General features: G+C 38.2%; 1 protein-coding gene and 1 pseudogene across 2 annotated transcripts; both read right to left on the bottom strand.

Annotated features, from left to right (window-relative positions):
- Positions 1–12,759: 12,759 nt before the first annotated feature.
- LOC101087573 lies at positions 12,760–13,716 on the bottom strand (annotated as a pseudogene).
- A 17,087-nt stretch (positions 13,717–30,803) lies between these two features.
- On the bottom strand, positions 30,804–67,960 carry GYPA (glycophorin A (MNS blood group)). 2 transcript variants are annotated; one of them, XM_019828917.3, is made up of 7 exons: positions 67,794–67,955; positions 64,409–64,492; positions 43,907–43,945; positions 40,823–40,858; positions 39,132–39,217; positions 36,511–36,586; positions 30,804–32,563 (listed from the first exon to the last, which is right to left on the bottom strand). In XM_019828917.3, exons 1-7 carry the CDS (start codon positions 67,834–67,836, stop codon positions 32,556–32,558), a joined length of 372 nt encoding a protein of 123 aa, XP_019684476.1. In that variant the 5' UTR covers positions 67,837–67,955; the 3' UTR covers positions 30,804–32,555. The 2 variants fall into 2 exon arrangements, with proteins under 2 accessions (XP_019684476.1, XP_019684477.1); XM_019828918.3 differs by lacking the exon at positions 64,409–64,492 and having other exon boundaries at positions 67,794–67,960.
- Positions 67,961–72,089: the final 4,129 nt, after the last annotated feature.

The raw sequence follows: 72,089 nt of genomic DNA, 5'->3' as shown, positions 1-72,089 counted from the left end.
CAAAACATCACAAAATATATTTAATCCAATCAGAACTATTCTAAAAGAATACTAAATTAAAGCAATCTTGGGTGATTAGCCAGAACCCTGATGTGTATCTGAGGGATCACTGTGGGTCAAATTCACCTCTGGAATTCTGAAAATGAGGAGGACCCTGGCTTTGAAGAGAAGGTCCTATAAATTGGGAAGTGCCACTCTAGGGGGTGTAAACATTTCCTTTCTCGAGAAGTAATACTGATACTCTCTTATTTTTCAGTTTCCAGGAAATGGAAATTGTTTTAATCTCATTGAAGGAAGCATACAGAGGCCTCAGGGAAGAACAAAGATAAGAGTCAGTTGCCTGTCAAATCGATGATATGAGTCAGCCATCCCACAGCCATTTGAATAAACAGGAGTTATTATATATATGATCTTTTGGCCAAGAAGGAAGTGTAGTTAGATTAAGCAGAGTGATAAAGAACAATGTACTGGGCCACTGGGCAAAGTTCATCATAACAAAACATCAGCGTCAATGGAATTCATCTTCCTAAATAGCCACACACATACTCAATTTTCAAGTGCTAACAAAATGGGGCTTGATTGCAAGTAATAATACTGAATAATTTTATGTCATTTCTAATTCTCATTTCTCTGTGGAAATGTAGGAGATGTTGAGACTAACACAAAAACTTTTTGGACATAGAAAAAGACCTGGTTTTGTAAAATTATGTGGCTTAACACTCTGTTGCTTTAGTGAAACTGTTGTTTATATTCTGTGGCTTGAGAGCCAAAATACAATACTGAATTTCATCCAAGTCATGTAGTTAAGCCCATGCTTCCAAATGAAACTAATGGTCTGGCTGTATTTAAATGTACTGATTCTAGATTCATAAAGTTGTATCAAAATGTGATTATACATTCTTTAGTTTCTATGTAACTCCCCTACTCTTACCCCTGCAAAGAAATCTTTGATGTAAAAATTCTTCATTTCATCTTAAACTTGTAATTAGGTAAGAAATATGATCATGATTATTTTTCCCCTCCTGAGAAAAAAAGGAAACAATAGACAAATCTGATAAATCAATGCTATTCTAAACAAAAACAAAAACCATATTCTAGAAATGTGTCTGTTCTCTAACAAGAGGAAACCAATGTTAGATTCTATAAGACCTTCTGGAATTTAGAATGACTGAGATCTGTCTAGTATCTCAGATATCCTCTGGAATTCTTGGAGGAGGAGAAGGTGGGAATGGAAAGAGGACTCTGGTTTCAAAGGGGGAGGGTCTTACAACTTGAGAAGTGTTAACCTACATAGTTTTGAACACAGATAAAGCCTTACTTTGTAAGATCTATGGTTTGATACTCTGTTGATTTGTGAAACTGTTGTTTGTAATTGTTAGATAATATAATGTGTACATATGTTCTTTATCACATATATAATGTGTATAAATACATTTGTAATTGTTAGAGAACAGAATGCATATATATTTTCATCATATATGTAATGTATATAATGTATATAATGTGTGTGTGTGTGTGTGTGTGTGTGTGTGTGTGTGTGTGTGTATACACACACACACACACACATATATATATACATACTGATACTCTGGTATATATACTGATACTATATGTCTTTTCCTCCAGTTCCTGTAACAGAACTCCTAAAACCCATGTAACTTCCTAAAGTGATAAGAGCACTAGGATCATCTTTTGCTCCTGACACTGGGCTCCTGAAACCCTTGTAATTTTCTGAATAATGAGAATATCTTTTATTCTAATAAGGTGACTCTGGGTGAACTCCTGGATGGCTCCTGGATGAGGGCTGGTCATCAGTAAGTCCAAGCCATGATTAGAAGCTTGGAATTTTCAGTCTCCCACACCCATTCTCTTGAGACTGGAGAAGGGCAGAAAATGGAGCTAATTGTGGATGCCTATATGATGAAGCTCTATACAACCCAATACTGTGGGGTTCAGAGAGCTTCCAGGTTGGCAAACACATCCACAGTGGAAGGATGGCACACCCCAGCTCCATGGAGACAGAAGCTCCTGCAACTCAGGACCCTTCCAGACCTCACTCCAGACCCTGTGTATTTCTTCATCTGATTATTCATCTGTATCTTTTACCATATCCTTTAATAAGCTGGTAAATGTAAGTAAGTATTTCCCGGAGTTTGTGAGCTGGTCTCACAAATTAATCAAAGTTGAGAAGAGGGCCATAGGCACCTCTAAGTTTTAGCCACATGGAACAGAAGTCATGGGTAACCTGGGGACATACTACTCGAGACTGGCGACTGAAGTAGCGACTGAAGTAGGTGGGGGCAGTCTTGTGGGACTGAGCTCATAACCTGTGGCATCTGACACTATCTTAAGGTAGATAATATTAGCACTGAGTTCGATTGTAAGATATCAGCTGGTGTCACAGAGAATTGCTTGGTGTGGGGAAAAACCTCCACACATCTGGTGCCAGAGGTTTGTGAATGTGGTGGCTGGAGAGCATAAAGGAGACACACGGGAAAGAAAGACACAGGAGGGAAAAACTGGGTGTTTTTTTCCCTAACTCAGTTCTACTCAATACATATGTATTATACATCCGTAATATATAGAATTCTATATTATATTATGGGAAGAGGGTCAGGAAAAGAATTGCTTTTTTTATCAACCAACTGTCCTACACAATTCTCCCTTCCCTACTTCATCTGAAATCAACTGTGTGAGGGAGGGGTAGAAGACGAAGCAGGTGGGAAAAGTAGAGATGGGGGACAAGAAGAGAAAGGTGAAAGCAGGTGATACTTTTCTTTTCGGTGCCTGGTTCAGAGGTAGAGGCACTGAGATTGCCAAAAAGGTGGGACTTCAAGCTTCCCTACCACAGTTTAAAAAATAAAACATTCTTGTCTTATACGAAGTAGGGCACATCCCCAAAATACCTGGGTGTCCAGGTACTGTGCTCCTACTGCTCAGTAGGTGGGTTACTTGTAACTTTAGGAGATACCTCCATGAGACACCCCCTTCCCCCAACCAAGATGTCCATAGTAGCTGCTTCTGATTTTGCTCTAATCCTATGTATTTCTTATTCTAATAGAATATTATATATATATACACACATATATATGTGTATATATATATATGTGTGTATATATATATATGTGTATATATATATATATATATATATATATATATATATATGTATCTTTTCATTGTTGGCTTTGTCCACTCCATGATACATTTTACACGTGATACATCTATGCTATACATCTATCTTACTTCTCTTAATTGCATATAATGTTCTATCATAAAAATGTACCACGTTTTATTTATCCATTCCCTGTTAACCATTTCCAAGTTTTGAAATTAGCAAATATGTCAATAAATAAATAAAAAAGATTGAAATGAAGTTTTTTTCTGTGTATAAAATCCTGAGTGGGTTTTTTTTTTTTAATGTAGATACCTGAGTGTTTTGGATTAATTTTTAAAGGATAGGTATCTAAAACGTAAACTGTGGGTTCCTAGAGTAGAATATTTTCAAGTGTGCTACTACTGAGGTGACTTCCCTATTCCACTCTCATCTTCCGTCAGCAGTCTTTGAGGGATCTGCTTCCTCACAATCTCATCCTTGACATTTACAAACGATGTAAGTTTTGCAAATAAAATCAAATACGTGCACGATGTTACCTAGTTTACACACAGCTATTTTGATGCTCTGGGCATTTGAAACCTCACGTCTTTGTCATCCTATTTTCACTTTGGCAGATTCTGCTCCTCTAGCTCACAGGCTCACTTACCTCTGTCCACACCTCACTTACCCTGGAGACTCCGGAGAGGCTGGTGCTGGGGAGGAGAAGTTTCTATAGCATAAAGACTATTTTTTTTTTTTTTTACAAAGATGAAATTACCATGACTTTATTTAGGGCCATGGAATAGCACTCAAATCAAAGAGGGCATATCCAACGTTTATTTATTTTTGGGACAGAGAGAGACAGAGCATGAACGGGGGAGGGGCAGAGAGAGAGGGAGACACAGAATCGGAAGCAGGCTCCAGGCTCTGGCTCTGAGCCATCAGCCCAGAGCCCCACGCGGGGCTCGAACTCACGGCCCGCGAGATCGTGACCTGGCTGAAGTCGGATGCTTAACCGACTGCGCCACCCAGGCGCCCCAAAGAGGGCATATCCAATATGACTCATAAAACAGTTATGTGAAATTCTCTACTTTAATCTTGAATATTTCTTTTATAATAAATTCACTTCTCTGAGATAACCTTTAATGGTTGCAGACTATTTCATTTTATGGATGTTCCAGAACTTAATAAATGAATTCCTATTTATTTATTTGTTTGTTTTCCAAACAGTTGGATAGACTGTAATTGTAAAAAATCTCAGGACACATTCAACACTGGACTTACTGGTCAGGAGAGCCTGGAAACACATTTCTCCAAGAGTCTCAAGAAAGTTTGGACTCAAAAGGAAATGGAATATTTTTTCCATGTGTTCAGGAAATTGTATTTCTTCTTTTTGTGATTTTTCTGTCAATATTCTTCCTCTGAATTTTCATTAAATTAGAACAATTCTTTGGATTTATTATAAAAACTGAACAATTAGATTATGAAGCAAATGGATTTTGAGAAAGATATACTTGGTTTCATCTTTACAGAATTTCTTACCCAGAGCATAGTATTAACTGGACTAATTTACAATATTACTTTAGTATTGTTTCATTCAAGATAATACAGCCCACTTTGCTTGACCTCAACATGGCATATTCTATTTTTACTGCCTTTATTTCACTCTTTAGGATCTCACTAACTTTTCCAACTTAGTTTTTTGCTTCAAAAGTAACATTTGCCATCACCACAGTAGCAAAATACAAGAAAATGCTTTTCTCATTTTTGCTGTTAATCACAGTTGGAGGTGATCCCTGAGTTAGCCGGAAAATATACAATTAATGCTATCTGTAGAGACTGCTATCTTTGTTCTTTTTTTTTTTTATTATTATTTCTTAATGTCTATTTATTTTTGAGAAAGAGAGAGAGAGAGAGAGAGAGAGAGAGAGAGAGAGAGACAAAGCTCAAGCAGGGGAGGGGCAAAGACAGAGGGAGACGCAAAATCCATGATGCAGGCTCCAGACTCCCAGCTGTCAGCACATAACGTGATGCGGGGCTCAAACCTATGAACAGTGAGATCATGACCAGAGCCAAAGTCAGACACTCAACTGGCTGAGCCACCCAAGCACTACTGTAGAATCTTCTTTGTAAGTAAAGCAAGCAACGGACTCTATTAGGTGCCTGACAAAGTGATGTGCCGACATGTGAGAATATCAGGACTTGTGAGTTCCAAACCCTGGCACTAGAGATTTTTTGCAGATGAGAGTGGTTTTGTTTGTTTGTTTGTTTGTTTTTTGTTTTTCTGTAAACCGTAGAAGGGTAAAAAGGAGAAGATGGATTTCTGCAGTTTAGTTTCATGACTTTAAGAAGACCCAAATCTCAGATTTATTTCTTCAGGACAGGGAGCATGACATAGTAATCATCTAATTTTTTTTCTCACTTAACCTGATCTGTGATCTGTTGGAACTTATCTGTTCTTGCAAGCAGAGTTTTGTTGCCACAGTTCTGACATTCAATTAGAAAAATTTTATCCCAAAGCTTCTAATACTTGGGAGTTGGGCCAACTCCATATTCTATTTTCACAAGTACTTCTACACAAATCTTTATAAATCTAAATAGAATTAAAAGAAAAGAAGTATCCCATAGGTACATAACACCTCATGATGGACTGTCCTTTTATGAGGTGGGGGTAATTGGGAGCGTGGGACAGTAGGAGGTCTGTTAGAATAAAAAGTGTGAATAAGTATTATTTTTAATTGGGGCCACTTGGACACTAGGCTATTGTTGCCTTTTTAAGGGATATGTGTTCCTTAGAGCTGCTTTCCTTAAAGAACTCTTGCCTGTGTCGGTGTCTCCACCCACCAGAGTACCGTAATTCCTAGAGAATGAAGGACATAAAAACAGGGTTTAGTCAATCACTGTTCTTTTATAAACTAGGCCCCTGTTCTTCCGGTTTTGTTTTGTTTTTTTGTCTCCAACAGAACATATTTTGAAATTTCTGTTTAGAATATTGACAGATAGTAGAGTCTTTATAGTCTGACTGACAGTTTGAATCCCTATCAATCAAATATTTAAGGTACTTCTACGCCACAGGGGAAGATGGCATTCTATGTTATTTACGTGTCTCTGGAAGACAAGAACATTTCTGTACACTGAAAGACTACATATGTAAAAGTAAAAGCATGTGCCCTCTAGCTGGCCTAATCCTAGAAAAAATAGTAAAGAAGACCAGAATATTTCAAATTGGTAGTATAAGACATATAAAGAAAAGGCGTGATCATCTAGATAATACAAATCAATTTCCTATCTGTGTTGTACTAAAACCTAGACCCCCCACAGCACCCTGAGGTAATTCCATTACCATGCTAAATTACTTGGCACTTGCATGGCCTTTTTATTTTTGTGTTACTATTATTCCTGGCAAATGAATAAATTTTGCTCAGCAGAAATAAATTAGACAGCTTGTCACTCAAGCTAATCACTCTGGAGCTTTCCTTTCCCGGTTCAAAAGATTGGTTGACACCTACTGGGCATTTATTTAGTCACTTCTTGATAACAGAGCATCTATTTGCACATGGATATGAGTAGAGTTATAAAGATTTAAAAAGTAATTATCTTCGGGTCTCTTTAGGATTTGAAAGTCTAATTAAAGAAGTTTAAGACACTATAAGTCTTAAAGAATTAAGTTTATAACATCCAATCCAATCAGAGTTTGCGATTAAAGTGAGAAGCAGGTATGCTAAAGATTGCAGAAACAGGGGCGCCTGGGTGGCGCAGTCGGTTAAGCGTCCGACTTCAGCCAGGTCACGATCTCGCGGTCCGTGAGTTCGAGCCCCGCGTCGGGCTCTGGGCTGATGGCTCAGAGCCTGGAGCCTGTTTCCGATTCTGTGTCTCCCTCTCTCTGCTCCTCCCCGGTTCATGCTCTGTTTCTCTCTGTCCCAAAAATAAATAAATGTTGAAAAAAAAAGTTAAAAAAAAAAAAAGATTGCAGAAACATAAATCTTAGCCAGGATTTAGTTGCTCACAAAACTGAAGTTTCAGAGAGATTCGGGTCTATAACTGTGCTGAACAAAGACAGGTAAGTCCAGATCCCTTTTTCTAGCTGGCATTAGGAGTGTACCCTGGCACACACTTTGTGTTAATGATAAATGCTGCCTTGTTGGGTTATACTGGGTAGAAAATGGCCGTGAGACACAACTGGCAGAAGTCATGGAGAAGGGCAAGGACATGGGTTTTGAAACATCTACTCCTTTAGATGACATCTATACTTATGCATAAAATTCACTCCATCCTGTTTATTCCTATATCCTCTCTTTGCTTTGTTTCTTTCAGGCTATACATTTTCTTAAAATATGTGAACAAATCTATTGGTTTTATGTATGCATCAACCCAAGATCTAAAGGATATGAAGATATGAGGCTCCTGGGTGCCTCAGTCGGTTAAGTGCCCAACTCTCAGTTTTTGACTCAGGTCATCATCTCAAGGTTTCAGGAGTTTGAGCCTCACATAGGGCTGTGCGCTGATGGTGTGGAGCCTGCTTCAGATTCTCTCTCTCTCTCTCTCTCCCTCTTTCTCTGCCCCTTTCTTACATTGTCTCTGTCTCTCTCAAAATAAATAAATAAACTTAAAAAAATTAAAAAAATAAAGGATATAAAGATCGACAGAATTTTGCTGTGTACTAAAAATTGTCCATGTTTTTCTCTTGGGAATGAAAAAGTTTTAAAGGTGAAAAATAAACATCTGAGAAAAAAGGGTAAAGGAAAAATGCTTTTGTTGATTATATGTCAACATCTAAAAACAAATCCTATCCTGAAATATCAGCAATTCAAGTAAATTGGCGTAGGATGTGTCCAGAAGAACACGTTCTAGTAGGAAAAAATCAATAAACTTTATCTTAAAAAAATCAACTTTAGGATCATTTTTTGGAAGGTGTGCCTTTGAGATAGCTGAATATATTTCTTTCAGGCAGATGAATTATGACTTCTTGGGTAAAAAATAAAAGCTGTAGAAGTTTGTGACAATCACTAGAAGGGAGAATGGTGATATCTCTTGGCTTTGGCCAGGGTAGGTAAACAGATCCATTTAAAATTTTGGTGGCAGAGGGATATTTGAAAAGCACTTCTAAAGTTATCTATTTTTCCAAACAATTTTCTGCATGTTCTACCACCTTGGGGGAGCTTTATGGAAACGAATGAGCAGTAAATAGACTCTGTATTAGAGAGGAAGAGCTTGCTACCAGCATACTAATTTACTTGTATTACTGAGATTTCAGGAGAGAATTCGCTTTTAGATGTTTACATATGATCAAAAAAAGTATTTTTCCTTTACTCCTTTCTCTCAATTATTTTTCACCTCTAAAGTTTTTACATTCCTGAGAGAAAAATATGGACTGTTTTCAGTATACAAAGCAAAATTCTGCCTTCTTTTTCAAGCCTGGCGTTTCAAGTTTGACCCATACCACAGTGAAGGAGATATGTTTTGTCCGACATCCCTTCGGCAGCGCTAAAAGATATACCAAAAGTCACGTGAGCAAGTTAAGCCTTGTAGAATTTACTTCGATGTCTTCGAAAAACGGAAAAATGCTCACCAATCAGGAAAAAAGAGACCAAAGGAGAATTATGATTTCCCCTTCATAGGTAGTTTTTAAAAAAAATTTTTTTTTTTTTAATCAAGCTCAGAATTATTTTGTTTACACTGAAGTGTATTGCTCAGTGCCATGGTAATAATCAGATGCAGAGTTCGACAATATGTAGGATTCCTTACCGGATATAAATAAGAGTTTAATATCATTTCTATCTCTGGGTGAAAATAAATAGCTCTGAAAAGTCGATTATTCTCATTTTCTTGCACACTTGGCCTCTCATAGTCATTTTGTGTCATTCTTGTCAGGGTCCTGATACGAAGTTGGATTGTATGTGTCATATTAGCTGTAAGCCTTTACTGAAAGTGAAATGAGAAATGCCTTTGCCAGCAATTCAGAATTCTAAATTGCCAGTCTTCCTTGGTTTTAGTTTGCCCCTCATCAACCAGCCTGTGATAGACTCACGCATGGAGTTTGGAGTTAGATTGCAGGTTGAAACTTTATGCAGCCCCTTATATTTTTATTTGGCCTGTTATGCCCAGAATTCGTGATCCCCAAAGACCACCAGGGAGCCGAGTCTGATGCAAAAGCAAAGAGCCTTTATTCAAGCTAGCTGGAGCTCAATCCCCTACCTGCACCGATGCAGCGGTGAGATACCAGAGAGAAAGAGCGAGTTTCAAAAGCACAAAGGTTCTATAGGGATCTAGGGGCAGTTGGTGGGGTAATGGTTGTGGCCTTAGCCGATTGGCTGGGGAAGGGTCAGAGTCCCCTTGCGCAGGTTGCTGGGCGTGGTTTGAACGGGAAGTTTGAACAGGTGAGCGGGAAGTTACTCAAGGGGAGGAAGTGTGGTCTGAGGTTTGAGTGGGAATTTCTTTCTGTGGTTTTCCTGGAAAGGGGCCATGTCGGGGACATAGTCACTCAAGATGGAGGACACAGAACAAAATGGAGTCAGCCGGTCTAGGTCCGCTCTTTCAGGCCAAGTCCCTTTTGAAGCCTTTCCCCCACTGCCCGCTCCCCACCCCCCCCCCACCCCCACTATTGGTAGAATGGGAATAATGAATATACTAGCTTCATGGAGTTGTGAGACACAAAGGAAGTAACATGAGGGGTGGATCTAACTCAGGGTCTGTTACTGGCAGTAGCAGTGCTCCATGGAAAACTGCAACTTTTTGTGACACTGCTATTGGTATGATAAAGGGGTATTTCAAGTCTCCTCATGGTTACCACAGGGTATCTTCCCTGGGGATGAGCAACAAGCCAGAGGACTCAGAAAGCCAATGAGCTCTAATACTGAGATGTGCTCAGGAGGTGTGGTCATTGTCATTGGGTTTAATAATCATCAAAGAGAGTGACTCGCTTCTTAGAAAAAGTGACTTCTAACTCCAAGGCCCTCAAAGACTGTGACCAGTAGGCACTGCCCTCTGATGTGCTTATCTAATTATAGGTTAGCTATAGTTAATTAAACACCTTAAATCTGATCATTTCTACCTAGGAATGTATATTACCTAGGCTAATATGCTATAGAAAACCCTGAGCCTGATACAGAACCTGGCAGAGGGTAAGCAGGTATTTAATATATATGTTAGTAGCTTGTGGAGTAAACCCAGATCTTTCCTTGGTGCTGGGTTAGAACTCTGGGAGCATACCTTGATGGACCTTAGCTAATCTAAGCTGCTGAATAATCCTTGAGGTGAGCTGAAACAGTTTGTTATTCCTTTATTTCTACTAACGTTTATTGAGTTTATATGGAAATGCTATAGTTGGCAGTCATATTCACAATTTTGCTTAATCCTTACCCTAGTCCTTCAAGGTAAATATTATTCTTAGTTTCACATAGAGGAACAGAGACTTAGGTAAAATGACCTACTGACAGTAGCAATGTGTAGACTTATATGACACCTTGGCTACTATCCAGATAGTGGTGTGCCTTGCCCAGAGAGGATTTGGGACACCAGGTGCTGTCATATTCAGTTGCTTCCAAAATATTTCTTTGAGAGTGTATTATTTAAATACATTCTTCATTTTAGGCTTGGGCCATGTTATGGACTGAATGTCCATAACAAATTTATATGTGGAAGCTATAGCTCCTTATGTGACTGTATTTAGAAATGGAAGTAATTAAGGTTAAATGAGATAATAGGAGTGTGACCTTGATGTGATAGGATTAGTATTCTTATAAGAAGAGATACCATAGAACTTGCTTTCTGTTTTTACCATATGGGGACACAGAAAGAAGGCAATTATCTATAAGTCAGGAAGTGAGCTCTCCCCAGGAGCTAAACACTGTTGGAAATTGATCTTGAACTTTCCAGCCTCCAAAACTGTGAAAAAAAATAAATTTCTGTTGTTTAAATCATGCAGTCTGTGACATTTTGGTATGGCAGCCTGAGCAGACTGAGACAGGCCAACACAAGGCACAGATGCTTGGACAGTCTCTTGTATGCTTGCTGGTTTACTGGTTGACAGAAATAAGGTATGCAAAAAAAAAACTAAAGGCATATTTTCCTTTCCATTTGTTTATTTAGACTTAAGATTAAAAAAAATTTTTTATATATAATTTATTGTCAAATTGGTTTCCATACAACACCCAGTGCTCATCCCAACAGGTGCCCTCCTCAATGCCCATCACCCACTTTCCCTCTCCCCCATCCCCCATCAGTCCTCAGTTTGTTCTCAGTATTTAAGATAGACTTAAGATTTTTTTTTAAAGCACTTTTAGGTTCACAGAATAATTAAAAGGAAAGTACAGAGATTTCCTCTGCCCCCACAATGCATAGCCTTGTCCCTTATCAACATCTTCTAACAGAGTGGTACCTTTGTTACAATTGATGAACTTACATTGATGTGTCATAATCACCTGAAGTCCAGGGTTTACATCAGGGTTCACTGTTGGTGTTGGACACTCCATGGGTTTGGAAAAATGTATAAAGACATGTAGCTATCATTATATAGTATCATACAGAGTATTTTTATACCCTAGAAATCCTCTGTGCTCCACCTATTTATTCATCTCTGCTCACTCAACCCTGGTAACCACTGATCTTTTTACTGCCTCCGTATTTTTGCTTTTTCCAGAATGTCATGTAGTTGGAATCATATAGTATGTAGACTTTTCAGATGGGCTTCTTTCATTTAAGTTATGCATTTAAGTTTCCTCTATGTTTTTTCATGGATTGATAGTGTATTCGTTTTTAGCGCCAAATAATATTCCGTTGTGTGGATATACCACAGTTTTTTATCCATTCACCTAGTGAAAGACATATTGGTTGCTTCTAAGTATTGGAAAGTGTAAACAAAGCTGCTGTAAACATCCATGTATAGGTTTTTTTGTGTGGATATAAGTTTTCAACACCTTTGGATAATTACCAAGCAGTGTGATTACTGGATCAGAGGGTCAGAATATATATGTGTTTAATGTTTTATAAGAAACTATCAAACTCTCCCAAAATGGTTGTATCTTTTTTGCATTTCTACCAGCTCTACATCCTTGCCAGCATGTGGTATTGTCAGTTTTCTGGATTTTGCCATTCTAAAATATATATATATATTTTATCTATAAAATATATATACTTCGATGAAGTGTCTGGTAAGGTCTCTGGCCCATTTTTTAGTTGGTTTGTTTGTACTCTTACTGTTGACTTTAAGGGTTCTTTGTACATTTTGGATATCGTCCTTTATCAGATGCATCTTTTGCAAATATTTTTCTCCCAGTCTGTGACGTGTCTTCTCATTCTCTCGACATTGTCTTTTTCAGAGCAGATTTTTTTTTTATGAGCAATATGAGTTGATTTAACTATTTTGGAAACAACCCCTTCCCCCCCAATAATGTCTGAACCTAAAAGGTATGTAAAAATGGCAAAACATATTTTAAAATAGTAGATTTGAAGGTCATTGTAGCTTTTTCCTCATCACATGAACTCTTTCTGCAGGACAGTAAATTACAAACCATTTCAAACTGTGTTAAATCACATAATCAATCTGGCTGCATTTTTAGCTGCTTCTGGGAAAGTAATCTTGTTGGAGCTATTCCTCTGGGCTGTTTGGTCAGTTGGTCCAGAAGAAGAAGTCCTGGAGACAGCAGTGGGCCTCACCTGTCTTGTCACTACTCATTCTGCTCGTCCGCTGTGATGGAAGCAGGCACAGAATCCTGGGCTTTGTTGACGTCACTGGTGCACACCCACTGCCCATTGATGGACTCCTTCCACAGGGCCTCCTTATTATTTCTGCCTGAGAAAGGCAGGATGTTGGCCGTGATGGACCAGCTCACATGCCACACATCATTGAACTTATGCAGCAGTTTGAGCAACCACATATTGCCTGAGGCATTGTCATGGGTCCAAGTGAACATATGACCATCCTGGGAGCTGCTGGTGATGGTGCTGGTGAGCAGGCTAATGGAGAGGGCCCAGGCCACATCTCGAACCCAGTCACTGTGCACTTGTAGCTTCTGTTTCTTCTGTTGGCTGGTCTCCTCTTCCTTCCACAGCTTGATGAGGTTGTCACAGCCACTTGATGCAAACTTCTTAATGCAGTTGGGCTTCTGCACCGAAAGCTGGACTATGAGGCTTCCAGGTTCAAAAGGAGGGGGTCAACTGACTGCATTGCGGCCAATAATGTGAGTGTTGTTGATCTTTTTCACTTCCCACTGGTCATCTCCTGTGTACGACAGCACGGATATGGCCCCATCTGAGCTGATATAGGCCATAGTCATGGAAGGGCCCAGCACACAGAATTTACTGAGAAGTCATATCCTGTATGCTTCTCCGTCTGTCTTCTCCCAGATGCCATTCTCCTCTTTCTCGATAAGGATTTTTTGGTCAAAGGAGCAGGATGCCAGGATGTTGACATACAGAGAGTGGGCCCAGGCCACTTTCCACACAGGATCCTCATGACCCCTGAGGTCATCAATGAGGATCTGCCCTCCATTGTGCACATTGAAGATTCTGATGGACATGTCTGATGAGCAGGTTGCCAGGCAGGTGCCATAGTAATCCATTTGGGCATCGTGAATCATGTCCTAGTAAGAGGTGTCTATAGTGTTGATTGCTGACACCATGGCCCTGATGGCAGCGGCTCCCGGTCTTGGATGTGGCAGCTCCTGGTGGTGCCCCTGAACAGCTCCTCCAGAGCAGAAACTTTTAATTTTAGTGAAGCCCAGCTTATCAATAATTTTTTTCATGGTTTATGCCTATGGTGTTTTATCTATGAAGTCATCACCATACCCAAGTTCATTTAGGTTTTCTAAGGGTTTTATTGATTTGCATTTTACATTTATGTCTATGATTTATTTTGAGTTAATTTTTGTGACAGGTTCAAGTTCTGTGTCCAGATTTTGTTTTGCATGCAGTATGTCCAGTTGTTTGAGCACCATTTTTTAAAAAGACTATCTTTTTTTCCATCATACTCCCGTTGCTCTTTTGCCAAAGATCAGTTGACTATATTTATGTGGGTCTATTTCTAGGCCACTTATTCTGCACCATTGACCTATGTGTCTATTCTTTCACCAATACTACACTGGATTGGCTACTATAGTTTTATAGTAAGTCCTGAGATCTGGTACTGTCAGTCCTCCAACCTTTTCTTCCCCTGCAATATTGTGTCAGCTGTTCTTGGTCTTTGCCTCTCCATACAAACTTTAGAATCAGTTTGTCATTATCCACAAAATAACTTGCTGAAATTTTATTAGGATTACAGTGAATCTTTAGATCAAGTTGGGAGGAACTGTCATCTTGACAATATAGTGTCTTCTTATTCATAAATGTGGCATATCTCTCCATTTACTTAGTTCTTACATTTCATTCATCAGAGTTTAATAGTTTTTCTTATATAGATCTTATACTTATTTTGTTAGAATTACACCTAAGTATTTAATTTCCTTAGGTGCTAATGTAAATGGTATTGGGTTTTTAATTTCAAGTTCCACTTGTTCATTGCTGGCATACAGGAAGGCAATTGACTTTTGTATATTATACTTGTATCCTGCATCCTTGATATAATTGCTTATTAGTTCCAGGAATATTTTGGTCCATTATTTTGGATTTTCTACATAGATGTTTTCCTTTTATTTTTAAGGTGGAAGTTTTAGGTCATTATTGACTTATTTGCTGTGGGCAATCATATTAATTGTGTGTATCAGTGTTGGTAAGAACTTATCTACAAATTTAAAATGATTTTTAAATCCTAATTGACTTCTAGATATTCAAATGAGAAGACAACATTTATGTATCATCAGAAAAAGATTTAGGGAAAATAAATTAGTAAAATAATAAGTATTACATGTATATATATCATATAGCATCATATATGTATAGTATTGGAAGGATATATAAAAAATATTAGTGTGATAATGTGATCTCTTTGTGGAGATGCTATATGTAATTTTCTTTGCTTTTGTTTATATGAATTTTTAAAAAAGATTTCATCTTTTTAAAGTAATCTCTACACCCAATGGGCAACTTGAACTGAAACGCCAAGATCCAGAGTCAAATGCTCTACCAACTGATCAAGCCAGGTACCCAGCATGATTTTTTTTATATTTCTGTCTTCAAAATATGTAAAAGAGAATGAAAGTCACTAACAACCAAAAGCAAGTCAATTTTGTAGATGGCTGAAATACACTTGATCCTTGAGCAACATGAGGGTTGGGGCGCTGACCCTGCCATGCAGTGGAAAATCTGCATATAATTTTTGACTCTCCCAAAACTTAACTACTAATAGCCTACTGTTGACTATTAGCCTTACTGGTAACAAACAATTAACACATATTTTGTGTGTCATATATATTATATACTGTATTCTTACAATAAAGTAAGCTGAAGAAAAGAAAATGTTATTAAGAAAATGATAAGGAGGAAAAAAATACATTTAGCAGGGTACTCTAAAAAAAGTCCACATATAAGTGGACTCACACAGTTCAAACCTGTGCTGTTCAAGGGTCATCTCTACATATCTTCTTCCAAAGAAGGACAAAGAATTGCAAATAAATGTTTAGAGGTATAAGAATTAGCAAGTAGGATGTGTCTTTTGTCCAGAAGATCTATGGCATTAATTCACAGATACAGGTGTAAAAAATGAAACAAAACAAATCACTCAGAATTTCCACAAAATGTTGCTTCCATAAATATACTATCAACACTAACTTTAAATAAGCTGCACACAGGATATCTTTTAAATGGGTGACTGAGTTGTTCATATTTTGTTGTTCTTATAGGTGTTACCGCACAACTTTAGCTTGTAGAGGACTCTGTGGGGAGTTCTTGGGATAGTGTCCTGAGAGAAAGGACAGTGGCTTTGGAGTCAGCAAACCCAGAGTTGACTCAGGTACCAGCTGTGTCACTGAAAAATCATTTAAGCTCTCAGAGACTTCATCTTCTCATCAGTAAAGCTGACTTCACAATTCTGTGTCCTTTGCATGATTTTTGTCAGTATCAAACCAAATGAAAATAATATATGCAGAGCTTTATGACTCATAGCACTCTATGCAAATTCTAGCTATCATTATTCTGAAGATGGCTATTACAACCAAAGTTACCCAAATTATAGAAACATAACAGAAGTAGTGCTGGAAATATTAATTTAAAAATTTTTTTAAGACTTATTTATTTTTGAGAGAGAGAGACACACGCACACAGTGTGCGAGCAGGGGAAAAGAGAGAGGGACACACAGAATCCAAAGCAGGCTCTAGGCTCGAAGCTGTCAGCACAGAGCCTGATGAGGGTCTCAAACTCATGAACCATGAGATGATGACCTGAGCTGAAGTCGGATGCTTAACCAACTACTTAGCTTAACCAACTACTGAGCCACCCAGGAGCCCCTGGAAATGTTAACTTAAGCCCCTGGAAATGTTAAGCTTAGCTTAACTTAGCTAGCTTAAGTAGCTTAACCAACTACTGAGCCACCCAGGAGCCCCTGGATATGTTAACTTTCAATGTTGGAGTCTTAATTAGGCTAGGGCATGGCCTTTTCATATTCTTAATTTCTGCTCTGATCTTAATTAATGATTAAGATCCACTTATACCACTGTAGGTATTTTGGATTTCTAGTAGATGGTGAAATTTGAGGTTTAAGAACCCTTTTGAGCAATGGCTGTCTAACCAGGGTATAGTTTTGCAAATTCTAATTTTCATTCTTTCAATATTTACCACTGAAATCTATTGCTTACGGTATTCCAAGTTTTGCGGTCACAGCAGCAAATAAAACAAAGCACCTGCTGAAATGGAGCTTACAATTTAATGGGGGGGGGGGTGTTGTGGTCCATAATACAGTGGAAAATGAATATCTAATAGGTCAGTAATGAATATAGGATAGAGCAGGAAGTGTAAGAAGTGCTATGAAGAAAAACAAAGTGGAAGAAGGGAGGTTGTCCAGGAAGCAGAAACTGGGATGGGGATTCAATGCAGAAAGTTTACTGAAAGGATCAACACTTGTCAGAGAACAGGAGGAGGTAGGGTTGGTTGGGGGGAGAACTTGGGCTACAAAGTAGACACAACTAGGCCTCCACTAACACCCTGGGAGCTGGGAAGCCAGGAAGGGCATTCAGAATAGTGTTGAATTGTGGCAAAGGAACCCAGGTCTTTATGCTCCTGCAATGACCAAAGAGTGGTTGCAAGCTGTCCCTGGGGAAGGGAGTGTGACCTTGTGAGGTGACTTTCTTCTGCGCAAGGCAATTCCCAGAGACAGCTAATAGCAGTAATCAGCCAGTAGCACTGTATCCATTAGAAGGTGTGCGTGGTGGGGGGTGGGGAGCAAGGGATTGCTTATTTTAAAAGATAATCAGGGGAGCTTCTCTTAAAACTTTTTTGAGAGTATATTTGAAGGATATGAAGGAGAAACCAAGTAGACATCTAGGGGAGGAGGATTCCTAGGAAAGAGAATTTTGACCTTCATTTTTAGATTTTTCTTCATGTAATTTCTATGCCCATCTACTGTTTTTCTACTCACAGTAGAAATAATAATGCTACTCTCAGTAATAATAACAAAAACAAAACCAATATCATTTTTCACTCTGTAATTGCAAGCTTTAATTTTAGAAGCTGATGTAAAATGTAAATGTTTCATAAGATTTCACTAGAGTTTTAATAAACCAATCCATTTATTCATTCGATTACACAGTGAGTATCTATAAATGCCCAATGTATGCCCGTTACCATGTGAGGTGATATGGGTATAGTGGTGACAGATGAATCAGTCCCTGATTTGAAAGCAATTGACTTGGGGAGACAATTGAAACACGCTGTTTGAAAACACAGCATAAAGAGTGACTTGGTGTGGTTAAGCACAGGGAATGAAGATACAAAAAGCAAGTCATTACACTAAACCACGATGAAACCAGCGTACATGATGGGGGAGGGTGGGTAACTAAAACAAAGTCAAAATGAAGCTTTCTTTGAATAGGGGAAGAATGGTGTGTTCACAACAAAGCTGGTAAAGATAGGGGAGGTAAGTTTCTTTGCAAAGGGAAACCATGTTTTGTTCACCTTTTAAGTTGTAGAATGGGTTAAATCCATAAGGGTCTACAAAGATCAAACCACCAATGCAGAAAACACACATTTCTGTAAGAAATCAGTTGTGTGAGAGGTTTTCATTGCTAAAGATGGACTTTGAGCATAAAAGAGACTTAGGTAAAACATGTATCAAGGACTGAGCTGGCATCTTTTATCAGTGTGGCTGCAAGTTTGAATAGAAGTGTACTGATCAGAGGTAGGATGAGTTCTGAAAAAGTTCGTTTTGAAAAGCAACATTGAATGTGTTAAATATTTTTAGGGGATGTGATCTGCTAATTGCTCTAACAAATTTTATACATCCTAGGGAAAGGTTTGAAACTTTCCTGTCAGTCATTCCACCACCTATTTATTGAGTGACGTCTCTCTTCTACTCACTAGTCTAGGTATATAGGGACCCCTACAGTCGTTGCTCTCAGGAAACTTAAATCCTGGTGCCTGTGGGGCTGTAGGTGGCTTATGACAAACAAGGAAGCCAATGTTATAAGATGTTGTGAGATATTCCCATTCTCTCATAATTGGCATCCATGATGAGAAAGACTGAGTACCACCTGATTCTAAAGAGAACCACTGAACTGCTGCTCACTTCTGGGGCCCAGCCACCTCATAGGAGTTTCTTAGACTTTACAGAACCAGACTTTCTACTGGCCAGGCTCATAGAAAGTGAGCAATGTGGAGGGAAGAAACTCATCGGGGATTCCTGGTCAGTGATCTGGTAGGGAACACATGGAGGAGGAAAGAAGGGTGCTTTCTATTCCCAGAATCTAAGTGGGGAAGGGAAAGGGACTCTGAAAGAAAAGCTTATAAAGGTTGAGGACGTCTGCAAGAAAACAGGAGAGACTGACATTTTGCTTACTGTTGGAAGGCTATGTGGGCAGCATTTTGCCAATATGGCCCTATTTCTATATGAGTAGGGGAGAGACACCTGAATGGAACAACAGGGCTTAGAGAAGGGCAGCGCTTGAGCAGCTTTACTCCATCCATTTGGTGTGTACAGATGCCAGAATATCCAGCAGATCTAGCAGAAAGTGTCACTGGCAAAGAATTATGTCGCTGGCATCTGGCATAAAAGGACTGCCCCCTAAGCAAAGTGACATTAACAGTAAGAGCCTTGGGACAAGAAGTTGGGGATGGGAGTTGAGCCAGAATGGAAGAGGTAGAGCTGGTATAATCCCCATGTGATGTCAAAATCCTCTGAGATTCCCCCATGCCTTTAAGAGATCCAGCTTTGTACTTTGACTCCCAGAGTCCACTGGTGGCCAGTTTGTGTAAGCCAGATTAGCAGCTACAACCATCAGGCAGAGAACCACAACCTGGAACAGTTAAGTACAATAAATTTTGTACTTCACATTTTGAAATTGAAATAGCTTTAATAACAAAAGAGACCAGAAAGTTTATTAAGTTTCCAAGATGTCTGGAAGTAATAGGAAATGTATATTCCATATAGCGTAAGTGAATAAAAGATTGAATGTTTTGGGGCACCTGGGAGGCTCAGTCAGTTAAGCGTCTGACTTCAGCTCAGACCATGATCTCTGTCCATGAGTTTGAGCCCCATGTTGGGTTCTGTGCTGACAGCTCAGAGCCTGGAGCCTGCTTCGGATTCTGTGTCTTTGCACCTACCCCATTCTCCCTTTCACTCTCTATCTCTCAAAAATAAATAAACATTAAAAAATTTAAAAAAAAAGATTGGATTTTTTTAGCCAGGTGAATCGAGACTTACCAATAACCAGTTATACAAATAAAGAGTCCTAGGAACTGAGTGCTATGAAGAATATAAAGGAAAAAAGTGAGATAGAATTTAATGGAGGAAGGAGAGAGGCAGCTGCTTTACTTTGGGTAGGCAGGAGAGACCTATTTCATTCAACAAAATGTCATTGTTTTTCTGCCCACTCATTATTCCCAGCTTTGGGGATATGGTGGTAAACAAAGCAGACAAAAAGAAAAACCATCAATAACCTTTGAATGTGTGAGACAGGAATGATATTCAGGAGGCAACCAAGCAAAGATATGAGACAAAAAGGAGAAAAAGGTAGAACAAGAAAGGAAGAAGCATAGCGTGTTGGAGTTTCAGGAGAAAAGGTCAGTGGCTGGGGCCTGTGAATAAGGAAAGGGTTGAAGAGGGGAAGGGAGGGAGAGATAAGATCTGGCCTAAGGACGGTGAGATTCTTGAAGGTGAGATCCTTGAAGAGCATGCTGAAGAGTAAGGGTTTTGCTCTGGTACAATGGGAAGCCTAATGGAGATTTTTAAATAGGGGAAATAGTTTATGGGTTTAAAAAAAATTTTTTTTAATGTTTATTTATTTATTTTTGAGAGAGAGAGAGAGAGAGAGAGAGAGAGAGACAGAGAGACAGAGCATGAGCAGGGGAAGAGCAGAGAGAGAGAGGGAGACACAGAATCTGAAACAGGCTCCAGGCTCTGAGCTGTCAGCACAGAGCCCAACGCGGGGCTCAAACTCACGAACCATGAGACCATGACCTTAGCCAAAGCCGGATGCTCAACTGACTGAGCCACCCAGGTGCCCTGGGAAGTAGTTTATGCTTTAATTTATGTTTTAAGTTTTAGAAAAACTACTCTGATTGCTTTGTGGTAGAGGGAGTTGTAGGAAATAAGAACAGAGTTAGGGAGATAAAATGTGGGCTGTCACTGTGTTCCAGACAATCTCATCTATTCTTTGTAGTAAGAATAAATGATGTTGGTCACTTTTCAGTGCTCCCTTTTCTAAATTTCAAAATACTTAGGGATGGAGTTACTTTGATCTGAGAAAATTACAATATTCAGCACTTTTGTGCTTTAGTAGGCCTAGAAAGAATTGCATTGATTTAGGGTAAGTAAGACTTACATTAAACGGATTGCTTTTGATTTAAAGATATTATGTTTCATCGGAGAATGGAGATTATTTTCACATGGTTGGCAATATTTGAAATAATTACTCAACTTCAGTTGATAAATGGTCTAAAAATTATTTTATTAGCTTTCCTCAGAGCACATCTCATTACAAATAACACTACCCTCAGGAGAGAAGAGTCCATGAGAAGGGTCAAGGACATCCTGTGAGTAACATAAGTAGAGGCTGAAATAACATGTTCTAATATATGATGCACTGATAGCATTTGGCAAAAACATCTGGAAGAGACCCAAAATGAGACAACAATCCCAGTTAATAAGCTCCACTGAGTGATGTTCATCAACTGATAATGTGAACTCAGGTTGAACTCTAGTCATAAAACTTGGAAATAGGGAGGTTTGAGAAATTGTATGTTCTTTATTGCGAAATGACTGGCCTGAGCATAAGATCAAATCTAGGAATGACTCTTAGGGTCATATAAGTTCAAGGCCAAGCTCAAATAAATAGAAAACACTCAGCACGTGCTGATCATCTCAAATTCCATTCCCAAACCCATCTATACTGAAGAACATTTTGGATACCCCCTGAAGGACTGAAATTCTTGTCTCTAATTTGAACTGAAGTCACAATTCTCTGTAAACCACAATTAAGCAGTCACTAGAACATATTAGACAGGCAAGCAACACAGTCTAGGAACTCATAGATCTAGAGGACTGTTTTTATTATTTGTAAGTAAAACCCCATGTAGACTAATGTAGTTTATCCATTAGAGAAGTGTGAGTTAGCAACTGTGTGGTCATGATTTTTTTTTTAACTTCGAAAAAGTTAGTGATTTCTATTGCAGTTTTTCTTTAAAGACGTAATACAGCTTATTATAGAAAATTTGAAAGCTAGGCAAATGTAAAAAAAAACACCCTAAAATTAGCTATAATACCATTTCTAACCACACACATGCATGTGCTCATGTGTGCACCTGTATACACACACACACACACACACACACACACACACAATGAGCTCTTACTATTGGACCCCTTTGTAATCTTTTTTTTAAATTTTTAAACATTTTTAAAGTTTATTTATTTTGAAAGAGAGCAAACAGGAGAGGGGCAGAGAGAGAGAGGAGAGAGAGAGAATCCCAAGCAGGTTCCTCACTGTCAATGCAGAGCCTGACATGGGGCTTGAACCCACAAACTATGAGATCATAACCTGAGCCAAAGTCAAGGGGTGGGTGTTTAACCAACTGAGCCACCCAGGCACCCCCAGGTTGGTAATCTTTTAAACATGTAACAAACCACATTCCTTGTCATTAAATCTAACAGACCCATCATAGTGTGACTGTTAAGTAATGTTCTGAGATTTCCAAAATACACTAGAACTTATACATTCTAAATTGTCACTTTGGGAGTTCATGGTATGCATTTAGGCAAACGATGCTGCTGAGCAACACAGATGTGCCACAGTCTTCTTATAGTCTATCAAGGGAAGGCATGTGACGTGTGGCCAGGGCCCTGCCATACCCTGTCTCTTAGGATGGGAGATATGAAACCTCAGACATCCCTTACCTTCACTCCTAGGGCAAGGCTGTCGTGGTGCATCTGGTGTGAGTGATGGGGAGGGGGAGGACTACATGTTGTGACATTAGACCCTTTGGTTTAAACTTTATGTCATACGCCTGAGGGGCTCATGCAGTCTGTCAGACATTTCTGACCCAGGATCTGCCCTGTCCTTGAGATGACAGGTACTCTCCAGAGATCATCTGGATGTCTGGCCTTCCTCTGCATGTTTCTACCCTATGCTTGTCACTCTCTTTACTGTTAAGGGAAGACTCTAAACTCCAGGCGGGTGAACTATAATTGAGATCACTTCATACCAATGGAAGCCTAACAAAAACTGTGCCTTGGAGGCGAAGACTTGAATTAAACTCATTCCCTGCCCTCAAGCTGCTCACAAAATAATAAACTTGGCCTTTTGCTTGTTTTATTTATTAAAAAAAATTTTTTAATGTTTATTTTTGACAGAGAGAGAGAGAGAGACAGAACATGAGTGGGGGAGGGCCAGAAAGAGAGAGGGAGACACAGAATCCGAAGCAAGCTCCAGGCTCTGAGCTGTCTGCACAGAGCCCGACACAGGGCTCGAACTCACAGAGTGTGAGATCATAACCTGAACTGAAGTCAGCTGCTCAACTGACTGAGCCACCCAGGCACCCCTGCTTGTTTTTAATCACAGTGCAGCTTTATCAGCAGGCACCTGGGGTACTTGAAAGTCTCAGTTTTTCCATGGCATTCCTTTCCCGTCCCTTACATGTTATTTCATTTGTGCCTGGACAGCCACACAGTGAGAATACAGGCTGATGTCTTCCTCATGCTTCTGCACATTCTCTGCTCTTGGCTTTGTTCATACCTTCATTCCTTCATATTTATCCTCCTGGGATGGGCTTAAAATTTTGAAAATAATAAATCATCAAGGTAATACATGTACATTTTAAAAAGTCAAATGTCTTTTCATGGGATTATAATAAAAATCGTAACAGTTGATATTAATTGATCACTATTCTAAATGTTATCTATCTATCTATCTATCTATAAACTCATTCACTTCTCACTACAGCCCATTGAGAAGGTACTTCTGTTATTATCACCCTATTTTGCAAATAAGAGTAATGGGGCACAGAGAGGTTAAATAGCATTTTCAAGACCTCACAACTAGTACTGGTAGAACTTGGATTCAAACCCATGTGTCATGGCCATAAGAACTGTGTTTTTAACCACTATGCTATGCTATTCTGTAACAATTCTTTGTTCCAGCCTCTCCCCACTGCTCATTTTAGGCCCTAGAAACCAACACTCACACAGGTGGTCTTGTTATTCCCCAGGTAGCTTACTGTCTTTTGGGAAAATTCTAATACACAAATCATGTTTCCTCTTCCTTTCTAATTCCTCAGTTAACCCTTTAATTTCTTTTCCGTTTTCCAGATCTTTACTGAAATATTCATCTGTTGTTATTATTATTTCTTCTGTTCTTTCCATTTTGCTTTTTATACCTTACTATTATTGTTAGATGGTGTCTTAGAACAGAGAAAATAGTCACATGTCCATTGTACCATCTTGAATGAAAAGTCTGCTTTTACATGACCTAGAGAAGTGGTATTTGCATTAGGATTCATAGGGTATAACTTGTGATCCACCCCCAGCCTGCTCTCCCAAACTTGACTTTGGGCTTACATATGCTTCTTATATACGCTTCATATTTTTCTGAGTCTGGTGTCTAACCCTTTCAGTCTTCTTTGAAAACTACAGCTGAACATGATCTTTCTCTCTCATCTTAATTCCTGGAACACTTGTGGTGTTTCTCTGGAGGCAAGATGTGCCTCATGATTTCTGTTTTATTACCATCATTCCTATGCATAATTTTATTTCCATGTTGCACAGAAGCTTCTTAGGAGTGGCTGCCAAACCCTTTTGTAGTGGAAAAACCTGGGCTTGAAATCAGGTGCAGTTCTATTCAAGCAATAATTACAAGAGTAAGAAATATTTAAATTTACAAATTCTCAATAGCTGAAGAAAAAAAGCATTTGATAGGATTCAATAACTGTTGCTGATGAAAAAAATATCCCCTAGCAATTAGGATGGAGCTTTCTTAAACTATAATGGTTGTAGACAAAAAACTTTTATTATTCTTCGTGGAGAAACTTCAGTTCATGCCAACTATCGCTGCTACTGTTTAACATATTACTGAAGATAGTGGCTAAAACAACAAGTCTTAGCTTCCATGACCTTTAGTTGTGGTTATGCAACTAAGTCTGGCCAATGGCATGTGAGTGAAGGTTACCACTTATGCCACTTGCCAGTCTGGCCCAGAAAACCTCAAATGAGTGTCCTTCCCTTCTTTTTCCCTGCCACTAGGTGATTGGGAAGATGACTTTGCAGACCAAGAGGAACTATGAGCCTAGATCCCTGAATGACTTTATGGAACAGAAATCTCTCCCCTTCCCTTCCCAGATTCACACTGGACAGTTATGTGACCAAAATGACAAAATTTAATTGTGCTGAACCCTAAAATTTTCGCCTTGTTATAGCACTTAGCCTATCTAATACAGAAATAGAGATTCTACCACAGCAAAAGCCTGAAATATATGTCATTGGCTTAGTATTTGGGTGTCAGGAGACAAAGATTTAGATATTACTTCCCCAAAGCAGACTATTCATGCTATGCTGAAGTAAGTAATCTGGTAAGCATTGTTTACAATAATTTGGAAGGGATACTGTGTGCCTTCTGCATCTATAGTTTAGGAGAGTCGTTAGAGCCCAACTTTTAGTGTTTGTTAATTGTTATTGCTTTTAACAATATTATAACAAAAAATGAGTTTAGTTAGGAAAGAATTGCCTGATTTTCAAGAAGAAATTAAGAATCTCAGAGTGTTGGGAAAAGCAAACGCTTCTGAGCTTAAAACACTAGGACAGATAAGACTGTCAAAGACTTAGAGGGAAAAGACATCAATGCTTCTCATTAACCAAAAGAACTTGGCCCTAGGGCTGAGATCACATCAAGAATATTGCTTTTTATCATAGCCCATTATTTAAGATGCCTCAAAGGAGCTGTCATTAAGTTAGAGGCAAGGATTAATTCCAGCCCACAAAGAAAGGAAAAGATGTAGAATTTTGTCTCAGAAATAACTTTGGGTGTAGTTACAGGCAAATGGAGCTGACTGAAAGCAAACTGACTAGAAGTCACTTAATTTTCTAGGGAATTTGTGTTGCCAGAGTTAAGCGTCAGCCTGGCTTGAAAAAGCTTTTGCCTGTTTCTCTAGCCAAACAACCCTAGCATCATTAGAAAACGTGTTACAAAATTTGTGTACTCACAAGCTATACACAGGGCACACTGTTCAACACTCAGTTCAAATATGGCCATGGAATTTAATGACCAGGAAGAACTTACCAGGTACAAAACCAAATGTAAGTGCATTGCTGTAGAGAATAACGGATCTTTCCGTATCCTGGGCAGGAGTCTTCACAGTGTTGCCCATCAGATTCTCTCATTGCTATGGACAACTGACTGATAATGTGTTTCAAATTCATCTCTTTTTTTTGCAGATATCTTAGTTCCACCATTGTGTATTAGGTATAGCAGTAGGCAGAAAACTTGTCTTCTTAGTTTATTGACTGTCTGGCCATGAGAAAATACATTGCAACCTGATGAGAAGACTGTACATCCTAAGACATCCTGGGCTTTGCTGCACGTGCAATAACAGAGGGAAAAAGAGAAGAGTGTGATACATGTGTGGGAATGAGGGTATACATGAGTATGTCATGACCAGAGGCCTGGGTTGTGGAAGGGACAGCCAGATGTCCAATAAAATGCATTCTACCTTTATTCCTGGACCCAGGGCTTGACTTTTCCCAGATCCCCTTGCAGTTAAGTGTGGCAACGTGACTGAATACTAGTTAATGGAATGTGAGTTGAGAAATGGCCATTCCCCATCCCTGTCCTTTTGGTTCTTGATTCATGGGAAGGACGGATGAAACCTCCCACATATGCTTCTACATAATATTTCCCTCTTCTGGAATAATGATGTCCAGGGAAACTTTGGAAACCATGTGTTGACGATGGCAAAGATGCCATCAGCTTAGATTCATGAACGACTATGTGAAGGATAATATCTATTCCCCACTGACTTGGAATATTTCTGTATCTTTACCCGAACAAAAAACAAACTTTTTTATGTGTTAGCATCATTATATTTTGGGGCTTAAACTGCTCTAATTAAAGCCACAGGCAATCTGGTGGGTGAGATAATGTAGCAGTAATTTCAGATAGTGACAATACTCAAACTCAAATGGATGGCAGCCTGAGTAGGCTTGGAATCACCATCACATCAGGCCCTGAGGATACAGAGAAGAGGGCTATCTGGTCAGCAGCCAGATGAAAGAGGTAGGATTCAAGTCCATTTTTCAATTAGTGGAGGAATTGTGGGAAAAACCCTTCTTACAAATCCAAAATCAGTATCAGTCACTTGAAGAAACTACCAGAAAACACAGTACTCTTCTCATTTCCAAGTATGTCTTCAGAATACTTGAGGACAAAAAAAATACATGAACTCTTGGTCTGTCCCAGTTTTGATTTCAAGAAGTTACCAGACGCCTATGTAATAATGTATCATTGTGGTGGGCTCTATTCTGAGCACGGTGAAGGAGTTAGATGTGAAGATCTTCTGTATTGCCCTGGAAACTCTGCTGGTACACACTGGAGGTAAGAGAAGAGTAAAACACATGATACTGGAGGCAATACTATACAGCTGTATTAAATAAGAATAAGGGAAGAAAGCTGGGAACTTGGAGCTCCCATAAATTGGAAGCTTTGTGATAACCTTGAGGTAAGGAGATCAAAGCAAATAATTAAAGGTTGTTGTTGTTGTTTTTAATACTACACGGTTATCATTTCTTAGAGGGTTGAGTTTTGCTTTAGAAGTGAAAAGGAACTGTTATATGTCAGGGGAAACGGACAACATAACTCCTATGCGTTTTGTTCAAATGGTCCAGTAAGAGACTTGATGGCTTCTTTTGCTTTCTTTTTGGGTTTTCTTTATAAGGCCCCTGTGGGAACCATGGTCCCTGTTCCACTGCTGCATGGGGTGGCTAGCAGATAATCTGGAAATAAACACTATTCACTAGCAGACTTATTGGGAGGGGTGGGAAACAGATGCACGATTTTCTGTCTTCTGTTGTTAGGATGATACTCTGCTATGGCTTCCTTGGGTTCTAAGAGGGAGAAGTAGCCTGATTCTTTCAAACAAGGATTTAAATGATGTAAAATTTGTTGAGCTCATGAATTATCATATACATACGTACACCAAACTGATAGATGTCTGAATAGGAAAAAAAATAGTTTTTAAGACTATAGCATGTTAAAAAAAATGGGATCACGTTCCTTTTAAAGTGTACAGGCCAAGTTATTTTATTGATGAATTTTTCTGTTTTTCACTTTCTTTGAAACAGTTATCCTTCAAGTTTCAAGGACGAGTTTTGCAGAGTCACAGCACGTTTTGAGCACACCCAAAAATATGTTTCATGAGATATGAACCATGGTGCAATACCAAGGTATCGCCGGTGTTCAGGTTTAAAATAGAACTCTGGCTTAGAGATATTCAGCAGGATCCTGCAATGTTGGTTTCACTAGCGCCGCTTAACAACAAGGAAAAAGAAACTATTAAGTATCGCTGAACATTTTTTCCGAACTTATTAGTTTATGTACCTGTTTTTTTTTTTTTTAGGGGAAAACATACTGTCATCTACCTTTTCAAGAATAAACTAATACCTGTCTTAAAGGTTTTGTGAAGATCACATTAAGCATTTCAAGCAGTTTGACATATGGCAAATGCTCAATAAATGTTATGTTAAGGTATCATTATCCATGAAGTTTGTGTTTCAAATAAATTTTATTTATTTATTTGTTAATTTAACATTTATTAATTTTTGAAAGACAGAACGTGAGTGGGGGAGGGGCAGAGAAAGAGAGAGTCACACAATCCGAAGCAGGCTCCAGGCTCTGAGCTGTCAGCAGAGTCTGATATGGGGCTCGAACCCACAAACTATGAGATCATGACCTGAGCTGAAGTTGGACACTTAACCCACTGAGCCACCCAGGTGTCCTGAAAATAAACTCAAATGGTAAAATATTTATTGAATGCATAATTGTACTACGGTGCTGTGGTAAGAAAAAAGAAAAAAAAGTCAATCTTGTTTCTGCTAAGACATTACAGTCTAAGATATATAATGCCAGTGTTCACATTTATGCAGGCAGGAAAGTGAAACAAATCATTGTTATAATCACAACCATGTCATTTAAGGAGAAGAGACAGTTTAGGAAGGTTTATGGATCTAGAAAGCACCTGGAATTAGAAAAGAGAATTCTCTTTTCAAAGAGAATATGTCAAAATGATCAAAACTTTCTGGGTTTAAAAGTCAATAGAATGAGTAATTCTGAAAAGAATGCTATGCTTCTGTCTGTTTAATAGTCATTTAATATCTAAAAAGTAGTGACTTCTTACTTTGAGGAAATTTTTTTCCTGGTAAATTGTATGCACTGTAACTGGAACTTAAGAGTTATGCAACACTTAACTTGTAGGGTGGTTCCGTTGTTAGCTGTTAAGTACAAATGGTAAGAATATTTTTCATAACATTCTGAATCTCCATATGCTTTCCATCTAATTCTCTAAGAAAGGAAAGAAAGCAAGTCAGAATTATGAGAGGGGAAGGGTTTTTTTCCAATTACAAAACCTACGGTGAGTGAGTGTGATGGATATCTAAAACATGAGGAAAATTAGTTGATCACTACTTCCTTTTATCATTGAGATCCAGTTTTTCTAACTCTATTGTCTTCAAAACAAACCTACTTTTTCAATTTAATCCCAAGTAACACTTCAAAGCTATTTAGGAGAACTGAAATCGTAAAAGGCAACTGATTTCGTTTTGTACATCTAATCAGTGAAAACACATATTGTAACATTCCAGTGACAAAAGATAAGAAATACTACCTTTCCTGTTTTTCACAACAAAAAACTGAGATAGCAAAAAGAAACATAGGAACAGACTTTAAAAGGTACATATTTCCACAGGGCATTTAAAGCGGTTTGTCTCTAGAACTCTATGATGCTTTGTGGGTAGCAAGTAAGGAAGACTTTGTCACAGGTGATGTTAATCAGAGCTGCCTTTTTATTGAGCACCTCCTTGGTGCTGAGCACACCCTACATATCTCATTTCACAAAAATGTCAAGGCATTTTTGCAAGGTAGTTATTCTTTTCTTTTTTTTATGTTTATTTTTGAGAGAGTGCGAGCAGGAGAGGGGCAGAGAGCGAGGGAGACACAGAATCCGAAGCAGGATCCAGGCTCTGAGCTGTCAGCACAGAGCCCAATGCGGGGCTCGAACCCATGAACCATGAGATTGTGACCTGAGCCAAAGTCAGATGCCCAACTGACCGAGCCACCCAGGTGCCCTTCAAGGTGGTTATTCTCATCCTCCCATCATAGGTAAGGAAACTGAAGTTATGTGAATAAACAAGCAAGGGTTCAAACTCTGGATCCAAAATTGATTCTCTTTCCATACCATGCCAGACTAAGCCTTTCTATCGCTATGAATAATGTCATTTTAAATATTAAGAAAAGCATCATGGGATAAGAGCACATTTTTTCAGGCCTCACAGGAGTTACAAAAATGAATTAAAGTCCCTGCTCCCAAGGGATCTCAGTTAAGTAGGGGATAGAATTTAGATCATAGTAAATGCAACGCAAGATGCACAGGTGCTGTGAGAATTCAGACCACATGTTTCATTGTAGAGACTGAAAGTGGGTTACCAGTTAGCTGCCAGTGCACATATTCTAGCTAAACAGAGCTGAGGGCATAAGCTTAGATAGATACCTGTTGACACAAGAACAGGTTCATGCATGATTTTGGGTAGAATTTTGTATTGATTTTTGCTTGGATGACATGTGGCTCTTAGGAGTTTCTTATGAGAAATGTGCTACATTTGATAAGACAAATGCTTAGAATAAACCAGAAGGCTCTTGCTCCACTACTGTATATGAATATCACTAAAATAGCCCTTACACCACGGCGTTCCTCGGATCCCCATGTTCTTCGCAAATGTCTCACCTTTCTCCATTCTTTTCCCTTTGCATGGCCCCTCTGCTCACACCTACATGGGCAAACACTCAGGCCTGGAGGACAGAATTTTCTAATCAGCATCACTCCCACACCTGATTCTAGTCTCAATTTTAAGAAATTCAATATAAACCATTCATGTTGGCTTCCAAGGTAAGATTTCTTTACTATCATTATAGGCTGGTTTAATTATAACAACACAAAGAGAGTAAAGGTAATTTCTTCCTACAAACATTAAATTGAAATGTGAAAAGTCCACAGATCGAAGTACAGAGAAATTAACTGGAAAAGTTCCAGGAGTTTAAAGCAATTCATACTTTCATTATTCTCTGAATTCTCTTGCTCTTGCTGAGATGGTACAGTCACTCTAGTCTCTTGTCTTTGACTCGTAAATTGCGTTAGCAACAAACCTAGTCTGTTCTCTCTTGGTTCAACATTTTATTTTTATTGAAAAAAGTACATTTAAAATTGCCTTCGTGCAAAAAAATGAATAAAAAAAATTGCCTTGGTGCTTGAGTCATTCATTTGATTAAATTAACCCAATAATACTGTTAAAACTACCTTAAAAAATACATACTAACAGAAATATCCTATTCTTCTTTTCAGCTGAATGATCAATTTAACAAAGTAACACTCTCAGAAAAAATGTGTATGTTAAGATTTAGATTTCGTAATTTATTTAAAAAAAAATATAAGCTGCCAAGCCCAAATGTGTACATAATATTATTTACTTAACTATCACAATGAAAAGCCGTATGGATTTGTAGTAATTTGGAAATAGAATATCACAGGAGGGCACTTCTTTGTTTTTATATTGCCTTTTAAATTTTACTATAAATGAGTGAGAGCTATGTAGTCACAAAGCCTTAGTCTCATGTCTAGAAATTTCCTTTGGATTATTTAAGCTAATTTCCAAAGCTTTATTAAGAAGAGAATGTAGGACTGGATGGATTAAAGAATTCAATTGAGAACACAGTACAAATTATTAAAATATTCACCTGCTTGTCAAATTGGCACATCTTACTGAATTTATAGGGTTATTAACTGTGCAAGGTAAAGTCATTAATTCCTTTCTTTGTCAGGACACTGTGACCTCTTACATAAATAACTCTTCCAGTGGAACACAACGCATCTGTCAGTGCCCTGAAAGAGTTAATGCTCGACTGTCAGACAAACTCTTTTAAATAGGTCATTTACACACATGAAGCTTCCTTTTAACATGGGAGAAACTTTTTGTGTTGTTTTATGTATGAGAGAAGGAATGTGAATGTCATTTTATACATCTATATCTACGTTACATATAACTCATGATTTTATGCATGTGTGTATGGAAGGCATCTCCAAACACAAGGTTTACTCATGTGACTAAAATATCATCATCATCATCATCAATGTAATCCCCTATCTTGCAATGAGGGAAATATTAGGATTTCAGGTCCCTTAATATATGTAAAACAATGACAAGATGCAGAAGTTTGGAATGAGAACTTAGATTTCATCTAGATGTGACAAGCCTTTCATTCGACAGCACGATCATTAAAGTATAATAAAATAGAATAAATCACTTGTAAATAACTGCGGATGAAGCCAACCAAAGTTTGGGGATGAGAATTCCAAATCAATTAATTATAAAAATAATGCTAACACACAAAAGCAAGCATGAAAGAAAATATTTGTTCTACATTTTGAAATAGACACCTAATGAATACAGACATTTTCCATCACTGAGTCACTGGACTCATTACAATGAAATTTTCATCCTGAAGTACGTACAGCTTAGGAAGGTATACGCTATATTGGAGTGTGTAATTCACACATTCATTTTTCACTTGACTGAAGTCTTGTGTCTTTGACTTCTTCCAAAATCTGTCTTGATGAGCAGATTCTCATGAATTACTGTTCTGTAGAAGGATTATAGAGGGAAAAAAAGCAGTAGTATGGGGCATAGTTATATTTAAGCACAATAGGAAATGAATACATAAAATATACTTTAGAATTCTACATTCTCACAGAGTTGTTCTTGAACATAATTATTAGGGAATGAAAGGAATTTTCTTTCAGATTAGCACTATTAGAATAATATGTAGAGAAAGAGAGAATTTTTTAGAAAATCTATTCCAAAAGCCTTAGATAAGGCACAAACGTAATTACTCTGCTCCTAATTTCTACACAGGTGAGAAACTAACACAGAACTTGTGTAGGAGCCGAGTACAGTGGGAAGGCAGCAAATGATAAGTGAGTTGAATTAACATATATGTCTTTCAATCTAAAGCAACCTCCCTAGTCTATAATCTCTCTTGAGAATAACTTTTTTCTTTGGACATAAACAAGAAGAAGTCTGTACAACAACTCATTGCTAAATTTCTCTCTGATACTACCACATGGGAAAAGGGTGTTGGATTGGTCTCCTTCATCAAATCTGACCCTCCACCTTTCTTGGCTAGAAAGTTGGATTTATGTTACTGCTGGAGAGTGTGTTAAATGGATGAGAAGAGTTTTGCTCTTATTAAAACAGAGTGTTTTCCACAGTTTTCTTCTATTTGGGTATAATGGGAACTGTGTATCCCAAACATTTTCCCGTGAGAAATGAGCTGATGGAGTCACATGCGCCCACCACCATGGACAGCGAACTCCGACTCACTTATTCTCCTTCCCCACCAGGCATAAACAATGTGCAAGTTCAAGGGGGGTAAAGCAGTTCATACTTTACACTCTAACATTTCTAGTTCTTGTTAAGAAGACATTGTCACTCTACTGTCTCTTATTGCCTTTGACTTGTACATTTCTTTGTAGCAGGATTCTATGAAAACAGGACTAAAACATTTTTTAATAATTGTGTGTGTTTCCCAATGTTTCCTGTGAGATGGATCAGATTTTATAACCCATTTCACTAACTTACTAAGACACATTTAATAACCTCATTTGAACAAATAGGGGGAAATAAAAGAAGCCTGAAATTTGGCTCATCTGACTTGCCACTGGTTCTTTTCACTGTCTTTCCATATATTTGAGACATGAATTGAGAACCAAAGCATTAATCTTGCTAATATAGAAATGCACATAATTCCTTGAGTACAGCATATTCTGTCTTCTTCCATGCCTTTTGTCATATTGTCCTTCAGCCTGGAACTGCCTTATCTTGCCCTGGGTAATGTTCATCTCTCTTTTAAGACGGGCCCCAGGTGATTCTGTCTCCAGAAGCCTCTGCTACCTGCTCCAGTCTCTTTAGATGGTATTGCCCTTAATACCTTAAAATTTGTTCACTGCAATGACCACCTTTCACTAGATTCTCAGCTTCTAAAGGATAGAGACATTAACTGGTAAATCTAATTAAGTGTGGTGTCTAGCCCACAGTAAGCATTTGGTAAATATTTGTTACACTTAAACTAACAATGGTATTTTAATGTGCTTTGGTGAATTAAATTCTCCCAAACTTTTGCAGACTATTGTACAGAGAGACTCAATATTGTATAGGAAGAAATGGCAGAGGAAATGCTAAACACTAAATTTGTCACCAAAATACATCAGTAGTTAAAAGCATATAGCAATAGAGTAACAAACAAAATTAGGCTTTGGGTGGTAATTGCTCAATTTTAGAAATAGCATCGAAACATTTTTTTGAAACCATGCACAATGTAGATTAAAAAAATACACATGTTAGTTCCACCTGCAAGTCTTATAACAAGGTAGCCTAAGTAAATTAAGTACATCTGGCACATGACTGAAAACTTTGTTAAGTATAGGCAGATTGGGTTTTATTAATCCTTTTAGCTGAGAACTTTGTATATGCCATTTAAAATTTTTTTAAATGTTTATTTATTTACTTTTGAAGGAGAGAGAGACAGAGCACAAGCGGGGGAGGGACAGAGAGAGAGAGAAGGAGACACAGAATCTGAAGCAGGCTCCAGGCTCTGAACTGACAGCCCAGAGCCTGATGCAGGACTTGAACTCATGAACCATGTGTGAGATCATGATCTGAGCTGAAGTTGGATGCTTAACCGACTGAGCCACCTCGGTGCCTCCTGTATATGCCATTTACTCTACATAGCATGACCTTCCTGGGACTAAGTAATTACATGACAACCATGGTTAAGCTTTAAGAGCAAGCCACAAGATAACCTGACAAGGCAAGTCCTGCTTATAGGTTATGTAGCTGGAGCAAATCTTTAAAACTTCCTTTCCTCACTCCAAAGTCTAGGAAACCTAGCAAGGCCTTTGAAGATAGGTGCTTGGTCCCAGGTTAAAACTAGAATCCAAAAATTTACAGGTCTTCAGTTCTGTCGTAATTTTTTATAATTATGGAAAAACCCCAGTCAGTTTTGCAGAAGGCAGAGTCAGGTCCTCTTTGCTTGAGTCTTAAAGCCCATTTCACAAAGATTTGTTCTTGGTGGACATCTCCCAAAATAGACATCACTTGGGTTTATGCTTCAGGCAACATTTAATAGGAACTATGCACTTAATTATAGAGGTTATACAAGAGGCCATAATGAATAAAATAAATGAAATTGGCTTGGTATTGAAACCAATAGCTCAGGCTGCAAGCACTCCTCGGCTCTTATGAATTGATTGCTCTCATGCTGGTATAGAGGCTCCAGCATTGTTACAGTTTATATTTTTTTCTGTAAGGGAGCATTAATATTTGGATGTTTTTTAATGTACAAATCTCCCACTTTTTAAAGTTGGCAATGAATGCTCTTTTAAAAAACCACTGTGTGGGTTAATACTGTTCTATGTAGGGGTACCTGGGTGGCTCAGTCAATTTAGCATTTGACTCTTGATTTTGGCTCAGGTCGTGATCTCAGGGTCTTGGGATCGAGCCCTGCATGGGGCTCTGTGCTGAACATGGAATCTGCTAAAGATTCTCTCTCCCTCTGCCCCTCTCTCCTGCTCAGGTGATATCTCTCTCTTAAAAAAAAAATACTGTTCTTTGTGAAAAAAATTGACCTGCAGTTTTCCACATGTTGTGTATCTACATAGCACCTGCAAGTGGAAAAAAAGGGGGCCACATGACTAGCCAGTTGTGTAGAGGAGGTCATTTGCTCATGGAGCCTACATTACTTATTAGAGCTAACAGGCATGAGCACTTACTATGGCCAAGAACTGTTCTCAATGTTTTACTTGTTATAGCTCATTTAATCCTCATAAAATTCCATGAGGTCGACATTATCATTATGTCATTATTAAATTATCTCCACATTAACTACCATTATCTCCATATTAGTAGCTTCTTCATGGTTACGTAGCTAGTAAGTGTTGGGAGTATGGATTCAAACCCACGTCTGGCTGCAGATCAGGGGTTATTAAATTGTATCCTCTATAGGGCCTCCTAGATATAACTTTGCAGTTTGGAAAATGAAAAGTATACGGAAGATCTTAAATTTTGCTTTTAGTTATAGTATGTGTTTTATCTTGTTTTTTAAAATGTTATTTATTTATTTTGAGAGAGAGAGAGAGAACACAAGTGGAAGTGGGGGAGGGTCAAAGAGAGAGGGAGAGAGAGAGAATCCCAAGCAGGCTTCCCACCGGCAGTGCAGAGCCCAACTCGGGGCTCCACCTGAGCAACCATGAGATTATGACCTGAGCTGAAATCAAAAGTCAGACGCTTAGCCAACTGAACCACCCAGGTGCCCCTGTTTTACCTTTTTTTTTTTTTTTAAAGATACTTTGTGCCTAAGGGATAACTTCATTATGCTGAAGACAAATGTTTACATAAAAAAATCTTACAGAAGTAGCATCGATAAAATAGAATACAAATGAATCTTACTTGGGCATACCTCTCCCAAATCAGAAGTAACTAATTTTTTTCCCTCACCAAAACGCAAAAGGCATTAAGAATATTAGCACCAACCTGGATTTCTTGTTTCTACAGAACTTTCAGGATCTGCGTCCTCTGGTTGTGCAGTTTGCACAGGAGATGGAGTTTTCTATGAATAAAAACCAGATAAATATTAATGCCACAATTTTCTAAAGTTAAGACCTTATAAAGAAAATGCCTCAAGTTAAAAATATTTTGGGGGATGGGGCCCCTGGGTAGCTCAATCGGTTAAGCTCCTGACTTTGGCTCAGGTCATGAACTCGACGTCCATGAGTTCGAGCCTCATGTAGGGCTCTGCGTCGGGCTCTGTGCTGACAGCTCAGAGCCTGGAGCCTGCTTCGGATTCTTTGTCTCCCTCTCTCTCTGCACCTCCCCTACTTGCGCTTCTCTTTCTCTCTCAAAAATAAATAAACATTAAAAAATTTTTTTAAAATATTTTTTGGGACTGAAGTTTGTTTCCTTTTGATTAATATGTGCTTTGTAGAGGTTACTTTGGGAAGAATTTATGGTTTCATAGATATCTACAAACTTTGATTTCAATTTGTATTTGTCTTTCTAAATAGTATTTGCTGTTTCCATAGGTGAATTATTACCCCAAACATTGACTCTCATATTTCCATGCTGTAATGAAAAGCTAAAATGGAATTTTTTTTAAAAAAGAGGTAAGGGAGCCCCTGGGTGGCTTAGTTCGTTGAGGTTCAGACTCTTAATTTTGTCCCAGGTCATGATCCCAGGGTCGTGGGATCCAGCCCTGCATCGGGCTCTGCACAGAGTGTGGAGCTTGCTTGAGATTCTCATCCTCTCTTTCTCAGATTAAAAACAAAAAAGAGGGGCGCCTGGGTGGCGCAGTCGGTTACGCGTCCGACTTCAGCCAGGTCACGATCTCACGGTCTGTGAGTTCGAGCCCCGCGTCAGGCTCTGGGCTGATGGCTCAGAGCCTGGAGCCTGTTTCCGATTCTGTGTCTCCCTCTCTCTCTGCCCCTCCCCCGTTCATGCTCTGTCTCTCTCTGTCCCAAAAATAAAATAAAAACGTTAAAAAATAAAAAAAAAATAAAAAAACAAAAAAGAAGTAAGGTCTCTTAGCATATTGGACATGATCCAAGTTTTCTATATACAAATAGAATATTTTCTCTGAATTTTGCCAACTAAGTATTTTATTGATTTTTTTTAGGTTTTAGATCGCCAGCCAAGAGAGAAGACAACTCATTTTGCCATATGTGCCCAAATACAAGGAGATGATTTTCTCCCAATATTTATCCTGCAGACAAGAGGAGTCATCTTGCATTCAAGTCTTTACAAAATTTCTCACATTACAACAGGCATTCTCAATTACTTTTATTAAGAAGTATTATTTAGACAAGATACATTTACATGGAGTGTTTATAATCCATCATAGGTTTGGATCATTACAGAAGTCACCTAATAGAAGTTGTTAAAAAAGAAAAAGGCAGGGGTGCCTGGGTGGCCCAGTCGGTTAAGTGTCCAACTTGGCTCAGGTCATGAGCTCGCCGTTTGTGGGTTCGAGCCCTGCGTCTGGCTCTATGCTGACAGCTCAGAGCCTGGAGCTTCAGATTCTGTGTCTCCTGCTCTTCTCTCTGCCCTTCTCCTGCTCACACTTTGGCTCTCTCACTCTCGCAGAGAAAATAAATAAATAAATAAATAAACATTAGAAAAAAAAGAAAAAAGAAAAAGGCAAAGGAACTTAATGTGAATTTACTATCAGTCTTGTTACACCCCTGTCATAGCAATGTTGTAACCCTTCTAAATAAGCCTTTTTAAAAAAATATTATAATGGTTATGGTGTGGAGATCACAAAGAGAGATCAAGAGCAGAGGATGAATGAGAACTCAACTGTACCATTCTTTTGTGACTAGGTCTTTAATGATCTAGGATCACAGTTCTAATTATAGCATCATAGACACACACAAATGTAGCTTAAACATCTTAAATAGAAGGGGCCCCTGGGTGGCTCAGTCCATTGGGCGGCTGACTTCTGCTCAGGTCATGATCTCACGGCTCGTGAATTCAAGCCCCGAGTCGGGCTCTGTGCTGACAGCTCAGAGCCTGGAACCTGCTTCGGATTTTGTGTCTCCCTCTCTCTCTACCACTTCCCCGCTCACACTCTGTCTTTCTCTGTCTCAAAGGTAAATAAACATTAAAAAAAAATTTTTAACATCTTAAATAGAAAGTTATAGTAAAGGTTATGTGCTTTGGAATGCTGTATCATATGGACATAAAGTTAGCTTTTGTGATGAAGAAAAGAAAGTCACTCATGCCTGAAAACACATAGATGGAGTTTGAAAAATTTGTATAAAGAAATATGACAATGAAAACCAGCAGAAGTGTTAAACATATGTAAATATATCATGTTATTTTAAATATTTTGCACACACAAGTTAAAGTATATACTACCATTAGAAATTTGACTCTTCCATCTCTACGCATCAAAGTATATTAAGTCAAGTGAGACAAAACTTTATAAAATTTTTCATTGGGAAATGGAGGATAGTTTTATATTTCAGCTTCCTCTATAGGGCAAATGCAAAAAAAAAAAGTGTCCAGTTGAAAAAGATGGAATGAAATTTTGTTTCTCTTTGACTTGAATTGCACTCAGAGGAAGCGCACTTATAGCAAAATTAAAAACTGAATCTCACCTTTGTTAGTCGTTTAATACAGAAGGCAATTGAGAGGATAGTTCCGATGATACCAGCCATTACCGCATACACAATCCCTGTTATCTCTGTGGGAGAAAAAGAGAGCAGAAAATTGCAAAAATATGCAATAAGCTACCACAAAGCAACCGAAAAATAAAACAGGTAAAATCATGGTAGTATCACTTTGCGTTTTTACAGAAAATATATTAATATACTTTTAAGTATATCTTATATTTTAGAAGATTAGGTTTCCACAGTAACCATGTGGGAGACTGGAACTTTGAGTGCTAAAGTCTTTGTCCAAGGTCACACATCTAATGACAACCAAGACTCAAGAGTTCCAACTCACCTCCATTGTTCTACAGGACCTCACAGGCATAATTATGGATAAGAGCTATGTGGACAATCTACCTTGATATGGAAAAACCCCACAAACTCTTTCACAGTTTCAAAGTTATGAGAGAAAACAATGTCTAAACTATACCATATGCTAATATAATATGCAATGTGCACACTGATTAGTATATTTCTAATGTAATAGACAAACTATATGACATTGTAAATATGCTAAAAATATTTTTCAAATCTTTTACTTGTTGAGAATGAAACGCAATTGAAGTTACAGTTTCTTGCGTATTCATTCATATTTGTACTGCTTTCAAATGAGGTAAATAGAACTGAAGGCAAGACATAGAAGTAAAATGGCATATCTATTTGGCTAATTTATACTTAAAAGACTTATTATTGATTGAAAAAAGGTAAAAGTGTTTTTTCCTGTCCCTGGTGTTGTCCATCTTCCTGTCTATTTAGCTTTAATTCATGAATAGGGATTCGTTTCTACCATTCATTTTTCTTGTGCAAAGTATGGATACAGGCCAAGTGTGAAGGGAGGCTGAGAAATGCAGAATAGTAAAGGAGCACATGAATCAACTAAAGCCAGGTCCACAGCAGCACCTAAGAAGTGGGGGTGACGGTCCTCCAGTCATAGAGGGTTGGGAGGATAACCCCAAAGTGGTAGCGTAGGCCCCAAAATAAATCAGGATTGAGATATAAATGGTCTATGTTTATTCTTGATGTGGTGCCAATTAATCAGATGATTTTAAGCTCCTTGCTTGCTTTACAAGTAGGAAACAAGGAAGTTCAACTGTTTTATAAGCTCTTATGAGACTTTGCTCAAGTACCCATGGTTGGTTAGAAGGCTAAAATATCTAAATTAAAAGAAAAATTAATATCAGATTATGTATTGCTAGTTCCAAAATGTTTAGGAAAATAAGAAATGCATATTTTAATTTTAAAAAGAGCATATGTTGTTTGCCTTTACAGTTTTGTATGATGAGAGTCAACAACATATGCTCTTCTGATTTAAAAATTGATGCTTTTTGGGGCACCTGGGTGGCTCAGTTGGTTGAGTGTCTGACTTCAGCTTAGGTCATGATCGCATGGTTCATGAATTTGAGCCCTGCATTGGGCTTGCTGCTTTCAGCATGGAGCCTGCTTTGGATCCTCTGTCCTCCTCTCTCTCTGCCCCTCCCCTCCTCATGTTCTTTTTCTCAAAAATGAATAAAGATTTATTTTAAAAAATTGATGCTTTTTATTTTCTTAGGCAATCGCAACTAGTAGTGTGTCTAGTTGATCTTAAATCAATAGTTTAAGATGAAATTATTATTATTCTACACCAACTGTTAACATACCTCCTGCAGAAAAAATGTGTTCAAGTAGTCCGTCTCCTAAAAAAATAAAATTTCAAAATAAAGTCAGAATACATAGAGTGTGTCTTTACAATTCTGTATTGGAATTAGATTGTTGAATGGGTTTCTTTTTATTAACTGTGTTTTCAGCCACTGTTAAATTTTTTAAAATTGTTTTTAATGTTTACTATTTTTGAGAGAGAGAGAGAGAGAGAGAGAGAGAGCAGAGGAGGGGCAGAGATAGAGGGAGACACAGAATCTGAAGCAGACTCCAGGCTCTGAGCTGTCAGCACAGAGCCTGACACGGGGCTCAAATTCACGAACTGCCAGATTGTGACCTGAGCTGAAGTCCAACGCTTAACCGACTGAGCCACCCAGGGGCCCTGCTACTATTCAATCTGAAGCAGTTAGCTAGTAAAATTTATGAAGTAACGTGTCAATATTAACAGTAGTAATTTCAGTATCTACTTTCAAGCACTTATCGACTTATATCAAAAGCAGTGCATTTTCAAAAATATGTAAAAATGGTGAGGAAAAAGGAGACACAGTGAGCCATTGCCCCACACGAACTGTAGCTCATCCCCAAGAGAGGTCATGTTGCTATGAGTTCTCCAGATTTATACCACGGTCACCATCTGGATCCAAATCCTTACTGTGTCTCATTTGAGCTTTTATCAACGGTTGCACCGGATTCCCTATCTGCAGAAGTTTCTAGTAATGTTGCCTTAATGCACCACCAGAGTTAACCTGATCAGTCCACATCTTACATTTCTTTCTCTGCTGTCTCCAATGCCACTTTAAATCATGAAGCCATATGACTACTATAGCCTCACAATTTTCTTGAATTTAGTTGTTACAAATAACATTATACCTTATTGTGTCACATACTCAGGGACTTGGTTATATTTGATCATTCCTTAGAAGGTATGTTTAAAGGTTATTTGGGGCTTGTCTTCTCTTTCTTCATGATAGTTGGTGGTTGTGGTTGGTGTATGAGCTCTGGAGCAAAACAAATGGGGTTTCAGTCATAAGAATCTCTTTTACTAGTTGTGTGACCTTGGACAAGTTACTTAATTTCTTTGTGCTTTAATAATTTCTTGGGCAAAGGAAGATCATAACACCTGTCTCTCTGGATTCTGCAAAGATAAAATTCTGGATGTCTGCAAAGATAAAATTAGATAATGCATGGGAACACTTACAATCCCCCACCGTGCTAGCCATTATTTTTAGGATTCAGGGCATATAGCACTGGGTGTCTATATTTGACCTTTAAATGCTTTGCGGTTTGACACCATCATGTTGGCTTCACATTGAAGTCACTTTGAAAATTAGATTGTCTCACTGAATGCAGAAGCCTAATAATTAGTTCCAAGCACTTAGCCTAATTTTCCTCTCCTGGTCTCTGTTCTTAAAATCTGCTGCTTCCATTTATCTCAGTGTTATTTTCTCAATGTTTCGATTAGCTAATGATCCTGCGGCCACTCTTAAGTTTTTTCTGAGCCTTAAAAAAAACTCTAGCGTATCTTGCCTAAATCCCACCTTCAAAAGACACTTTCCCTTTCTGCATTCAGCCAGCTCTTGTGAAGTCATCTTCTTTTTCCTAGAAAAATAACTGGAGGGGTGTCTGTGTGGCTCAGTCAGTTAAACATCCAACTCTTGATCGTGAGATCGAGCCCTGGGTCAGGTTCCGTGCGGAGAGTGGAGCCTGCAAAAAAGAGAACAGAATGGAAGGGAAGGGAAGGGGAGGGGAGGGGAGGGGAGAAGAGAGGAGAGGAGAGAAGGAAAGAAGGGGAAAGAAAAAGAAAATAGAAAAGAAAGAAAAGAAAAGAAAAGAAAAGAAAAGAAGAAAAGAAAAGAAAAGAAAAGAAAAGAAAAGAAAAGAAAAGAAAAGAAAAGAAAAGAAAAATAACCAGACATAGTGAATGCCACCCGACTACCCTTTTCTCAGCACTCAGCCTGGCTTAAGAGTTCTCATTTACTAGGCAATTATGCTATGTCAGGCTTGGGATGAACCAATTTTGCCTACGTTTTCTTATTTGATCTTTAGAGAAATACCGTAAGATGAATGTTATGGGCCTATTTTAAAATTCAGGGGACAGAAACCCCTTAGGGAAATTCACTCAGGGTCAACAGCTGGGACAGCTGAACACTGCTTGGTTTGACCACAGACCATCCTCACCACTGCACCGTGAGATCCCTTTTACCTGTGTGCACCATTTTGTGGTCGCATTCAGCATTTATTCACTCTGATAGATTGTTTTAATTTTTTTTATCCCACAGTAGTATTTCCGGGAGGTATTCCAGAAGTGAGAACTCCTCTGGAATAGGGATGGCATCTACTTAGCTTCTGTTTCTCAGTGTTTGTCACAGTTTTGCCACAGTGACAAGTCTAATTAGATAGAGTTGCGTCAGAACAATGACTCCAAAGTAACTATTTTAAAATACGAACAAAGCCTGTTTTTTCGTTGTCTTTTCTTTGTTTTTGTTTGTTTCTTAAATTCTACCTATGAGTAAAATTATATGGTACTTGTTTTTCTCTGGCTGACTTATTTCACTTAGCCTTATACCTTCTAAATCCACTCATGTTGTTGTAAATGTCAAGATTTCACTCTTTTTTATGGCTGAGTAATATTTCATTGTGTATGTATACTACATCTTCTTTATCCGTTCACCTATGGATGGACACTGGTTGCTTCCATTTCTTGGATGTTGTAATTAATGCTGCAATAAACATAGGGGTGCACATATATTTTCAAATTACTGTTTTGATTTTCTTTGGGTAAATATTCAGTAGTGGAATTGCTGGATCATATGGTATTTTGATTTCTATTTTTTTGAGGAAGCTCTATGCCGTTTTTCACAGTGGCAACACCAGCTTGCATTTCCACAAACAGTGAAATAGGTGAAGGGATAAGAGTACACTTCTTGTAATCAGTAATCACTTCTTGTGATTAGTTTCAGACCTGAAACTAATATCCTACTATATGTTAATTACACCTGAATTAAAAAAAATAATGAACAAACTTTGTTCCCCATCTGAGAGATACTGGTGTATAGTAACTAAAAATTCTTGTCTTATTTTCTTACCAGGAATGCTGAATGGTAAGGCCTCTGTGGTAACCACACCTGTATAAAACAGAAGTTAAGAAAAAGATCAGAAATAAGGTGACTGAGTGGACTCCAGAACATATCGTAAAATAAAAATTTATTCCATGTCTCTCCCAGTGGCAGCTCTGGAATTTCTACATCAGGGCTTTATAGCTGAGGAAAATGTATCTTTATTTCCTCATGTGTGAAATGATAAAACCTGCCTCAAAATATTATAAGGACTAAATTAGTTTAGTGTGTGTGTGTGTGTGTGTGTGTGTGTGTGTGTACACACATTAACAGAGTACTTGGCACATAATGAGCTTTAAATACATGTTGGTTATTATTGTTATTATTCTTATAAAGGGGGGAAAGACTGGAAGCTGTTTTTGCACAGTATTTTCCATAACTTTGAAAAATTTGTTGAAAGGGGGAGAATCGTGATGACTACATAGGACGAAAGTTCTGCCTCATGCCTCCCTGTCTCCACCTCCTTGGTCCAATTCTACTTTCCTGGTAAAAATTAAAACAAAGGCATGACCGAATTCAGTTTTCTTCTTGCTTGATAGAGGGTGAGTCAATTCTTTTTTCTCTTTCAAAAGTAGCATTTCAGAGTTGTAATAGAATTGTAGGAAATGCTGGCTCCAGTCTGAGGTGACTGGCTGAGGATGTGGATAACCAAGTGATGTAATAAATTCTAGGCCATGGTTATTCTTTAGAATAAACATAAGCATGCAAATATATTCTCATATATCCTTTTAAAATCTCATGAAATGCATTATAAATTGTTTTTTAACATTAAACAATTATACTTTTAAACTTTATAAATGTAAAATTATGAATTGTTTTATCAAGTTTGATAAATTAAATAAGATTTTTTATTGCAAAAATAATCTAGGTTCAATGAAGAAAAGTTGGGAAATGTGAGGAAAGCCAAGAACAATATAAAAATCATCCATTATCAAACCACCCAGAGATGGGCACTTTAAACATTTTTGGTATATAGCCATTTGAACTTTTGGCTACTGCATCTAAATACAAGATCGTTGTGTTTTAAGTATGTATAAATATGTACATAGTGTTTAAAATATTATACCACAGACATGCACCGTATGCCACAGATTATTTTTCTATGACAAGATTTTTAATGGCTGTATAGAATTCCATTGTATGAATGTACCATTGTTCAGTCATCAATCACTGACTTTGAGCATTTCTGTTATTTATGCTTATGAGAGTTATAAATCATTCTTAGATAAATATCAGTGAACTAAACTCTGTGGATGTATCTCTGCTTATACCTTTGAAACATTCTAGTGAGAGAAATGGGGCCCAACCACAATGAAGAGTGAGTGGAAAAGTGCCTCCAGACGTTCCCCAGAGAGAGTGTCACTTTGGCGCTTCAGCTAAATGCTCAAGGTTTCCTGGGGAATCTACAAAGAACTGAAAATGTCTGACATTTCTGGTCAGTCTACTCAAGGTCAGAGTACCAAGACCTGCCTCTTCCTACCAGCTGCCAGCTACTCCTTACCCCCAAATTGTGCAGGCAGGAAACATTATCCCCAAACTGTTTTCTGCAATGTTTTCCCCTCTTTTATAAATCCTATTTTCACCATGTTCTTCAACTTGGTCCAACCACCTGATTCATCACATGTATTTAAAAAAACTGCTGTACAGATTCACTACATATGATAAATGAAATACACCTCTAAGTTAATCTTCAACACTCAGGTGTGATGATTTAAAAGATAATATAAGAAAAAACATTTTTAAACAATAACCTGGTGATGATATTTGAAGTTCCAGCAAATATTAAGATCAAAATTATGGAAAGAAATATTTTTATTGAGGATCAATGAAAGTGTGTAAAAATTATAAAAAAGGATAACTAATGAACGAACTTATCTATAGCTCTTAGTTAATGTTACATCTCCTTTATACCCTTCAGTTCAGTATAATTATTTACATGTAGGGCATTAATTTATAATTGCTTTAGGACACCAAATAGATTCTTTTGAGATGTAAAACTTGTTTCCAGGGCTGCTAGTTCCCAGGGCTAGCTCATTTTGAATTCCCTCAGCATTAGAAGAGTGCTTTGTACATAATAGGTATTCAGTGAAATACTAATAGTTATACACTTTTTGGCCAATTTCTTATAGAGAAACAACTAGGTGAGTTTCCAGATTGCATCTAAAATGAACATAACAAGGAAGTAAATAAGCCCTACTCAAAGTGGCAGGTACAGAATGAGTGCAAGAATATTTGAAAAACACGCATTCACAGAAGACCAACAAAATACTTTAAACATTTCAATAACATTCACATATTTTAAGCCCAAGAAAAAAAATCTAAAAGTGAGAAAGAAAACAAACCACACCCAAATTTTTAAGGGTTAAAAGTGTTAAAATGCTAAAAACTTTAACTGAAGCCAGTGAGGAGTTTTCACTGTGAGCACAAATACGCCCCTCCTCCAGGCTTCCTAAGTCTTCCACAGGACATCAGGGACTTCAGGAGTCTGGGGCCAGTGAGGGAGGTGTGCTCAGTCTAAGGGCCGCGGACCCCCTCCTCTTTATGCACACCTATAAGGCCTTGTGTGATCCAGCCCTCCCCCGCTTTCCTCCACACCTCATTGCTTGCCCCCAACCTTCTCTCTGCAGGTGCAAGCCACACTAAGACGCCTCTTGGTTCCTGAAATGTCCTGTACTCTTTCGATGCCCACACCTTTGTGCTTCCTCTTCCCTTTGCCAGAAATATCCCTTCCCAGCCTCGTCTTGCCTAGTTATCTGCTTTTCAGGTCTCAGTTTAATACCATTTCCTTTTGGAGGTCCTTTCTTATTTTCCCTACCTAGACCACAAACTCTACCAAGTCTCCAGGGTTTGGCATGGTGTGGTAGAGTCCCAGTGAAACCTTATGATTGACTATTTGTAATCCAAATCTGTCTTACCAGGGCCATCATGGTTACAGGGAACCTTGGGTATTCATTCATTTATACATGAATTTACAAAAGTGTTTTAGCATGTTTACAAAGAACACAACAAACAAACCAACAAACGAATAATTCACGGTCTTCACGGCAAGGAAATTCCAGTTTAGTAAAGAAATCCAAAGATTTAACCCATGTATAATAAGGTGTCTTAGGGTGGTGGGGAAGTGGGAGCACAAAGGAGACTATGGTCAATTCTCTGGGAAGGAGGAGAAGGTGGAAAGGAACACCTCCATGAGGTGTTCTCCTCTTGAGAGAACTCTAGGATTTTGACTGTGTGGCTATTTAGGTATAGAGTCGTTAGTGTCAGCAATGTGTTGGAATTTGATACTATTAAGGGAACTGCAAGTATCTATGCAACTGCAGCACCAGATGTGAAGAGACCAATGCAGCAAACAAGGGAAACAGCTGAAGAGGTAGTGAAGTGCGATGTGGTGTGGGCTGTGGTAGGGAATTTGGGCTATATCCTTAAAGCATTGGAAAGACCATAAAGGGTTTGAACCAAATGTTCATTTGGGGAAGATCACTGTCAATAGCAGGCTGGATGATGTGGGAAAAAAGAGCATGCCCAGAACTCATCTTAAGAGGATCCCACCTTGTGTTCAGTAGTGGTCAAGATAAGCAGTCCCCTGGGAACCCAGCCACACCTCCTCACAGAGCTTCCTTATCACTACTTTGCATTGCTTTTGGTGGAGAAGGCCTGTAGTCTAAAGGCTTAAAGGAGGAGAAAATTACAGCAAGTTGTAAAAAAATATGGCAAAGACCCAACAATAGTATCTAACATTTCTTAAAACTGGTACATTAGTGCTCTGAATTTTAAACAAAGTCAGAGGAGGAGAAAAAAGTATTTTAAATGTATAAGCAAAGTACATGTAACTTTTAAAAAATTTTTGATATTGAAATGAGAAGATGCTTAGGGAAAGAGACCTCGTCAAAATAAGTCTTGAACTTTATCAAAACCATTTTAATTCTCTAGCAAATAGACTTTTTTTCTTTTCCAACAGCTATTTCTGAGAGGAAAGGAGAGTTTAGTGGAAATTTTGTTCCGAAGAAGTAGAGGCTGAAGCCCAAAGCTCCAAATTGTAGTCAGAGCTCAGGAACATCTAACATCAAAGGCAACACATTGTTTAGAGGAACAAAGTCCTTGGGGCAATTTCCAAAAGTTGCATATACTTTATTCAAGTCCCAGTTATGAATGTTGTGTTTTACTTGCACCCTTACAAAACCTGAATGGTGGCCAAATTGATTTGAGGCTAAAAATTTCCAGTTATGTTCTTAGAAATACCTGCTTTAATTCTCCAGATTTAGTTGTTTTGATGCAATTTCTTACCACAGTCACCTAAAGTCACCAACACAGTAAGTAAATACTTACAGTAAATAAATAAACAAATGTCTTAAGAGCAACTTAATAAAAAATGCTTTTAAACTTCTTTTGCTCAATAATCAAATATCTGGAGCTGATCTATAAAATGATCTTTGTCAAGGTTTTCCTTCCATTTTCAGAAAGAAAAATAGATTATCTTGTAAATATTTCAATAGTAGTTAATACTTGTGCTTGCTTAGCAGTATGAAGAGGACTCAGATATCTGTTACTAAAATACATAGTTTGCAAAAAAAAAAAAGTCAGCTTGAAAGAAAAATAGCTCTACTCACTCACATAAATTTTTATATTTTCTAGTACTTAGTTAAATTTTACAGAACTTGCTGGTTATTCTAAGATAGATTCACACGGGACAAATTGAGTAATTTTATCAAACACTTCAAATTAAATAAACTAGCCCCTGGTTGAAAATGTCACCTAGGAGAAACAAAAGAAGTATCTCTTTGTACATTCCCAGGTGCTTAAGCTACTTTCAAAATTCAAGGTAAGGAAACCAAAATCCATAATATATACCCGTAACAACCATTGGGAGTATTTTGATGTTTACATTTGACAGCAATAGCTCTCCAGTCTATCTCGCTCTCCCACATTCCTTGGCCCTAATCAGCTAATGGACATCTGAGGACACATGCAGTTATGCAAAGCAGCAAAATTTCTGTAAATAAGGGGATACACAGGGCTTTTTACAATAGAATCTTCAGTTAGATTGATTAGGTAGAAAGCATCCAAGCAAATTTGCAACCATTGAACAACAGATGTGGTTTGCCTAAACCTCTTAGGGATGGGCTTATGAGAAAGGCCTCTCTCTCTCTCTCTCTCTCTTTTTCTCTTGTGCTCTGGGCCCCCAGATTTCTGTAAGTAAATTGGCTTTCAACAAATCTGATTGCATCATTCGCTAATGAAAGGTCAATTTAAATACTGTCCTTTTTAACTCAGAAGGTCCTTTTACATTTCATATTACAAGGTCTCTTGGAACAACTAATCCAACTTCCTTACTTTACACATAAGAAATTTGATATCATAAAAATTAAATGATAAGCTCAGTTTAACACAGCTGGGAAGGAATAGAACCAAGACCTATTTCTGCTGGTTCCAATAATGTTTCCATTTCCAGATCTGTGACTGGTCAAAATCTTGTCAGCAAGATTTCTTGGATGTATTAGCATATTAGCTGGTGAACATTGGGGTGCATTGTACACACACACACAAAAGACAATTAAATTCTGGGATCCTAGGGCCAAGGAGTTTTAAAATAGTCATGTATTATTCATTTTGTCTTTTTCACACCAATTTATTGTACTAATTACATTACATCTCTTAGCCCTCAGTGTCCTCTTGCTATAGCCTCTTGCTACAACCATTACTGTTCTAGTAATTTTGACACTAGGGTCATTTTTTAAATCTGTTCACTTTTCCTAGGAAGAGCACAGCCAGACTATTCCTGAAAAATCCCACTGCCATATATATGTGTATATATATTGAATATATATAGAATATATATTGAATATATATATATAGAATATATATATAGAATATATATATAGAATATATATATATTGAATATATATAGAATATATTATATTGAATATATATAGAATATATATTGAATATATATAGAATATATATATTGAATATATATATAGAATATATATAGAACATATATATAGAATGTATATATAGAATATATATATGTAGAATATATATATTGAATATATATATAGAATATATATTCAATATATTCAATATATGCACATTGCATTGAATATATATATATATGTAGAATATATATATATTCAATATATTCAATATATGCACATTGCAGTGTGCATTTGTGTGGAGACCAGGAGACAGGTGGCCGACAAAGGCTGGCAAACTTCTCAGATTGACAAGAATTTAAAGTTTAAGTAGAAAATTAGTGCAAAATAAAACACAAGGGTAGCTTCAGCAAGGCCTCAAATTCCTCATTTAAAATTTTGTTTCAGTCCCCAAATACTGAAATGGCATTTGCTATGGCACTTTGTACAAAGTACATTACAGAGACTGGAACTGAATCACATAATTTTAGGTTCTGGAAGGGTGTAATGCATGAATTAATATACCACCCAGAATATTAAAGATTCCAAATTTTCTTGACTGTATCATCTCACACTTATAATATCTGAATTGTTCCAGAACATTCACCTCCTTTCTTCTTACCCTCACAGCTCTGCCCTCACAGTTGTGCACTAAAACAGACTGAGACATCTGTATATTGAGGCAGGGAACATGAGAAGGTCCCTGTCACTATTCCCAGGGTACCAAGAAGGAGGGGCAACTTGTGGGCCCAGGACACATTTAGGGATACAATGGGGAATAGAGGTCCATTCCCCATTTAGGGGACACATTTAGGGATACAATGGGGAATAGGTCCAGTCTCCTAACACCATCCTCTGTGCTCTATCCACCAAATCACACGGCTCTCCCAAATAGTTGACATTCTAACATGAAATGTTATTAGAAGGAATAAAAATAAAGTGCAATATTGGACAAATAGCCTACAATTTTGCTTTATGCCAAAACTTCCAGTAGCCGAGCTCCTGTCATGATGTGATAAAGTCAGCTCTTACAGCTGTTGGTTTGGGTTTGGTTCCCTCCTGACTTACAGTTGATAGAAGTCTTATCTTACAAGAGCAAACTCTTACAAGGACACATCCTGCATATGAAATGCCTTAGTTTCCAACTCAGAAAACTAAATTTTCTAAGTGCTATAGGTTTGTTTTTTTTTTTTTTTTGGCACGGGATGACCATGAATATTGGTTGATACATTTATTTGTGGAAGTTTTACATAGCTAATCTGTGGTAAAACAGTGACAAAAACACACATCCGCTGACTTCCAACCGAGTGTCTTTTCTGCCAGGCCCTATTATTTTATACAGAATGAATGTATAAATGGGGATCTTGCCTGCCCCACCCCCACCCCCAAAAAAATGTTTGGAGAAGGCTTTTGTTGTTAAGCAATAATATACTCAATTTTGCTCTTGAACCAAAGGATTGACAAACTCAAGCTGTCATTCATTTTTCTTTTTTGAAAGGGTTTTAGTAAGCCAAAATAGCCAGTTACAATTCAGAAAAAATGAGCTTGCTAAAGAACAGAGTGGTTGTTGTGATAATATTTGAGCCTAGTGTTTTGTTTTGTTTTTAATTTTTTTCAACGTTTTTTATTTATTTTTGGGACAGAGAGAGACAGAGCATGAACGGGGGAGGGGCAGAGAGAGAGGGAGACACAGAATCGGAAACAGGCTCCAGGATCCGAGCCATCAGCCCAGAGCCCGACGCGGGGCTCGAACTCAGGGACCGCGAGATCGTGACCTGGCTGAAGTCGGACACTTAACCGACTGCGCCACCCAGGCGCCCCGAGCCTAGTGTTTTGAATAGCCCTCAATATTCTGTTTGAACTTTCTGATCCCTAGCTCTTAAGGAAGGGAACAGCCTGTTAACTGGTGCATTTAGCAGGTGAGCTGTCAAATGCAATGACCCAGCTTCTGTTCGTCTATAGAGTGACATGCTCTGGTAGTTCCCTTGAAGCGAGGTAGTCACACTTCGGCCTTTCCTTAACTTGATAGAATAATAGCTCCTCATTGAGTCTGACTTGAAGCTGCTGTGGACTAGAATGACAACAGCTTCCCCTCAGGAACCTCGAACTTCATAGCCTGGTTCTGTACTACCCAGCTGCTGGCCATTCTCGTTGTCCCAAATCATTGTTGAGGCAGCAGGGTTAGAGAGATAAATCAGCCTATAATCTCGGCCACTGTACGTTCTTCAGCCCAGACAGAAAGAAAGCCAGGGATGTTCATCTACATTGTCCCAGTGAGAAAAGAGGTCAGAGTTCCAGTCCAGTCCAAGCTTTGCCACTAACTGGCTGAGGATCTGAGTAAGTCACTAAACTTATCTGAGCCTCAGTTTCTTGCTTCTAATATGAGAGTAATGGAACAGATATCCTGTAAAGAATGTCACTACTCCAGAATCATGGAAATTTATATGGCTGAGATAATAATATTCATATTTAACACATTATGTATTCACTACATGCTGGGTATCCTCTCTTGCCACCTTCAAAACCTGAGAGCATATTATTATATATTAACCATTATTTGTAGAGGAGAAAAACAAAGATCAGAAACAAAGATCAGAAATCTCTTAGCTTGCCTAAGAGATTCAGTTGATAAATGGCAGAGCTGGGTTTTAAATTCAGATCTATTTGACTGCAGAGCTGTCTGCAAAGGTCTACTATGATCTATGCAGAATAAAAAGAATGAGAGCCCCAAGTAAGTTGCTTTGAGAGATTAAGTTCTCAACAAATTATGTAACTACTCTCAAACAAGTCTTCACTTATGGCAAAGTAGGGCTAAGTGAAAAGATACAAAAATAATAACTCACCTTGTGTGTAACCTGAGGTGGGAGGGGGGTACCTCTAACACAGAAGGGCAGGGTGACATGTAGTGTCACAGCCATGTTATGGAAAGACAGATGTTTCTGGTTAGTAACAATTTGTTAGCTGAAACCTCCCTTTTTTTGAGCCAAGCATCTTTCAATCCACTTACTATGCCTCTCCCAAATCCTCAGAACAAAAGAGGATCACGTACTTTAGGTGTGCCAGCTTTATTTAAAACATTGGCATTTTGGCAGCTGAACTTCCTGCACACATTAGGTTTGAACTTAAGGAGTTAGGCTGGATGAGAAAAATTCTAATTAAAAGTGAAGGGGCGCCTGGGTGGCTCAGTCAGTTAAGCATCCGACTCTTGATTTTGACTCAGGTCATGATCTCAATGATTGTGAGATGAAGCCCTGCATCGGGTGTGGAGCCTGCTTGGGAGCCACTTTCCTTCTGCCCCTCCCCCAGTGGTGCACTTGCTTGGGAAAATGAAAAAAAAAAAAAAAAGAAAATCTTATCCCAAGGTTCTCACACCACTGATACTTTCTGCCACTGGTTGAACAACGACAAATAGCAACACTAAAAACTAGATCAACATTCTCAATCCTGACTGCATATTAGAACCATCTGTGGTTCACAGGCATGAGATTCCAGTGTGCTGCCAGTGGCAGGAGCCATTGCTCCAGACTAAATCCACATGTAGAAGCTTCATTTTCCAGGGCTTTGAGAGCTACTCTTAAATTTTCTGAGGTTCTTATGGCACCCTTATCTAGAGCTTGAACAAATTCAGAAGACAATTGGATAGTAGCCTGATTTGCTTGAGAAATACTAACATTCACAATTTTCCATATTACATGATGGTACGTCTTGTGGTTTTGTCTTAGAAAAGCCCCTCTCCCCCTGCAGTTGATTTAACTACATGCAGTTTGCAAGGGTAAGCTCCTGAGTGTGTGAAACAGACGACAGGTGGAATGGCTCTACTGGGAAGGTGGGCAGTAAGCCTGGAGCCTCGCACCCTGTGTCCACTGCCAGCTAGAGGCAGCTCCATGGAGCTCTGCGAGAACTTAGCTAGGAAATCCTCAGTCTCAAACTGACTTTTCAAATTGCAGAATGAAATCCCTTGTGCAAGAGTTGGCAGACTTTCTGTAAAGGGACAAAGAATAAATATCTGAGGTTTTGTGGGCCACATGTTGGTCTCTGTTACAGCTCTTGTCGTTACAGTACAAAAGTAGCTACAGGCAACGTGTAAGCCAAAGCATAAATAAATAAGTGTGGCTTTGTTCCAACAATTATTGATAGACACTAACATTTTATTGATTTTATAGATTTTATTAATTTTTTTTAACTTTCATTTATTATTGAGAGGCAGAGAGAGACAGAGCATGAGCAGGGGAAGGGCAGAGAAAGGGGGAGACGCAGAATCCGAAGCAGGCTCCAGGCTCTGAGCTGTCAGCACAGAACTCGACATGGGGCTCGAACCTACGGACCATGAGATCATGACCTGACCTGAAGTCGTTCGCTTAACAGACTGAGCCACCCAGGCACCCCGATAGACACTAACATTTTAATTTTACACAATATTCACATGTCACAAAGTATTATTATTCTTCTGATTTTTTAAAGCACTTAAAAAAGTAAAAGCCATTGTTAACTTGCAGGCTATCCAAGTGGTGGTCTGGGTTTGGCTCCCAGGCTGTAGTTTGCTGGCTCCTGCATTACTGTATTTAGAATCTCTGGCTATGGAACTCAGTTGTCAGTATCTTATAGAGACAGTCCCTCAGATAATTCCAACATGTAGTTAAGATAGTGAATTCCTTCATTAATGGGCCTTGAAATCAATTCACTGTGTCATTACTGGCATTAAAATAGTAAATTGTACAAAATAGAAGAGACTGCATCACACATAATAAGGATACTTATTATTTTGTGGAATTTTGTTTGATACATGTTTATGTATTTGTGCACAATGACTTACAGTATACATTCACTACGTCCTAATCACATGTGAATGTGTCCTAACGTTGATATACCTTGCTGTACCCTACCTGAATACCTGGCCTCCGGAGGGGCTGAGGAAATCAACATCCCATGACACAACTGAAATCCATTCAAGGCACCCATGAGCTGTTGCCAAGTTGGCTCCACCCTAGAACAATCTTATCCAGCTTTTATAGAGTCCCTAAAAGCAGTTACAGTTTCTAAGTGTACTGCATCATTAAAATGATTTAAGAGTTCTGAGAGAGAATTCTTCAGAACATAAAGTTAACCACTGGGATAATTACAAATAGGTTATATACATTCAAAACAGGAGGAGGATAAAAGCAAACTGACCATAGTGTGTATGTCAAAACATCAGAAATAAATCATTAAAAAAAGAAAAGTGTGGAATAAAGGCAACAAAAGATACTACATGTCACTTGTGAGCCCATAAATGTACATAAGTTAAATTTCCATATTAAAATACAAAGACCTTTAGATTGAGTCAAAATAGGATAAAAGGCCCCAACAAATGTATGCTAGATCACAAGGAGCACAAACAAAACTAAAGAATGCAAAATGTGTAAAAAAAAAAAAAGTGCGAAGGTATGTTAGACAAATAAAAATAAATAAAAACAGGAATCAAAAATTTAAGATTAGACAAAGTAGAATTAAAGGCAAAGACACTTAAAAAGACATGGAGGATTAATTTATACTGTTAAAGGATCTATTACACAATGATTCTTAGGTAAATATGGGCTATTATATCCCCAAAACAGAGCAACAAGAAATATAAAGCAAAAGAAGAAATTGACAGAATTACAATGGTTGTGGAACAATTTTAACAGTGATAGATCAATGAAGCAAAAACAAAACAAAACAAAATACTGACAGGACCTGAAGAATATCTGACTTGCAATCACAAGTGATTGATGTTGACTTTTCTGGAGTAATAAATCAATGAGAATAAACTTTACGGTGTGTTCCTACATTCCTATAGACTCATTTTGAAGTGACGTTGCTGAATTGCCTGACAAGATGGCTTTGAGATCTGTACGTGACAGAATAGCTCAGAGGACACCAAGAGGCATATTTGTGCAGTGTCTCTCCTAGCAAGATGCAATTTCACTGCCGTGGTTCATCTTTCCAGTTGGCTTCAATAGATGGACTATACTCACTTTCCGTACTTTAGGATTATTTTCTTTCATTTGATTTTTAAGTGCAATCATGACTGAGAAATAAGTGGTAATCGTCAAAGGTATGATCCTTAGATTAAAAGGTACCTAGCCCAGATTAAAAGGAGCAAAAGGCTAACATCACAGTCCCCCAATTAGGGTTCATTAAGTGCAGCAGCAGAAGACAGGCCATCAGCTTTCATTATAGGCTCCACTTTAGTGAAAGCATAAGCAGAACACTGACAATGTTGCAAGTCAGAAGAGCCAAGCCTGAAACAAGCCCATATGACAAATGAGGTAGTTTAATGTATTAAGTGCATAGATTCTAGAGCCAGCCTTTGTGGGTTCAAACTAATTTGCCTACTAGTTGAGGCCTTGGGCAGGTTGGGTAATTTCTCAGTACCCTTGTTTCATCTTTTGTAAAATGGGGATAATAATTGTTGCTTACCTTATAAATTACTGACTTAGTAAAATGAGTTAAAATATGTGTAAATTTTTGCACAAATAGAAAAGCTGTTCTTAAAATTCCTATGGAATTTCTAGAACCACAAATAACCAAATTAATCTTGAAAAAGAACAAAGGTGGAGGACTTACACTTCAAAATTTCAAAACTTAATACAAAGCAACAGTAATCTAAACAGTGTGCTGCTAAACTTCTTACTCAACACATCTCTGGAGGCAAGGGAAACAAAAGTAAAAATGAACTACTGGGACCTCATCAAAATAAAAAGCTTCTGCACAACGAAGGAAACAATCAGTAAAACTAAAGGCAACTGACAGAATGGGAGAAGATATTTGCAAATGACATATCAGATAAAGGGTTAGTATCCAAAATCTATAAAGAACTTATCAAACTCAACACCAAAAAACAAAGAATCCAGTGAAGAAATGGGCAAAAGACATGAATAGACACTTCTCCAAAGAAGACATCCAGATGGCCAACTGACTTATGAAAAAATGCTCAACGTCACTCATCATCAGGAAAACACAAATCAAAACCACCATGAGATACCACCTCACACCCGTCAGAATGGCTAACATTAGCAACTCAGGCAACAACAGATGTTGGTGAGGATGCAGAGAAAGAGGATCTCTTTTGCATTGTTGGTGGGAATGCAAGCTGGTGAAGCCACTCTGGAAAACAGTATGGAGGTTCCTCAAAAAACTAAAAATAGAACTACCCTACGACCCAGCAATTGCACTACTAGGCATTTATCCACGGGATACAGGTGTGCTGTTTCGAAGGGACACATGCACCCCCATGTTTATAGCAGCACTATCAACAGTAGCCAAAGTGTGGAAAGAGCCCAAATGTCCATCGATGGATGAATGGATAAAGAAGATACGGTATATATATACAATGGAGTATTACTCGGCAATCAAAAAGAATGAAATCTTGCCATTTGCAACCACGTGGATGGAACTGGAGAGTATTATGCTAAGTGAAATTAGTTACTCAGAGAAAGACAAAAATCATATGACTTCACTCATATGATGACTTTAAGAGACAAAACAAATGAACATAAGGGAAGGGAAACAAAAATAATATAAAAACAGGGAGGGGGACAAAACAGAAGAGACTCATAAATATGGAGAACAAACTGAGGGTTGCTGGAGGGGTTGTGGGAGGGGCAATGGGCTAAATGGGTAAGGGGCATCAAGGAATCTACTCCTGAAATTATTGCTGCACTGTATGCTAGCTAATTTGGATGTAAATTTTAAAAAATAAAAAATAAAATTAAAAAAATAAATAAAAAATAAACTCTGAGGACCAAAAAAAAAAAAAACCCCAAAAAACAAAACAACAACAACAACAAAAATCCCACAACAAAACAAAACAAAACAAAAAAAACAATGTGCTGCTGCTCAAAGAATCAAAGGAATAGAATTGGGAGTGTAGAAATAAACCCACATTTTTATCAATCAATTTTCAACAAGGGTTCCAAGACCATTAAATAGTGAAAGAACAGTCTCTTCAACAAATTGTGTGAGACAACTAGTATCCTAATGCAAAAGAGTGAAGTTGGATTCTTATCTCACATCATCTAAAAATATCAGATCAAAAAAAGGACCGAAGACATAAATATGAGTTAAAATTATAAAACGCTTAGAAGGAAACATGGGAGTAAATCTTTATGTTCTTGGATTTGCAGTGGTTTTCTTTTACAATATAGGACACCTAAGGCACATGCAACAAAATTTTAGAAAATAGATAAATTGGACTTCATCAAAATTATAAACTTTTTGTGTTATCAAAGGATGTTCTCAAGAGAGTAAAAACATGATCCACAGGATGGGAGAAAATATTTACAAATCATCTATCTGATAAGGGTCTTGTATACAGAGTATATAAAGAACTGTTATAATGTAACAAAACCACAAACAACCCAATTTAAAAACGGGCAAAGAACTTGAGTAGACATTTCTCCAAAGAAGATACACAAATGGCCGACAACCACATGAAAAGATGCTCAACACCATTAGTCACTAAGGAAATGGAAATCAAAGGAAATGGAAATCACAATGAAATATGACTTCACACCTACTAGAAAATAACAAGTGTTGCTGAAGATGTGGAGATATTGGAATCTCATACACTCCTGGAGGGGCTGTAAAATAGTGAAGCTTCTGTGGAAAAAGTATGGCATTTTCTCAATAAGTTATACATAACATACCATATGACTCAGAATTTCTACTCCTAGATACACTCAAAAGAGAATTGAAAACAAGTGTTAAAAAAAAAAAAAACTTGTACAAGAATTTTTATAACAACACTATTTCCAAAAGCCAAAAATGTACACAAGACCGGTCTATCAACTGATGAATGAATAAATAAGATGTGGTACATCCATGCAATAGAATATTATTCATTCATAAAATAGAATGAAGTACTAACATTTGCTACATGCTAAGTGAATGAAGCCAGACATAAAGACCATGTATTTACGATTACATGTATATGAAATATTCAGAATAGGGAAACAGAGACAGAAAGCAAATTAGCTGTTGCCAAGGCTGGTAGGGGTGGGGGGTGGGGAATAAGAGTTTAATGCATTTGGTACTTCCTTTTAAGCTTATGAAAATGTTCTGAAACTAGATAACAGCTACAGGAGTACAGCATTGTGAATGTATTAAATACCACCACTGAGTTGCACATTTAAAAATGGTTAAAATGGTGAATTTTATTACATGTATGTCTCCACACACAAAAAATTAAATATATGTACCTGGCTTAGAGTAGTGCTTGGCAGTAGGTAAATGCTCTATGAATGCTGGCTATTAATCTTTGGAATGTAAGTGTATACCGAACCTAATCTATACTATACCCATCTAGAGATGGATGCACCAAAGTTGATTAGCTATACATAGAATTTTGTATACTAAAAATAAAGATGGCACCTTCTTTTCTGGTGCTTACGTATAATAATTTGTATACAAAGAAACTCTTAACAAAAATTCCCAAATAGAGAGGCACCTGGGTGGCTCAGTCGGTTAAGCATCTGACTTTGGCTCAGGTCATGATCTCGCAGTTTGTGACTTTGATCCCCATGTCAGGCTCTGTGCTGACAGCTCAGAGCCTGGAGCCTGCTTCAGATTCTGTGTCTCCCTCTCTCTCTCTGGCACCCTCCCCTGCTCATACTCTGTCTCTCTCTCTCTCTCAAAAATAAAGATTAAAAACAAATTTAAAAAAATCCTCTACTATAATTGGAAGAGATGATTCTTCTTCAAAATATCTTTCACTTAAAACTTGCACATAGTGATTAATGAATTATTTTTAAATAAAATGGGCAAAAATTCTTTCACTTTTTGATAGCAAATGCATGTGTACTCACAAAGGTATTTCAAAAAAAATTATATATGACAAATGTAGGTAAAATGATCCTAAGACAAATATTAAATTCAGCACGATATTAGAAGAATACTTTACAATAGCCAAGTGATTAATACTAGGATGTGAGGTATAGGACAATGTGATAATATCCATTGATATAATTCATCATTCAACATATTGAAGAATAAAGATACTGTGAAATAAATAGAAACTAATAAGATGAACAGACATTCTTAAAGAAAACCAAACAAAAGTTTAAAAAGTATTTCTGTTATGTTAGGTATAACAGATACTTTCTTTCTTGTGACAACTGTCAGGAAATGTATTATTTTACCATTAAGTTATGGAAGTCAACTTTCAAAGTTTCAACAATGATGCATAAAAGGCATTTTATAGAATTTAAGATCTTTTCTTTTTCTTGATTAAAGCTCTTTGTTTAACGCTAGCAAGAAATTTCTTAACATAAGGATTATTTGCTGAAAGCCGCAGACATCATAATTAATGGCGAGACATTCATATTATAGACAGTCTCAAGACAAGGATGACTATCACGACCATTATGCAGCATTAACTAACATAAATAACATTTAGAAGTTCTAACAAATGCAATATCATAAGAAAAGCAGCTATGAGCATTTATTTCAAGTGAAGAAGAAACAAAATTTCACGTTTATAAGGAATATGATTCTTAATTTTGGAAATTGAAGAGAGTCAACTATTTTAACCAAATAAGGTTAGCCATGTCACTTATAAAATGAACGTATACAAAGTGATAAATTCATCTTAGGCCATTGATAATTTGAAAATGTAATGAAATATATTTTAATTAAAACAATAAAAGGACATGTCAAATATCTCTTCAAAAGGAAATACATAAAATTTATCTAAAGTTTTTTTCAGAATTTTTTTCCGAATTTTTTTCAAACTCTTCAGAGGACATAAGGTAGGGCTCAGTGAAAAAACATGATATATTCCCAATTCAAAGATTTACTATTACAAAATGTTTTATTTGCTCTGAGCCAATTTATTCATTTCATTCTATCATTCATTCCATTCTAGCCAAATAACCCTGGAATATTTTTATGTTGCACAAGGGATAACTTTCCCAAATGATTCTGAAACTCATCTGGAGGAATAAACTAAAACTTCTGGCTTCCCGTCAAGGCAAACTAGCTTCTTGCAGATCAAGCCTCCTGTCCACAACAAGTAGAAAAGCTGAGCAAATTTAACACATCTAGAGAGGGCATCAGAGCCTACCAAGACAGTAGGCTCTGAAGGTGGAGAGGAAGTACAGAGAGGTGAGCTTGCCATTGGCTTTCCCCTGAAGACATTTGTCTATTTTCAAGTGAGACCTGAGAGGCCCTGAAACTTGCGAGAGATTTTAATGGTCTCACAGAACTAGGGGTTCAGGGCCCACTGAGGAGGAGTGGGAGTCATGACAAACTCAACACGTGTAAAAAAAATTTTTTTTAAATTTATTTATTCAAGTACTCTCCATACCAAACATGGCACTCAAAACTCACGACCCTGAGATCAAGAGCCATATGCTCTACCAACTGAGCCAGCCAGGTACCTCTTATTCTAAAAAAACTTTTTAAAATAAACGCCATGAGATTTTTAAGTTGGGGCCTCCAAAGTGCTATTCCCTAGAAGTGTGTGTGGGGGGGGGGAGGGCAGGGAACAGAAAGTGAGCTTTCAAAAAGATGGATTGCTAGCTGCAACTCAGTTGCTCAGTTGCTGAGTGGATTAAGATGTTTCTTCTCAGTAACTGCCCACTGGAAGCCAAGATCTGACCTGGCACTGGTTTGCCTCACCTCACTCACCTCACCTCATACCTGACTCTGATGGATCCCAGCTATGTTTAAAATTCTGACATGTGGGGCGCCTGGGTGGCGCAGTCGGTTAAGCGTCCGACTTCAGCCAGGTCACGATCTCGCGGTCCGTGAGTTCGAGCCCCGCGTCAGGCTCTGCGCTGATGGCTCAGAGCCTGGAGCCTGTTTCCGATTCTGTGTCTCCCTCTCTCTCTGCCCCTCCCCCATTCATGCTCTGTTTCTCTCTGTCCCAAAAATAAATAAACGTTGAAAAAAAAATTTAAAATTCTGACATGTTATTCATCATTGATTTTTTGAATTAATTTTGAGTTTTTAAAAAATACTTTATGAAAGTATTTATCTTGATGACTAAGGTTTTGGTGCCCCCTTAAATTTGGTCCTGAGGTGAGTACCTCACTTGTCCCATTCTAATCTTCAGCACCGAGTCCTACACTTGAAATTAGTGAATTTCACTGCATGCAAATTATAACTTGGTAAAGCTGTTAAACACACACACACACACACACACACACACACACACACAGAAATGGTTTGTTTTCATTAGCAATCAAGGAAATAAAAGTCAAAACATAAATACACCATATTTTTCACTTAACCTTAATTTCAGATACAGATTTCTGGGACACAATTTGGGAAGAAGGTACTGAGACAAGATGCTTTCAAAATGTACTGATGGGTATATACTTTGGCAAAACTTTTGGGGAAACAAATTTAGCAATATTCATCAAAATGTTTAAAAAGTACATATTCTCTTTAATTTAGCAATATTCATCAAAATCTTTAAAAAGTACATCTTTCTCTCACAGAAAGATGAGTTTACAAGGATGTCCATCGTAGTGTTGTTTAGGTATTAAGGAAGGCACTTGTGATGAGCACTGGGTGTTGTATGTAAGTGATGAATCACTAAATTCTACTCCTGAAACCAATATTACCCTATATGTTAACTAATTACAATTTAAATAAAAACTTGAAACAAACAAACAAAAACAGACTGTAAAGTAGAAACAACCTAAATATTTGAAACACAGCATAGGTTAAACAAACCATAGTTAGGCATCAAATGTAATATTGTGGAGCCATTAAAATGTTTTGTAAGTGTACTCATTAATATGGAATAGATGTTTTTTAAGTGAGGAAAAGTCAGGTTTCAGAATATTATACACAGTAATTTTTAAAAAAAATTTTTTAACATTTATTTATTTTTGAGAGACAGAAAGAAACAGAGAGCTAGCAGGGGAGGAACAGAGAGAGGGAGACACAGAATCTGAGGCAGGCTCCAGGCTCTGAGCTGTCAGCAAAGAGCCAGATGCGGGGCTCGAACCCATGAATCGTGAGATCATGACCTCAGCCGAAGTCAGAACATGCCTAGAAAAAAACATCTGGAATATTTGTACCAAAATATCAACAGTGCTTATTTCTGGATAGCAGATCAGGAATGATGCTCTCCTCTCTTGAGGAAGAAAGTAGAATATGTTGGGTAAGGCTGAGGGTTCTATGGTCAAACCTCCTGGATTTGTATCCAGCTTTCCTGCTCACTGACTGTATGTCCTCAGGCAAGTTTTTAAAACGTTCCAAGCCTCTTTTTTTCATCTGCACGATGGGAATAATACCTATTCCACAGAGATATTGTCAGAATAAAATCCACGTAGAGGGCTTAGCATAGTGCCTGATATACAGAAAGTGTTCAGTTTGAACTAATACTTTTCTCATTTTTCTTGAATGAACACATGAAAAGTTAAATATATGCCATGACCCTTGTTCCCTCTTTATATATGGTTTTTGTAAAGGTGACAGTTCATTGTCTCTATCACTGGGTAATTGCTTAAGTTTAACACTTCTGTCAGTTATGTCGGTTTCTTGGAAAGAAACCCAGGCCTTTTGCTTGTATCTTCAAAGCAAATTGCTAAATTTGAGTCTGATTCCAAAATATCAGAGGAGTTGAAGCTTTAGCTGAGATGTCAGGAATCTCCTCCAGCACCTTTGCTCTGGCAGTTGGTATGATGCCTGGGGACAGAGAGAAGAATGTATGGTATTTTATGATTTGGGGCCTACAATGGTTTTAGAGTCATTTAATTTTCTGAGACAGTCATGGGCCTGGCTCCCATGATGTTACAGAAGTCTCTTAGTGAACAGTGTCCCAAGGTTCTATGCGTCTGACACTTTTCTGCTACTCTTAGCTGCTGGGAGTATGGCTGTTGGCGGCTTGGGGTTGTGTATCACAATAGAGTTGTACGTCATAACAGGTATGTATGAGCTGTGTATTGTAACAGATGTGGGCAAGTTGTGTATCATAACAGAAACAAGCCCTATTAAAAATTGAAAATGGGAGGGGCGCCTGGGTGGCGCAGTCGGTTAAGCGTCCGACTTCAGCCAGGTCACGATCTCGCGGTCCGTGAGTTCGAGCCCCGTGTCGGGCTCTGGGCTGATGGCTCAGAGCCTGGAGCCTGTTTCCGATTCTGTGTCTCCCTCTCTCTCTGCCCCTCCCCCATTCATGCTCTGTCTTTCTCTGTCCCAAAAATAAATAAAAAACGTTGAAAAAAAAATTAAAAAAAAATTGAAAATGGGAAAATTCGTAATGATGGTGTATCTCCTCTGTTTGCCGACAATTCTTGCTTTTTTCTCTATCAGATTCCTGAAATAAGAGTCAGCAGACATTCTAACCAAGTTTATTTGAGTAACCACAATGAAATGCATCTGCCAGTATCTTGGTTTTCCTGTTCATATTTGTCAGCATTGCTTAATGACAGAGGCCTCTTAGAAAGCAAAGATTATTTGTTCAGTTTACCTTTTACATTTTTTTTTACCTTTTCCTAATTATGTTTTTTTTTCACCTTTTCCTAATTAAATATGGAGAAATGATGATAATGGCTGGAAATCTATTACCCATCTACTTTTGTTGGTAACTTACGTGGTGATTGAACAGTCATGGCCCTTACTGGTGTTTCGTGAGTCATTGAGACACTTTCAGTAGTTAGTTGAGAGGAACTATAGCCTATAAAGACAAGTTGAGGAAATTACTTAAAATGTGCTTCCCCAAAAGGTTCATAGATGTTTTCAATAATCTTCTAGAAACCAAAGTAAAAAGAAATCCATCACAAGAATGCTAAATCTGGTTTGCCAATTTAAAATTAGTGGGTGTCAGTCTTGAGGTACCGTCTCTTTTTTCCCTTCTTAGAGGGATCCTTCCCCAGGCATTCATAGTGAGGTGTCCATTTCTGTCTAAAAACCCAATTTTACCCCAAGATTATGAGATTTATAGGTTTGGGAACAAGGCTACAGGTCATCTCAGGCTGACCTTTGGGAACTCATAGAAGTTAAGCGATGGAAGCGATTTTAGATACTATCTATTCTGTGTTTTATTCAATAGGGACAAGGAAACGGATGCCCATGAGGATGAATTGATTTTCCACAGTGAAACTAGTCTGCTGCAAAATTCTGGTCATTTGTTATTTCTGCAATTATTATTTATTGAGTGCTTACTATGTGCCTAGCAATGTGTGGGATGCATAAATAAAGACACAGGTTTTACTAGTAAGAAATTCAAGTAGTCCCTGAAACCCAGCTCAGAACTCTTCCCTACAACATCTACATGGACAGAAAGGCTCTCTTTTTGGATCGCTGAGAAAACGGAGATGCCTGTTTCTTTACTTACTCCTTCTAAGCATGTGCTTTTCAAACTGATGTACCTGCTGACATATGGAATAAGATGCCCAGGGTATCATGGTATACCTACACAGAGCTCTCATTTTGCCTGAACAAATGAAAACAAATATTCTTTCCTTCCTTCTCCTCCCTCCCTTCCTCTTTTTCTCCCTCCCTTTACTTGCTTCCTTGCTGATTCACCCGATATCCTAGGACATGTCAAGAGCTGTGCTAGATTCTGGAGATACACTAACGAATAAAACCTGTGATAACACCTGTTCCTTGGGATCTTCCAATTAAATCAATAAATTATGGCCTAGGATGCAAATTTTGCACAAATTTTAAAGTAAAACCAGGAAACTGAGGGTTTACTTTAGAGGGTCCTGGTTTATGAATTTCCTGGTTGAAGTGTTACAATAGTGCATTCTCAAATTCCTTCTTAGTGTCCGAATCTGATTTTCAAATGAAAGCATTGAACACACTCTTGTCCAGTGTCAGAAATGTTGCCTTTGTCCTTCCCCCAACTTTTGCGAGGTCAGCTTCTTCCAGTCGTTCACCTCTCTTCATAAATGTCACTTACTCCAAGAAAAATTTCCTGCTACCCTTTTGTAAATCAGCCTTCTGCATTATGTTTATCGCTTTTCCCGGTTTAATTTTATTGGTGTTCTTTATCATCGTTCTTATGTTAGTGATTTACTTATTCAGTTTAGGGCTGGTGCTCCCTCTCACTGCCCTGTGTGCTCCACAGGAGCTCACTGCTCCTACTGGCATGGCCTCCGTGTCCAGCACCTGACACACAAGCGCCGAACGAACAAATGAGTAAATGAATTCAGGGATTGGGAATCAAATAATTTCAAGAGAACTTACTCTCCATTTGGAGAATGACATCTGATAAATTTAGAATTAGGAATAGTGGCTTTACCCTCAAGATCTCCAGGGAAAGAAATATCATCTTTTCTTTATTTTTTCCCCTAGCCAAAGATGTTTAAACCACTTTCCAGATTCTCTACTTAAACTAGGGAGTAAGGGGGTGCTCAAACACCTTTCCATTATTCCATTATTCCAGAGACTGTCTTTGGATGGTTTCAGAAAACGCAAAGATGATGGCAGCATTTGCAATGAGGGCCGCGGGGGGCCTTTGGGGGTCGCATGGCCCTGATGACCTCTCATGAACTGTCATTGAAGACCTTAGTACACTATCCACTTGCGCAGTTGTAGACATGAAGCATTTATTTCTTCTCCAGGAATCCTTTCCAAATATTCCCCACCCCCGGCCACAAAAACCTGGGTAATGTATCTAGTTCGATTGAGTAGGCCTTCTTTGCCCTCTGAACAGCACAGTACCTCTTTTCTTTTCTGTGTAATAGCTCTAGAAGTATTGGAATATATTTAAATATTATACTACATCCCTTCTGCTTGTTTTCTTTTCTTCAAGCTAAATGTTTTCATATTTTGCTACTTAAAAAAAAAGAGTAATTTTGTTAGTCTCCTGTTTTCCTGTAATTGTCCCATTTTCCCTGACTTCTCAGAAATCATCCTCACACACCCAGATTTGTTCCCTAGCCAGTAATTACTATCATAGCTAAATTATTTACTAATTTGCTATTCCTTTGTATAGTCCCTATTTCATTAGTAGGAGGCAGGTACCAACACTGTAGGCATTTTACAGATGAAGATAGGGAGGTGAAAAGGGGATCATTTGCCTTAATGTCCCCCAGCCTTTCAGATGTCAAACCAGGTTTGAGCTTAGTTCTGTCTCTTCCTCATCCCTATGCTTTAACCATTACACTTTTTTATTGGCTAATATATCTTAGAAAATGCTGGCTCCCTTCTCTATCTCCTAGAGAGTGTCCAGTAGATCCTTAGTATGTGCTCCAATTTGAGTTAGAGCCATGTCTGAGGGCTCCACACATTTCAAGTAACTGCCTGCTCCTTATCTATGTATTTCCAACACGTAGACAATGCATTTGAGAAGACATTAACCATCACATTCTCAGAAAAAGGCCCCAAATATTGCTAATTTAATACAACTTGGTAATACTCCACATTATTTCTTTATCTTAATGAATTGATTTTGATTTCTCCCCAAACCACCTAACACTTAAGCCAATAAGCTGCTTTTTCTTCTTCCTCCATCATACCTCAGTGAAAGACCAAAGCGTGGGAAACAGCTCCCCCACGGATGCAGACTTCATGCTTGTAGCTTGTACTTTTTTGGCGGGTGAAGGAGATTATAATTTTTCACAAAACGTTTTGAAAACTGAGGATCGCATATCCACCATCACTTTCATTAATGACCATTTAATTTAGAAGTTAACCTCATTAAGCACAAATAAGGCAATACATTTATTCACACAGAGACATTTCTCATTATATTTGGTACAATTCTTTTCACTGTGGCGAGGCTTTGAACTGAAGCATGCTACTGGAAAATTGTGATCCAGCCACAATTACAGAACTCCTTAACCCAATTCCCTCTACCTTACCAGCTGAGTCCCAATAGAAATCCATCCACCAGACTGGGCTCTGAGATACTACTCATTTATTTATTCATTTAAGTAAGATAGAACTAAAATCAGGTAGTTTACATTTTAACCTATAATCTGACATCCACTATAACAGCATCATGCTACAAAAAGAAATGTACTTACCTGAGAGTAGTAATACAGTTAGTATTATTGTTTTTTCATACATCCTGAGATCATGAGCTGGCTCTCAAAAGTCAGTACCAGAAAACCACCAAAGACAACTGGAGTGCAGTCTGTGGCCCCAGCTGGGACTCTGTTATCTTTCCGGCACACCTTTCTGAGGCATCAGTTGATAGGCCTGGGAGGCATTTTAAATTATGCAAATTTGTGAAACATCTGTCAATAAAGATACGTGGATAGCGGCTTCACGGATTAAAGTGTTAAGTAAAATCTTCACTTCAGGGAACTGGGTGTTACATGTTAAGTCTACTTTGCATAAATTAAGTGGGCATTGCAAGGCAGTGGTCTCCAGAAGCTGCCCGTTTGAACGAAGAGGAATTGGACCTTGATGGCCTGAGACTGGGGCCCTGAGCAAGGCTGGGGTAGCTATCAGGGAGCTAGAGACCTTCTCGGTTTTCATGTAGGTGTTCTCCTGGGCCAGGACGACAATGACTTCTTACACGTGAAATAAATGTATTTGAGAGGTTACCTTACCACTGAGTGCTCTGGGGTTTGAAACAACTCCCCAACTCACGACAAGCCACACAGCGATATGAGAGTACATGAAACGCAGGGAAATTTGAATTCAAAACAGCATTTCAATTCAACAGCTAGTGCCCACATGGCTGTGGTCAGTGAATCATCTCTCTCCAAAATATGCCTCACTAAGTAAGCGTGAGTGAATGCCAAGGCAATAAATGCAAACGCTCAAAACCAAAAATAGACAACCCCAAAATCTTGTTGTAAAGCAGGTTAAAATGTGGGTTATGGAAGGCTGAGGCATATCCATTTTAAAGGGAGGCATAAAAAAACAATCATATGAATTAAATCTGAAACAGCTCAAAGAAGGTGATCTCCTTCCTGTGAGAGCCGTGAATATCTTTCCTGTTTGACCCAGAAAATCAATTTGCTATGTCAGCAATTTGTCAAATAAATTATATGTACATTTTTACCCAAAATGTGGTTAAGAAACTATTTAGGAAACTAGTGGTTTGCAGCCTCAGGATATGGAGCCACAGACAAAAAAAATAATCATTTACTGGGGAAAATATGGAGATAAATGTTAGCTAACATCCCAGAGAGGGGTTCTGAGGGGATAAAGAAGGCACTGAGATGCAGACCTGAGGGAGAACTAAGAATGAGGGACACAGAGGGGTCTCTGAGAGACAGCGCAAGAATGTGAAAGCCCCAGAATCCTGAAGCCCCTCTGAAGCCTGTGCCAATTCATGCAAAAACAATTACAGCAAAATTTACAAATCGTTAAATGTAACCAATATTCAGTAAATGAATAACTTGCTTAATTTAGTATTTGCTATGGCTGGATATCAGATTGGGTTGCAGAAATTGTTTTCAACAGATACTCAAATAAAGGAGATTTATTTTGGATATTATTATGATCAGTAAAGATTATGTCACATGATTTCATATTTTTAAGGAGAGAACAATTATCATGAGCCTTAAAAATGCTATTGCCCTTTGAAAATAGGTAAACAAGGGGCTCAGTCGGTTGAGCGTCCAACTTCTGCTCAGGTCATGAAATCACGGTTCACGGGTTTGAGCACTGCATCTGGCTCTGTGCTGACAGCTCAGAGCCTGGAGCCTGCTTCAGATTCTGTCTCTCTCTCTCTCTCTCTCTGCCTGTCCCACACTCATGCTCTATCTCTCAAGAATGAATAAACATTAAAAAAAAAGAAAATAGGTAAACAAATTAGTCACTATCCTCACAATGGATTACTATGCAGCTATTAAAATCATGTTTTCAAAAAATAAAATCAAATAATATTTTCAAAAACAGTTGATATGGAGACTCAGGATAAAAAAAGTAAGCGGAAAATGGCAAGATCCAAAACTGCATATACAAAAATAAAATCCTGTTTGATTCTTTTTTTTTTTTTCTTCTGTGCTTATTACCTCTGTTTGGAACACACTTACTGTCTTTTTACATGATCTACTTCTATTATGCTTAGGATCTCAATTTCAGAGTACTTCCTCCAGGAAGGTTTCTCTAACTTCCTGTCTGCATCAGAGGCCCCGGTTCTGTACTCATATTGCACTCTGCTCTTCTCTTATCATAGGACTTAACATATTGCACTGCAGTCATCTTTGTGTCCTCACTGGACTATGAATTCTAAGTGTGCATGCCCTGCCTGTGACTATCTTATTTACCACTGAGTGCTTGGGGCGCCGTTGACAATAAAGATTTGTCAAATCAATCAATAAATAAATATTGCACTGCAGAGAAAAGAAATTTCTTTCAGGCAATCTTGAGGAACAGAGGTGGATCTATCATCTATCTATTATCTATCTATCCATCTATCTATCTGTCTATCATCTGTCTCCTAAATTATATCTTAGTTTCAGGCTACCCCCAGCATGGAAGTCTCTTTCTAAGGCAGAAGGAGAAAAGGAAAATCAGTCTAAAATCCAGCCTTCATACCTTCTTCCACCTGGACTGTTTGGCCGTTGAGAACACTTTTCTTCATGTGACCTCCTGCTTTCCTAGCGGATCACTTCATTAACCACTCTCAGAACTCCTATAGCACTTAGGCTAGTTCATTTGTTTTCCTGCATGGGTCCTTTTCATTATATTTGTAAGTCTTATCTCCCTTGTTCTACCTTCAGCATCTGGCAGAATACCCTACAGAGGCTGAAGGGCAGTCAGTAAATTGCCATCAGTGCTGGCCACCAGATGACATAGATAGTCACCTACATGAACATGAAGCCACAGGAAAGAAATGGGTGCTTTGCTCTCCGTCACTTGGAAGGACTAGTTAGCTCTTAATGTGGGGAGTGGGAATTGACCTTGGGTCAAGTATGGGTTTGTAGCTTCCTTCAGGCAGATATGTTGACACTAGCTAGTTTGATTAAAGACAGGCAAAACCTGTAAGGGTCTCAGTGTAGAAACTGGAGGTCAGACCCAGCATTACTTACACGCAGGGTGCGCGGAAGACTGTACAGTGACCTCTAGTGGCATGTCTATGTAATGGAAGGAAAAATGTGAGATCTCGAGATGCAACGGAAAAAATATACATCAGATTAATACTTCTCCCTTGCACGCATTTCCACAATCTTCTTAACATTCTTACTGAAACACGTATTCAGAATCACCATGAAACCCTACTTGTAAGATACATCATGCAAAAGGGTCAGACAAATTTACATCTCTTTTGAGAATTTTGAGTCTATGCCTAAAGTAAAAAAACAAATACTTTTAAGACATTTAATCACACATAGAAACCTTATCTCAATTTCTTGCTACTGGATGTCTTTAGGCTATTTTTTTCTTGAGTGTCACTGGCCCAGACGAAGGATGAAGTATAATTTGGCAAAATAGGAAAGTCAATCTGGATCTATCAACTTAGCTCGAACTTGTTTCATTCACCATGGGGGATTATCCCTTTTTGCCAATTACTTATGTCCCAACTATTTCAGGATCACACTGTCCTGATTCACAATGATTTCATGCTAGTCTGATCTGCCTGTGGAGAAGCCTACTTTTTATGTTCTGCATGGAGAACTGAAGAGGAGGGGAGGGACAGGAAAGTTGAGACAGAGTGGCTTCCACTGCGGGCCTCCTTAGGAGCCTGTTGGCTTGAGGAAACTTAAACCACTCTGCTTTGCCAGAGTGGTTTCACTTCTTTCCTCGACCTTCTTTTGTTATCTTACCATTCTCAAAATTAAAATAAATACAAATTTAGACCAATCCGATGTTCAAAGTCACCCAATTAGGGAGGCAGAACAGATACAGGTTTTCCCTGCCATCGGAAAGTAGAGCGTTCTCATGAAACTTTTCATAGGCTAAAATGGCATTAAGCAAAGACGCAGTTACTATCTACATGGAAACATACCTGAGCATTTCCAGAACCGCGCCCCTCCAAAAACCTCCCTTAGGCTTTTCTAATACCTTAGGACACATCTTGTTAACGGATGCACAAAATAAATCGAGATAAAGCACAGGTGCTCACGGGTGCAGTTCAAGGCTGGGGTGGCTGTGTGGGGGAGATGCTGAGAGGAGTTCCAGCGGGAGGAGCTGGGCTGGGCAGCTCTCAGTCGCTCTCCCTGCTCAGGCTGCCTCCACTGCTGTCAGCTGTCCGACAAACACTGGATGCTATTTTCACTTTTTGTCTTTTTCCCTAAAAGCGAGAATCTTCTTTGGATTTCTTTCAGTTACTGAAAACAGGCTCTTATGTAGGTAGGTCTTTCGTGAAAGCAAAGTGGCACAAGAAAATTTCAAAAAGCGAGGGATACCTGTATTATTCT

Source organism: Felis catus, chromosome B1 (assembly GCF_018350175.1).
Source record: "Felis catus isolate Fca126 chromosome B1, F.catus_Fca126_mat1.0, whole genome shotgun sequence".
In the NCBI taxonomy this organism is placed as follows: Eukaryota; Metazoa; Chordata; class Mammalia; order Carnivora; family Felidae; genus Felis; species Felis catus.
This window is presented reverse-complemented; position numbering and strand designations above follow the sequence as displayed.

Coding starts and splice junctions, on each gene's coding strand:
- GYPA (XM_019828917.3), bottom strand. CDS start 67,836: ATGTATGAAAAAACAATAATACTAACTGTATTACTACTCTCAG. Junction 43,946..64,408: donor CATGACTGTTCAATCACCAC/GTAAGTTACCAA, acceptor TGTTTTATACAG/GTGTGGTTACCACAGAGGCC. Junction 36,587..39,131: donor GTATTAAACGACTAACAAAG/GTGAGATTCAGT, acceptor TTTTATTCATAG/AAAACTCCATCTCCTGTGCA.